The following is a 69,942-nucleotide window of genomic DNA, read 5'->3' as shown; positions in this document are numbered from 1 at the left end:
CATCACAGTAACTCCTCATAGAAGTCACAGGGTTATCAACCACGACAGCCCCTCCCTAGGCAGTGTGTAGCCTGATAAACTGAGACACTGACCTTCTCTCCCTTCTTGCTGTCTAGCTCTGCCTATAGCTGTCACTCAGCTGTTGCTGGTCTTGGTGAACCACCAACCTAGGACATAGAAACAGGATTGCCTCTAGTAAGAAATATAAACTGGAAAAATCCCTGAGATAATGATAGAAGATGTAGAAGAAAATGTCAATGGCAAAAAAGACAAGACCAGAGAGGAGACACATTAATATACTTAAATATGCAAGGTGTTCCTGCAAGGAGAGAGGCAACAGCCCTGGCTGGACAGGGCAAGAAGCAATGGATTTAGAACAGCAGCCAGGAGCACTGCGGTTAGGCAGTTTCTGTTTTGCACAGGCTGGGAAACTGAGGCCCAAGGAAGGAGCTGCAGAGAAGGGAAGAGTGGAGAAACGGGAACATATTCCCCAGAGGTCACAACTCCTTGCCTGACGCTGCGAGCTCTGGAGCAGAGCTGTCTAATGTGCACTAATGAACCTACTGCCCAAGGGGCTGGGAGAGTGAACTGAGCTGCTCTCCTGGGAAAGCAGAAGAGGGATTTGTGGCGAGCAGAAAAGCTGGCACTGCCCCCATACAGAAAGAAGGATTTGTGTGCCAAGCCTCTGCCTGGGGGAGTGCGAAGTGTCTGCTCTCCTGGCCTCCCCCTGCAGGATTTGAAATGGAGACTAATGCGACCTCAGGCATTGAAGAGGGAGACACAGATGGGCTTTGAGATCCCTCAGTGGGCAGAGCACCCAGCCTTTGGAAAAGTGAAACTTGGGTGTGCTGACTTTCCAAAATGATCTGTTATTGCAAGGGAATTCACAACTCCCTGAGGTTAAAATATTCTCCTTCCCCCTCCCCAAGCTCCATTGCTTCCCCGCAACCTGCAATCTGACCTACCCATCCTCTACTGCCACCTCTTTTCTACTAACTTTGGGCACAGTAGGTTTCTCTGTCTTCAAATTTCATTTAATGATGCTGAATACAGCTCATGGAGAGATTTAGACCCAGCTTCAGGTGAGCACCCACCCTGTCAAGCCTGACTCTTAATGTAAGCTTTCCCCATGCAGAAGGAGGCTTGGCTGGGACTGGTGCCTTCAGAAGACCTCTGGAATTAGTTCAGGACAGCCTTTCAGCATGCCTAGTTTGTTGAGACAGCGTGAACGCAAGGGAAGCCAAGGGAGCAGATGACAGGGGAAATTTTGAAGCTCTGTCTTTCAGACAGGACTGATAGCTGGGAGCCCCAGTCAGTGGGAGCAGGAGGCTGGGGGCTGCTCTGCAGGTAAGTGGCAGCGCTGAGCTCTGGCTGCCCTCCCGCAGGCCACCCAAGAGGGCTGGGCCATTCTGCACGGTCTCCAGCATGAAACCCTGTAGCAGTCCAAGTAACCTCCAAGCAGCGGAGCTGCCCAAGTGATGCAAATCAGCATTGCCCCACTGGCCTGCCCTTGTCTTGCTGCTGGTAGGGCTTTCTTTGCCTGTGCTATTCTTCTGTCTCTTCTTCCTTTGTTTGTCCTTGCTTTTCCCAAAATATCTTCACGCTTAACTTATCTGTCATGTAATCCTTCCAGTGCTGCCACAGACAAAGTCCCTGGCACAGTAATCACACCAAAAACTGAACCAGGCAGGCAGATTCCTACTTGCTACAGACAGCTGGGGCTCCCCAGGTACTGGAGGAGGATCTAGCCTCAGGAATCCCCAGATGGCTATGAGAAAGGAGAGTATCTGGTTCCCTCATCTGGTTCTCTGGTTCTGGAGACCAAAAAACCTCTCTGAGTATGTGTAAACTCCAATAAATGTATGAGACCACCAACTGATCAGGACAGCAGGTTGAAGGATATAGTTCAGTGGGTGCACAACCTCAAATAGATCACTTTCAGCTTCTACAGCTCATCAGAATGATTTCTGCTTGTTTCTCTTAGTGGGGATGGACGGAGAGGTCTGGAAGAAGCAGCCTGAAGGGATAAGCAAGCAGGTTGTCCCTACAAGCCCTTTAGAAGAGCAGTGGCTGAAACCCAGCAAGCCTTGGAGGAGCCATGCTGGGAGGTGGGAGAACACAGAGCTTGCAGAAGGACGAGGGAGCAACAGTTTCTCAGGGGACTCACTGAAGACCAGGACAGGCTGCCATGTTTGCCTCCTGTGCCATCCCCACCAGGAGCATGCTGCCTTGTGAGAGAGGAGAGCAAGGAGAGACGACATCACTGGGGAGTGAAAGTACCATGGGAGACAAACACCTTCTGCAAGGGAAATCCAACGAGTGCAATGAGCCTGAGGCATCTCATTGAGGCCATGGACCACTCTGCTGCACGTGTGTGGCCAAAGCGCGCTCAAGCAATAAGTCTGCATTACACTGATTGCTTTTCCTCAAGTACAAAGGCATGAGTGATCCTCTAATAGCTCTCCAGAGCACTGGAAAGGTAGGTTGGCAACAGTGGGCGATGGCATATGTGCAAATCCACTTCTCAGCACTGACTTGCTAAAAAGGGACTGAAGCAGAAACAAGGACAATGGGGCTTATTTGGAGGAAAAAATAACATGTTGAAATAGAAACTAAGACAGAGAATCCTCTGGATATCTCGTGACCTGAGCGCAAAACAAGCACAGCCTCAAGCTTCATTCTTAAGCCTGAGCATCAACACTACCCAATGCCAACAACAGCTGCAGTGCAGCGCACAGCTGGGCTACAGCTGTCTTCCTGGCCCTGCAGCTAAAGGCAGCACATACCAGTACCCAACAAGTCCTACCGATCAGCCAGGTCTTACAAGATGCTCTATCACATGGCCCAGCTGGAGCTCACCAAATGAGGCAAACCGTTAACTCCCTTCTTAGGCCACCATGCAGAGAAACCTCCCCTGTGCAGATAACATTTCTTGGTGAAAGTTCTGACATTGCTGAGTAAATCTGCCTGGGAGCAGAGGGCTGTTGCAGAGCTCCCACCCTCCACTCCCAAGGCAAGCTGACCCACAGTGCCGTTCCCCAGCACACATCGGCACAGCCAACCACACTCACACACCCCCCCCCCACACACTCTCTCTCTCTAGGAACACACATGCATCCCCCACTCCTCCACCCCATCACTCCTGGAGAAGGCAGGAGCAGAAAACCTGCCCAGACCCACACCAGGTAGAGTCTCATGGCTTTTCTGTTGATGCGGGCAGTTTAAGGACCTACTGAAAACAGCAGAAAACTGCTGGTCCACACTGCACTCAGTTTCCAGGCAGTGCCTATGTGAAGTTATAGTATCTACTAGTTGCAAAGAGACACAGAGTCTAACTTGCATCTTGGCACCTTACTCTCATTGATTTCAGATAGGAGTTAGGTGCCAGAACAGGAGTGAGGAGTGAGCTGAACCACCTGACTTAGGGCTGAAATACTACCGCTTCCCCAAATCATTGCTGCCACACCATATAGTCTGCATCTATTTCAGGTGCTGTGTTCCCAGATGTACACTAAATGCTGGGAAAAGTGGCCCAACAGCCTGGATGTAAGACTGGGACTTGAAAGACCCGACTTCTCATTCTTGTGCACAGGGAATAGATGGAGGGCAAGGCTATGAGCAAGTCACTGCATACCTTTGGGGCTGAGCTTCCTTTTATCTGTAAAATACAGAGAATTTCCCAAGCAAATTTACCTGCTGTGCACCCAGATTCTTGTGTAAATTCACACTTTATCCTTTTGTAGCCGAGTCTCAGGGGACCCTAACAGTGGAAGGGAGCAGAAATGCATGTCACTTCCCACCACTGCCAGCTGCAAACTCTGCTCCATCCACCGCTCAGACAGCAGGACTACCCCCAGGCTCCAGAGTGCTGTCTTGCTCCCACGTTGGCTGCTTTAGTTTGGGCTTCTGGGCTGGGTTTGGAGCCTTTTTTTTTTATTTTTTTGGAGAGCACATTTATTAGGGAAGCCCTTTAATTTTTCCGTTTTGGAAGAACCCCAAATGGGCTTCCCGGCAAAACTAATGTGCAGGCGCTCGGCATTAAGCACTGAGTAATCCTGGAAGTACAGACCTGATGTCTCTACAGGCAGCAATAAACTTTTCAGCACAATATTGTAACCTCAACTCTTCCTCCTTTAATGGCTTTTCTCCATGCCATTAGCATTGCTGCAGAACTTGCCGTGTGTGGCATGCGCGCCCGGACGCACGCAGGCGCACTCAGAAACAGGCAGGACCTTGGGAGTCAGGGCTCGGGGCAGCCGTTTCTCCAGCCTCCTTGGGTCGGGAATGCAGCCTGCAGGGTGAAACACACACCCAGATCCCAGCCAGGGCTTGAATGCTTCTTGCCTTTATCTTTCGCAGGATGCAATGGCCTTGTGCTAGTTTGGGAGCAGAGAAAAAGAATGGGGTAATCCTCCACAGCTGTCTGCTTCGGTGCCACCAGGGTCACATCTGGAACAAGACATGGTGTTTCACCCTGGGATAGGTTGGCACACGGCTCAAGCACCAAGTGCATGCAAATCAGATGATGAGGCAGGTCACATATGGAAAGGGATTCGAATGCTTAAGACCTAGTCTGTGTTGTGGCATCTGCCACCACGTCCTTAACTTTGACCCCAGTACAAGAAGATCACACATACATCTCCTCCAGGCTGCAGGACCACCTCAGGTCCCCAAAGCAGGGGTTGGGGAGAGCAAAAAAGGGGTCCACAAGCTATAGTGAGGATTGAGGATCATGAGTGAGCCCCTTGGCTCCTGGCTTTCTTGAGGACTGGGTGTATGGCAGGTCCACACACCAGCATCTCCTGGCTCCTGTGGGCATCTATCCCTCTCCAGGGCCAAGTCTGGGGCCAGAGACAGATGTGGAGGTCTGGTGCAAGTTCAGGAATTCGAACAGTTCTTGCGCAGCTGATGGCAACAGGTTGTCCTGGGCTGACCACCCCTCCTGTCAGAATGCAGCATACTGGGAAGGATTAGGATACCTGGGAATAGGAGGTGGTTGCCTTGTGACACCTGTCACAGCAGCACCAGGAAGGGAGGACTCCCTTCCAGTTAGAGGGATGACAACAGGGTCTGGAGAACGAGTTTCCAACTACAGAGGTGTGGGAGCATTCGCAGAGAAGAGCCAGCTCAATTCCCCATCTTGGTTTTCTGCCGCTCTACCCACCAGTGGCTGAGAAGGTTACAGAGGAAAAAAACTTGGGCTCTGGAGAGCCCTTCATCAGCTCAGCTGGCTCCCTCCAGTCAATTAAAAAGCACTACCGGTTGGCTTGGAGGAAGAACCAGCAGCAGAACCAAGTGCAAATTAATGCACGGAGGAAGGAGCGTTTTCTGCCACTCAGCAGCCTGAGCAGCCCCGACGTGAAGCAAGCTCAGCTGGGAAGAGCACAGGGCTGGGACTGGCTCCGCTGCCTCTAATTGCATTACATTACATGAGGCTGGGGAAGACCGCCATGAGCTGGGGGCCAGAGGGAGGGCCAGACCCCCAGCCTTCCCGAGCAAATTGGCATCTGTGACCTTGCAAGAAGGAAGATTTTGAGTGACACTGGGGCACTGCATCAGTGGTAGAAGCCTGGGAACCTGTATCAGCAAGTTTCAGCTCTTGGCTCTTTTTCTTCTTCATAAAATTAAAGATGTAACCCTTTCCTCTGAAAGCAGAGCTTTCTTTCTTCCATCTTCACAAAATAATTATAAATTAAAAAGAAAAAAAAGGCAAATTTTCTCCTGGAACCGATTTTTAAGCCCAACTGGCAATGTTCGAAGTTGTGTGAGACGGAAGATACTTTCAGACACTTCAGAAAAAGTCCAGCAAGCTAAATATCACAAAGAAGTATCCATCTAGGGACACCAAGGACATCAGGGCTGTCATCTGGGTCTTTGGGCCAAGAATTGAGGCTACCCTGTCCTGTGCAGGATGCACCCCTGCATCTGGTTCTTAGATGGCTTGTCCCCAGGTCTGGTAGCTGGAGCTAAGGAATACAAACCCAAGAGCCCAAGAGCAAGCGAAATACGTAACTACTGACTCCCAAAAGCTAGAGAGACTCCTTTCTGCCTCCTGCTGCCTGCAGTTGAGTTTAGGTGACAGAATGTACCCATCTAAATTAACCAAGAATAACCAGCACCACCCAAGTGCTGCACAGCTCCAAGAGCTCCCAGGTCATGCTTCCCAGCCTGCTTTGGGCTAAAGCAAAACCTCTCTGGGAGACTTTGAATCCCAGCTTTTCCCCAGAGTTTTGGATTTGGGATTAAGCGATACTGTCCCTGGGACTTTCAGCTCAGAGGAGGAACCTTAAGATACCCAGCAGTGAGGTCTTCCAACCCCGCAGCAGTGGCACCGACAGAGTCCCCACCTCAAGTTACAATGATCTGCACTGGGATGTGGATGCAGCTTCCTAGGAGCTTCCTAGGACGTACCCTTGGGTTTATGGCGTACCAAAGCCCAGAGCATCGAGGCGTAACCCAAGTGGATTGCACCAAGGTGATGGACAGCGCGTGATTCCCTGGGATCGAAGGGAACTCAGCAAGCGAGAAGGATGTGGTCAAAGAGGACGTGAGCTGACACACTCACATGCACACAGCACTAAGTGCATGAGTCTATCTCTAGCAAAGTAGGTCACATCAACAAGAGGCTGGCTGAGCAAAATGGGACGCTCTGGTGTTACATTAACATTAACAAACATTAACATTAATATTATGAGTCGCTTGCTCCTCCCCCGGGGTCTCCTTGGACCTAGCTGTTCCTTCCTCACACTGGCAGAGCCCTGAAGAAGGAGAAAGGCCCTGGGAAAAGATGCAGAGAGTCCGACCCTTGTGATGTGCAGAGACGGGCAATCTCATAGAATCATAGAATCATTTAGGTTGCAAAAGGCCTTTGAGATCATCAGGTCCAACCATTCACCCAGCACTGACAAGCCCATCACTAAACCATGTCCCTAAGTGCCACATCTACACAGTTTTTCAAACACCCCCAGGGATAGTGACTCCACCACCACCCTGAGCAGCCCGTTCCAGTGCTTTTGGTGGAGAATTGGTGGAGAAATTTTTCCTAATATCCAGTCTAATCCTCTCCTGGTGCAGTTCCCTGGAGATGGAGCCTGTGAGAGGGAACAGGGCTTAACTGCCGGCAATTGCAGGAGGCACAAAGAGGAGGAGGGCAGGCAGCAGCTGGGTACCCCAGCTGGCGGGCAGGTACAGGCAGGCAGAGAAGAGGCTGATGGACCAACTCTGATGCATCAGCAGTGCTTAGCATCTGTAGTGCCATCTTAACAGGCACCAAATATAAACCTTAAACATCTCCCCATGTTTTAGGGCCATCCCTTGGGCTCTCAGGCAGCTCTCCACTGTGCTCACTTCCCAGCCCAGGTGCCCAGGAGGAAGGAGCCTGTTTTCCTGCAGCCACCTTCCAGTGCAGGGGCTCTCCCTTCCTCTTCCTCTCCACTCATCACTTCAGTCCGTCTCAGCTGTCAGCCAGGGAGGGGATAGATCCAGATCCTACTTTTGCCAGCTCACCACAACCTGGAGTCACTGCCCTGAAGAAAGCTCCTGTTTAGATGGACCTTAAGACCTGTGACAGTCTGTGACAGTGGCAGGAAGGAAGGATGCTTTTCTCCAGCTTGGAGCAAATAAATAAATAAATAAATAAATAAATAAATAAGTCATCCCTAGAGCTCCCCAAAGGTGCCATTAAGGAGCAGAGAGTTAGTGATTAGTGGCAACAGGAAAGGGGGAAAAAATTATAAACAAAGAAGTCATCGTCATGTCCATGGGGAGAGCACTTCTAAAAATCCTTTAACAGGGCTCATTAAAAATACATGGCCTCAGTGGCTGGCTATACATCCTGATTAGCCCATGACTTCAGCTCCTGGAGTCCACGGTGTTTCTGCTCCTCACCAAGGAAATAAAAGCAGGTGGTCCATCGCAGCGGGCAGTGTGGCCAGCCCTCCATTGGCATGGAGAGATCAGGACCCCATGGAGCCCTGCAGACCTTCCTGCTAAGTATGGCACAGTGGGCACAGGCACAAGCTGATGCAAAACAGGTCCAACCCATTCATTCTGGGTAAGAAGCAGAATGGGAGAGAAGGAGGAGGAATCAGCAGGGACTACAAAGGCCCCAGACACGCGCTTGCAGGTGTTTCCTTCCACCTCGGACAGCCGCAGTCTTGACATGCGGCTCAAGGAAGGGGAACCTTTGCAAAACATCACCCTGTTTTATCCAGGTCTGCTGGAGCAGAGCCACGTGGCACCTTGGGTGAGATGCTGCAGGATGCTGTGCAAGTCTTTGCTGCAGCTGCGAGGGCCAGGTGCCCAGGTTAAAATTTGTGTGCGTCCTCTAACCTCCATCCTGCCTTGCTCTTCTGCTGGAGAACATGCAGTTCACCCACTCATTCAATCAGAGCAGTCCAAGGCCTCTTTCTTTTCTTTCCCTCCTTCCTTTAATGATATTAATATTTTATTACTTTTCATTGGAAGAAACATGCAAATGAATGTGTGTGGGAAGGCCCTGGAGTCTTCCAATGTTAACAAAACAAGTAAACAAGGACTGTCCTCCTTATGAACGATGTTAACACAATATACAAGTGTTGTTCTACAATCAATAACCTCATAGGAAACTCGGGTGGCTGGAGGCTTTGTTACTGCATTAACTCAGATTGTCATTAAAAGGTTTCTGCTTTGCCGATATTTTTTTTTTTCCAAGCAATATGAGAATTTCTTTCAAACATTACCGTAGGATCAGAGAAACACAGGGCTGCACAGGACATCATGGCTTCAGTGATCAATTCCTAGCATCTCGGGAGCTGTCCTATAATCCCTGAATGCTCCTAAGGCACCAGTGACATTTTCAACCCTAAGACCGGCGTCTTAGGCACCAAGGCCAGAATCAAGAGGCAAAGTTGACTATAGCTTCACCTCGTTAGATAGTCTCAGTGCAGAGCAAGGAAAGATGAAGCAGAAAGCTTTGAAATCATCACCAACAGTGTCCTGACATCCCTGCTTGGGAAGGGAGATGAAGCCAGGAGTCCCTGCATCTCTGCACATGGCCCTCTACTGACCGAGCTAGAGGTTAGAGCTCTGCAAAGCTCCTACCCGATTTGGCTGCTTGCAGGAGACAGGTCCTCACTTGGGATCCTCAAATCTGGAAAGATGCAAAATGCATGCTAAGATTTCACTATAAAGCACCCAGCTCAAAACACCTGGGTGAGAAGGAACTTGCCATCAGTTTTTAGCCACTGATCTCATGACGGAACCTAATTCAAAGCCAAAGTTTCATGCAATATGAACCTCCCAATTCAGGTAAGTCAAAGTCCTACAGACACCACACTTGCCAAAAGTCACAAGAATTGCCATATTGTATGTGTGGGGTCATGATGGTTTTGCATAGAAGTGTAGAAAAATAGGAGCATGACAGGAGAAAAAAGAAGAAAACCAAGATAGTACCACTTGCGGTAAATTCAAGTTAAACGTTACTGCAAGTGGGAGATGCAGCTGCAAAGTAGCCTGTAAGACTGGGTCCATCCAGAAAGGTTTCTGGATTCTATTTCCTTGGATATTCAGGGTGTAAGAAAAGGAGCCGAGGAGGCCCCGCTGCACTAACCCATGTATCACAACACTGCCAACTTTCTTCTGGTTTTCTTCTTTTTTCAAATTCCTTCTGGTTTCACCCATCACTCACAGCATCTTGCGCATGAAAGGTGGAAATACTGGATGGGAAATCCCGCTCGTGTGGCTCTGCCTGAGAAGCAACAGCTGCACAGAGCAAACGGGACGCAGAGCTCCAGCACAGCAGCCGCGGCTCCCCATGACCAAGACAGTCCCTTCCCAGATCCGAGTCCCACAACTCACTCAATCACTTCCATAAACATCTCCCTTTGAAACAGCAGCCTGTTTTTTTCACTGCTTAGCCTGGCCTGGGCCAGTGGGTAGAGTAATTATGTTAATTCTGCCATCAAAATGATTAGCCGTTCCATTTCAGCCAAGAAAATGCTGGAAATTGGCTCATGATTTATTCTGCGCTCTTATTTCATCTCATCCTTTTAACATGGCACTTGGGTCTCCCTGCAGCTCGCTGGCCAATTAGTCAAATCAAAGGAGGCACATAGAAATGCAGGCCTTAAACGCAGCTCGGTCCACACATTGGCAGGATCTGGATGGATCTGTTCCCTGGGAGTTGGGGAAGTGACATCTCCTTTTCCCTGGAGATCCTCCACCAGGCTGGACTTTTCTCCTTCATGTTCAAGAAACCACCTCCTTGGGGGACGGGCAGCTCTTAAGTTCATGAGTTTCTCTGTGAAGTGGAGAATCTCTGAGCTCAGCCCGAAGATGAAAGAGACTGGTCTTTCACAACCTAAAATAGTGATAAAGCTGCTCAGAGAGAAACCCTGCTCCCAGCTGGAGGCACCCAGTAGTGACTGAGCCTGGAAGGGGCCAAGCTCCCCTCCTCATCCCTGCTCCTGGCCATGCTGGATGCCTCACCGTGACCACAGCATTTTTCTCTAATCTGCTTTCCAGTGTCCCCCATGGGATCTGCAGCACTTCCCTGGGAAATCTTCCATGGCCTGACACATCTCTCTGTCAAGATGTTTTCCCTGGCACTTCGTTTTAAATTAAAAGCCCCATTCTTCTTTGTTGCGTTCTTTTTATGCCTTGACGTGTTCTCTCCCTCCCTGCACAACCTTTTTGCTGAGAAACAATTCCTCGTATCATCCATTCAGAGAACTTGGCCCTTTCACCCTGCCAGCCACCTTTCCCTGGTCTGTCTTGATTTTTATTCTGATGCTTTAAAACTTCAGGTAATTCCTGTATCTTGAAGCCTGAGAGGTCCGTGAAGTGTCCAGAGAGCATGTTGAGAGGGTCTTCCTGGAGCTGAGCAGAGCTCGGCCATGCTCTATCTGCCATGCCTTCAGCAAACCCCTCCAAAGATGTCCTGCTATGTCACCACACATCACAGCTCACACACGTGTCATCTCCTGTCCATGACACATTTCCATCCTCACTCCTGTGACCCATGGCACTGTCCCCAGGCACACACTTTGCTTCTCCAGCACAACACCAGAGGGCTGCTCGGGTCCGTGTCTGCCTGCAAGGACACCCCACGTCCCTTCGCTGCCTGCACTGATGGGTTACAGGGCGGGACAGGTTCACCCTTCCAGGAGAAGTCGAGTCACAACTATTGTGGAGCGATTTGTCTCCTGCTGACCTGTCTCAGGCCAGCTCCTGCAAGCTGCTAAATGGAAGTGACTCCCAAGTTCTCCTGGGGCCACCTCCCCATTTATCTCAATGAGAGTGGTGACATCCCGGACTGTGATGCATGAGGCATGCCACCTTCCTCCACACTGTGACATCTCTGGGTTTTCTGCTTTGCTGCCTCTCCACCACACTCTCCCATGAGACACCCATCACCACTGGGGGGTGACGGCTTCTGCTCTCAGTCCAGCAGGCAGCAATACTTCCTAGGAGAAAACACATTATTTGCACTTTCCTCTAAAAAAAAAAAAAAAAAAAAAAGAGGGGAAAAAACATCCATGGACATGTCCGAAAAGCCAATGGGCTGCTTTTGAACTTTCTGCTTTGCTCCTCTCCGGGCGGTCTGGAATAACTCCACAGCCACAGGTGCTCCCCAGTGCTCTGGGGGAAGAAGGAAGAGTCACCAGTGCCCCAGCTGCCCTGAGGCACAGGGAAGCCCCACCAAAGGCAGCTCACCTGTCACTGTGGTGGCACTCAGGGCTTAGGGACAGGTGACCTCACACAGGAAATTTGGGACGGGCACAGGGCTGAGGCCAGATGTCCCAAGCCCCAAACCGGTGCTTTATCCATGAAACTCAGAGAGATACCATCCCATGCCTCAGCAACAGGTCCTGGTGATATTCAGTGCCTCTTCCCCACCCTTGCACTGGGAAAAGTGTCCAAACAACATTAAAAAACAAAGTCAGGTCTCCAGCAGACCCCTGGAGTGGCAGTGCAGGAGTGCCAGACTCTGGGAGAGGAGTAGAACGAAGCTGTTTTCCTTAATGTCTGCTTCTCTGTTAGAGATGTGCCCACTCCCGGACTAGAGACCCACCAGCAGCCGCCCCTGGCTCGCGGTGGGTCATCCAGCCTGAGCCACCAAAGGAGCACGCCAGCAGCCGCAACAGCATACATCCACGTTGACAGGAATTGGGAATAGGTTTAAATCAATCCTTTCCCTGCCATCAAAGCAAGCAGAGTCCTTGCAAGAAGCTGCAGCCATACAGAATGACTTCTAAATTATCCTTGCAAACCCCTTCAGTGGGAAAGTTTCCTCTGAACAGTGTGAGCAATGGGAATTTTGAGGGTTTATCCAAACAGCAGTGCCTTTCCCAAATTAAAATGCTACAAGGAGGAAAGGTGGAGAAAGCAACATCCCCCCGTGCTGCAGCCCTGAACTCGTCTGGCTGGCCACTCCGGAGCCAAGGGCTATAAATTACCAGGAAGTGACTTTTCTCGTAAATGGTTTTAATTTTTGTTTTTATGTTCGGAGGGGGAACTGTGTGATCTATAACACAACAGATTGCTGCTGGTTCTCCCATAGAGCTCTCGAGCTTCTCTCAGCCTTTTGTTTTTTCTGCTTTCCCATTAACGGGCAGCCCTAAAGCAAAGCCGAGGAGGCTCATTGTCGGTCAAGATCATTCCTAAGCCTGAGCCAGAGACCAACAGATGTAGTTGGTGCCCAATAAATGCCTTTTTCAAGTCATAATTTCTCACTGGAAGGAGGTAGTGAAGTCTTAAAGGGAGATGCTGCTGTGCTTGCTGGGATATCCCCGTTCTATGGGGGCTGCTGTGCTCCAGCACCTCCTCCGGGCTCAGCCCCTCCTTGCAGAGGTGCTTCGTGCTCAGATATGCATGGAGAGCATCCTGCAGAGATGGATTTTGAGCAGAGAGGCTTGTACCATACTCTTCTGGGACAAGGAGAGGCTGGTCAGTCGTGCGGGAGAGGAAGGACAGAAAGCTGTAAGGCTGCAGGTGGGGAGGGTTTTTTGGGACATGGAGGCAAGGGTCCTTCTAGCAAAGTATTTACGGCTTTCCCAGCTGCAGTGCCACAGCTTCTGTACCCTTGTGGGACAGTGATGGAGAAGATCACCCCAAATCATCTGGTATAGACAGAGCCACCCATTCACACTGCCTCTGTGGGATGCAGAACTGGGCAGATATCGGTCAGAGACACTAGCTGGTGGGTCACAAGCCCGCGGGGATCCGGGTGCAATCTAACAGCATGAATCAAGTTTGAGTTAGCCAAGGCAAGGCTGGGTTTGATCAGCTTGGCAGCCTAAAGAGAAGTACTGGTTGATCTCTCCTCCATGACGCCTCTCAGTGAGAACACACCCCTTACTAGCAAGTCACCAGCTTTTTCACTGTCATAAACTTCTCGGGCTCCAGTGAGATGAAAGTTGTCATTAAACACAAAACACCATTACCAGGCCGAACATCACAGGTGCTGCCAAAACCATGCCATGAAATCAGAGGAACCTGAAAAAGCTGCTAGAGAGCAGCAGAGATGCAGTCTGCAGAGCAGCCCAGGTATGAGCTCCAGCACTGCCAAACCCCAGCTACAAATTAATGGTCCAGGACATGGGGAAGGTGTGTCCAAAGGTGGCACCAGCCCTCACATCTACATCGAAGAGCTTTAGCTTGTTCAGACGAGAGTCAGTTCTCAGGGAGTACAAAAATCAGCTTCAAGCCTTTGCTCTGGATGTTCATTGCACACTTCCATGCATCCCTACTGCAAACAGTGTCATACGCTATGGCAGCCTAGCCAGGCATCCGCAGCAGCTCTAACCATGCCACCAGACCCCAGCCCATGTCCCTGCCAGTGCCTCCACCACTCCTGCAAACTGAGCAGCCTCTGCTGCCTGCACACCAGTGCCCTGCTTGTCACTCCGAGCAGCCCAGGGTCCCGGTGCCGAGCAGGGCAGTGATGGGTTATCACACCAGCCCATTCCCCGTTAACGCCACGGAGGTGGCATACATAAAAAAGCAGAGAGGCTGCAAAAAACTTCACAGAGGCTAGGGTGCTGCTTCCTCTCCTCCTCTGGAGCTCAGCTGCCCTCAAAGTCAGCCCTGCTGAACAAGACCAGCCCTTTGGGAGGAAAACCCCGGGGTGGATACAGGTTTATGTATCCTTGAAAGGTTCCTGTATCCATGAAAGAGCCCACCTCACCCCTTGCCAGCAATCTCTCTTCTCATTTCTAACAGCAACATGTTGAGCTTCAGCCCCTTCACCATGACCATTACCATTTTTACCATTTTCATCACCAGTGGCAATGCATTTCCTCCTCATCTTCTCCTTTTGCAAGGTCTGCACCCAGCCTCTACCTCTGTAATTCTTCCACACTTGCTCTCCTCATGTCCCTACCCACTGCCATGTCCCCAGCGGCTGTCATCAGGGCACACAAGTCCCCTCGCAGCACACTGGCTGGCACAGGGCACGCCTTGGCTACCACCCTCACTCCTGGGCTCTGGCCACATGCCACCTTGTCTCAACAGAAGCCCAAACCACTCCCCAAAGCACCAGTTGCCCCAGTTGTTCATCTGACCCTCCCTCCCTCCTTCTCTGGAGGCTACTGGCATCTGCAGGGCCATCAAGAAAGTCGGGCTGATGAAGCAGATGGTATACAAGGAGATGCTGAGGGAACAGTGTTCTTACCCCAGAGGAAAGGAGTCCAGAGGGGGGATCTAACTGCTGCCTTCAGCTGCCTGGTGGGGAGTCACAGGTAGGACGGAGCCAGACTCCCAAAGGTGCACTGCAAAAACTCAGGGGCCAAAAGCCGCTATGAAGAAAAACCCAGCTGAATAAGGGAAAGCAGGAGAGCGGCCCTCAGGCTTGCAGAAGTCCCGTCCTACACAGATCTTTCAGTGGTTTCTGCAGTACGGTGAGACAGAGCAGGAGCTGGATCTGGTTAACACTGACCCAACCAGACCAGAGGTTGCTGCTGGGCCGTGGCTCTCCACCAGCCCGAGCAGTGGGACACGGGGCTCTCTGATGGGCTCGGCGATGGGGGGCCGAGCTCAGAGCAGCCTCGACGTTGCCCCATTTACCATGCCGGCAGTTTTGCTGCATTGGCAGGTTCGGTCACAAGATGGAGCGGTTGCCCCATTTGTTATTCCTGGCTGGACACCACCGGGCTGTCCTCAGCCCCTGCTTCTGGGGAGCGGCGGGGATTTTTTGCAGCCTGGATCAGGGGTTTTTTCTTGGCTCAGGTCCCTGCTCCAGCAGATACCTGAGTCTGCACAAAGTTGCTCCTCAAACGCACCCTATGGCACCACATTCCTGCACAAGCAACCGGCACAGGGTGCTCAGCAAAAGGTCCGCTCTGACCATCCACACCGCCTGCCTTCCTGCACCCACATCCCACCTCTGGCCATGCTCTAGCCCACTGCTGGGCTCTCTGCACCTGGACAAAATGTCTCTGTCCCCACATTTCAAGGGTTTTCAAAGCTACTGGGGATGAACATGCCTTTGACAGGACACCGTGGGTTCAGGTCCTCGTGCCCAAGTGCCCTCAAGCTTCAGTGAGCAGCTGAAATCCCACCAGGGATGCAGAGCTCCCCTTGGCAACCAAGGCCACAGCCTGGTATTTTGGGATGTGATTGCACCTCATAACTCTCCAGGAGCACTGGGGACAGAGGAAGGTCTGCCCCATAGCTCAGGCGATGGCAGGACTGTTGGACATACTGCCTGCAAGCACCACGGCAGGGAGGAGAGAGCCGGCCTGGGAGAGGCTGGAGGGAGAAAAAAGCCAGGGAGGGATGTAGGAGGCTGGCATCTGCCTGCGGGAAAGGTGGAGGTAGAGGAGCAACGAAGGAGGTGAGCAATGAGGTGGTCTCTTGGAGGTGGTGGCTGTGGAAGGAAATAAAATGGGGCAAGATACCCCTTTTTCAGCTGACACGGCACATCTGACGAGGTGGAGCAGTGAGATTGCAGTGTGCCATTGCACCGTTGATCTGGCCATGAAGAAGAGGTTCACCCCGAGTGTTCCTGGGGTCTTACTGCGACTCATGCCAGCTGGGCGCCTCCCAAGCAAACCACTTTCATCAGAAAATGATGGCTCACTTGAACTGGAGCTGTTCCACTCCTCCAGATCTCTCCTCATTAAAAACATGTTTGGAAAAAGTTGAAACATCCCGTTTTTCCACAGACACATTTTTCTTAGGACAGCTTTTCCCTCCTGAACCACGTTCTAAAGTTGATTGGCCCAACAAAACAGCTTTTTTGGAGTGAGCAGCTCCAAAATAGTCATTTGGCCTCTCACTTCCCGACAGCTTTCATCAGGATGGGAAAACTGCAAGAGCTCGGGAAGAAATCCTTTCTCAGTAAGCGCTGGCCATCAGACACCAGTCCAGCTAACTTATTCCCCATCCAAGCCAGCAGCACAAGGCATGGCTGCATGGGCTCTTTGCCCCACACACTAAATGTTTCATGGAAGTTGGGGGCCGCCCAGCACAAAGCAAACAGCATGAAGCCACATCTGTATAAACATCTGGGGAAGCTGGCCATAACCCTTCCTCCGGGATCCCTGGGACCTCTCAGTGTGTGTACAGCAACCAAGGGAGAAATGCTTGAGCCTCACCCCCACCCCCAGTGGGCTTCAGAGAGGGAACAGTTCCAGCTCCTCTTCCATGGAGCTGTGGCTGGGGTGCAGCAAAGGTCTTGGTTTTTCAAATAACCCTTGTGTTCATCCCTCTGCACAGCCACCGACCTGCTGCCAACAGCTCCAGCCTTTCCACAAGAAGCGATCACTGAGGTCTCACCACCACAGGCAGAAGGTGCCAGGGGATGTCCTGAGCAGCGTAGACACCATGGACGTTCAGTGGGAGTCCTGTGGGGCTGGAGAGATGGGCAGGAGGCCCTGGGATAGATCCATGTGAGACAGCACGGTGCTGACCCCTCAGGGCTTGCCGGCTCCGGCAGAGAGCGAGCCTGTGACCACTTTGTTCAAGCCCACCAACGTTTGTGGGTCATACCCCTCAGTCCCAGCCCGCTGAGCGCTGTGCTGATGGCTGATGGGGCTTGTGCAGAGACAGGGGAGCCAAAATGTGCGTATTACCTCCCAGGATCTGCTTGTCCCATGGCACCTGCCTGGGATGCAGAGCAGCAATGGGTTTCTCCAGCAGCAACCAGACAAGAGTCGCAAGCAGCGCACAGTCTATCATCCTCTTCCTTCATGACAGCCACTGCTTGGAATAAGAGAAGAGCTGAATTTTCCCAAGCTGCCCTCACCTGTTGGGTAGCAAATGAGGCCAAATTTCCCCCGTACAAAGAGTATCACCAACAAGTCCCATTAACAACCTACACAAATAGTCCGAAAGTCCCATCTCCCCAGCTGGTCCTTCCCCGCCAGCTGCCCCGGCTGGTCTGGCTGCTCATTCCAGGCATGTTTCTCATGGCTGTCAGAGGAATTCAAAGCCCTGGGGTGTTCATGGACACCAGCACCAGATCTATTCTGAAAAGGGACAGCGGGGTGATGTCAGCGGAAACATATTTTTAACCCGCATTCGAATGAAAAGGAAAGGAGCCAGAGGAAATGCATTAAAAAAAAAAAAAAAGACTCCTGACAATGAAGAGTCCAGCTTTGCTTTCAAGTTTTACTTTTCCCAGGACACTGACTCCCTCCTGCCCTCAGCCAAGAGGGAAAAGCGCAAGCGAGGGAGCGAGAAGCCTCCCCGCACAGCCCACAAACAGGAAACATCAGCTATATAAAGACTGGGGCTGCGTCAGGAGACAGAGGGGCAAGACATGAGATGTGCCAGGGCTCTGGGACACCCACCTGGACCACCAGCCCACCTGAAGATGGGCACACTGGCTGGGCAGGCTGTGCAGAGCAGGGCAGCTCCAATGCCATCCAACTTTCTTTTCTATGGCTGTGCAGCCAGTGTAAGCCAGCCAGTAGAAAGATGTATCCTTGCATCCTCATTTACGGCAAGATAAACCCCAGGGAAATGAAATACGAAGGGGCTGCTTCTGCAAGGAAAAGCCTTCAAACATTTTCTTGTCCAGAATACAGAGGACAGAGCCTGTTGTGTCGGGCAGCAGGCAGGTTTGCAGGTCCAAGCCATAGCTTGGCAGACAAAAATCCCTGCAGCAAAATCGGGAGGGGGGGGGGGGCGTGTTGCAGCAGTAGGGCAGTAGGGGTTTTCTGGAGCCTCGGCACCCCAATTGATACCAAACTTCCATCATCCCAACAGGATCTGGATCATCACCCCAGCAGGACCCAAATTTCACCCCTAGGGAAAGCCATTAACTTCAGATCCACTGCTGGCCAGAGCCAAGGGTGTCATTTTGATGGGGAAGAAGCAATGGGAAAACTTCTTCCCACTCTGTCCTGGAACATGGAGTGACCTGGTGGCTTGGGTATCCTGATGGCAGCAGAGGGGCTCCTGCAGCTGGCAGGAGGGGAAGGATGGAGCCAAGGTGGTCTGGGCAGGGGCAGCAGCCCTCATGGGCTTTGCAGTTTCGCACCTTCCAGGGAACCTCAGGGGACACGTAACACCAACTTGCATCCTGGGAAATACTGTCCAGGTCAAATTGCTGTCCACCCTGCAGAGAGAGCCCATAAACCTTCCTGCACAGTCTAAACCAACCCCTTGTTTGTCTGCGTCCCTCCCCAGAAATGCTCTGGGAACCCTCTGCTCCTCACCAGCCAGCTGCGATGCTGCACATGCATAAATAGCAATGCAGCAAGTTCTGAGAGCATAAAACCATCCAGTAGTCGGAGATCACTTCTCTTCCCCACCCAGCTTGGCAGAGCCAGCGGGTCTCTCCCTCCCCTCCCCAGAGCTGGTCTGTCACTGGGGAATTACTGCTCTGAGCCTCTCCACCGGTCTGACAGCTGATCAATGCACAGAGGAAGGAGGTTCATCAGCCCCAGATGTGCCCCCTCGCCTTCCCCTCCCCTGAACCCATCCGTTCCCATCCAGCTAGCTGGGGAAGAGCCATTTGTTGAAACCTCTGCCAGAGAGGCTCATTAACACTATTTAATACCCCATTTCCTGGAAGGCATGAGGTTCCTGGGGACAGAGAGGGAGAGGGGGAAGGAGGGAGGAAAGGATGGAGGGAATGGAGAGGTGGTACCCACATGCAGGGCATGCCTTGCCCCACATGGCACCATGTGCAGTGAGTAGGGCAGAAAGCAAATATCCACCCCACCCCACCCAGCCCCCAGAAAACAGAAAACCTTGTCACTCCATTTGATTCCAAGTGGATCTGCTTTCTGGCTCCCCTCTCCATCCCTCTGGAGATACCCAAACGGATCACACAGGCACCCAAAGGCAGGGCTGAGACCCAGCAGCTGAGACTGAGGAGGGCAGGAGTGGGACCTCACTGGGCACACATGGCTCCAGGATGGCTCCAGGAGTGGATCCCCTCTACCCAGCCTGGAGATCCCCCTGTGCTGTGTCCAGCTGTGATCTGTAAGGGGTGAGCCCTGGGCGGCTGGGGTGGACATGACCTCCCAACTCCGCACAGCCCACTGCCTACTCAGAGGCTGCACGATGATGGGCCAGCATCTCCAAAGCCCTGGGGCCACATTTGCCCTCCAAGACTGGAACAGCACAGCTCTGCAGCTCCAAGCCCCAGCACACCACGGGTCAGCTGTCCAGGGGGCACTGACTGCCTCTTCTTTATTTCATTTTGCCTCCAGGGCTGAACTCCAGCCCAGAAGCTCTTCCCTAGACCTGAACATGGGAATTATTTTTAGCACGGCAGGCAGGAGGCAGGGGCCGAGAAGAGCCTGGACCTGGCTGCAGGAAAGCGGAGCTTAGCAAGGCAGGAAGGAGCCGGAGGGTGGATCCGAGGAGCACTCCCTGCCTGCAGCCACGGTGGCTCCTTCCTCTGTCACACACCACCGGCTTCCCAGAAACGGCCACCCAAGGGGAAGATGCTCGCCTGCCCGCCTGTGCACGCAGGGACCGTGGAGGAGCCCTGGGGGCAGGACAAGAGAGGGCAGAGGTGGCGGTGGGAGGAGAGGAGCTTCCAAGAGCATCCCGTGAGACCCCAGCCTGGGGGGATGTCCCCCACCGAGGCCACACCAGTCACTGGCTTTTGCCCCCATGCACTGCTGGTGGGAGCAGTGGGAGGATGGGGTTGCGGAGGGGAGACAGCTTGGCTTGGCCAGGGACTGCGGTGCAGTGGCACACAGGGAAGGGTGCTGCGAGGGGCGGCTAAGGGGAGCCTGAGAGCTGCACCGCTGCAACTGAGCAAGCAGGCACGAGTTAGATGCGCATAAGCATGCCTAAGTAGTGTACATCAGCAGGCTGGAAAGGGTCTGGACCCTGGCACAGAGGGCAGAAGTTGCTCCCTTCCCAGTGCTGGAGGAAGCCCTGAGGTTCCCACCCTCCCTGTGTGTTTGCAGCCCTGAAACTGCTGCCCCAGCAGCACCCCGGTGCTCTGGGGTGCCTGGCAAGGGCTGCTCACCCAAGCTGCCAGGTCCTCTACAAGCTCACAGGACAGGATTGAGAGCTTTCTGCTCTGCCAGTGCCTGGGTGGCATCAGTATGATGCTGGAGGACAGCTCCTTCACCTGGGAAGCAGGATAGACAAGGAATAAAAAGCTTGAAGCAGCAGTTCCCAGGCTTTAAGGCAAACCCTCAACTCAAGGGACTGTCTGATCTCAGCGTGCCACCTGCACCCCCATTTGCCTTATGCCAGTGAGATGACGCCCCCCACTCAGAGTGCCAGAAGAGCCATGGCAGAGCCCCAGCCTCCTTGCTGATGAAAATGTGGGCAGCGCATTCCCTCATCAATCATTCAAATACTCTCCATGAACATAAAGCAGATGTGACAATCAGGGGCAAACCTGTTGGTGTGTGTTTCCTAAAGCAGTCTGCACCCACCTGCCTGATACATATCCAGGTTTTGTGTGTATTTGAGGAGGATTTCTTCTTTCTTGCCTCTTATTTTTGGGAAAGTCTATTTGCCTCAGTGGTCTGTCTGCCTTCAAAATTATGTGCCTGCCCTTGCTGTGTATCTGACATTTCTGGCACTTTGAGGTAGATTTACTTCCCTTTTAGGCAAGAAGACCTGGTAGACCAACCTTTATCTGCAAATCAGTTTTCACCCTGAAATAGCTTTCCATCCCCCATGCTTTACCCAAGCAAATGCAAAGTCTTGATGCAGGGAAATTGTTTCCAGGCTTGCACCACCAAGTTCCTTGGATCTGATGGGCCTGGGAAAGTGCTTATTTGTGGGAGAAGGAAAAGCAAAAAGCAGCAGGGCCAAAAGTTTGCTTTGCTGTCCCTCCACTCAGCTTCCTGAGATGCTCCTGATCTCCTGGCCTGCAAACTGCCTGCAGGTATTCCCACAGTCCTCCCCCAGCTTTGATGGACAACTTCCTTCACGCTGAATGACATTTGGGGACCCACCAGGCTGTGTGAGGGGTTTCGAGGACTGCTGACCCAGCCTCCACCCTGCAACAGTGACAAGAATGAGCCCTTGCCCCCTCCTTAATCCACCTTCGCCCTGTCGCCGAGAGGAGCCAGTGAACCCTGTCCCCTGACCTGTTAAACGTGAAAGGGAGGAGGCAGCGAGGGGGGGGAAGCCAGGACCCGCCGAGGCTGGCCAGCACTGGGCATCTCTGGGGGCTTCGGGCCACCCCCAGCACTCACCGCCCCGCATTGTGCAGGGGAGCGGGGAGGACAGGGCGCTGGGCATGACCCCATCCCGCCACACTCTGAAAGCCGCTTTTGTTGCGGGGCTGTCACCCGGGCCCAGGCATCCTGGCCTCTGGTTTCCAGGACGACAGGAGGAGGGTGGGCTGATGGCGAAGAAGGTGAGAGACAGCAGCAAGGAGGTTTGGACAGTGCGGGCAAAAGTGAGTCCCAAACAGTGGCTCGGTGGTTTCTTCAAGGCACCCTGTTGCTGGCAGGGGAGATGCCAAAGCTGAGCCCTGAACTGCTGCCAAGCCCATGGCTGCTGTGGGGTGCGAAGGGGGTCAGGATGTGGCCCATGGGCTTGGCTCAGCTGTATTCCACAACAAGCACGGTGGGGTCCTTTCTGCTCACATCTGTCGGTCTCAGATCAAACCCTCCCCAGCTCCCTCCTGCTCAAAGAGCACGGCACCAGTTGAGCTCATAATGGGACCGCTCAGTCCCAATGGCTACTTGCCCACCCTAGCCACTAGCTCAGGCTGCCTCCAGTCCCCCTGACCCATCCCACCTAGCTGGCAGAGCTCAGGTACATTTTTAGCCAAACATTTATGGCTTGCCCTTTTGCAGCTCTCCAGTTCCATCAGGTTTCAGAGGAGTTCAAAGGTGTTTCCCTGCCTCCTGCGAGCTCTCGGTTATTTACTGCTGTCAGATGTTGGCAGCCCAGCTCTCATGGGCAACTGTATGGGGACGGTGTGCGCGTGGAAGTCGCTCATTGCTTCTGAGTAACTTCAGGACCAGCCACGAGCCTGGGGTGTGATGGGGCATTGCTTACAGTCCTGTGTACAAGACAGTCAGAAAGGGTGGGTGGTGAAAAGCAAAAGGCACTCCTTTGGGCTGGGTATGAGAAAAAAGAAAAATATCAAATTTTCCAGGGAGATCTCTTAATGCTTGGGATTCTCCTTGGGCGAAACTATGCTAATCCTGCCCCATGGGCTATTTCAAGCAAGGGTGGCCTAGTTGTTGTAGCTGTTCTAGCTCTGGGGATGATCTTACTCTTCCTTCGGTGCTCAGAAGAGGACGGATATCATATTGGCATGTTTCACTGCTGATCTCAAAACCCGGCCTGTTCTGACCTGGGTGCCTTCACAGCACGCAGTGCCACGAGCCCCTCGGATGCCTGCATCCAGCTCCCAGGCTGCAAAAAGGCTTTCCCAGGCCAGGACTTGGGGAAATCATTATCATTAAGAGCCAAAAGGGCTCGCTTTTCTTACACACCCGCTGGCTTGCAGCTGGACTGACCTTTCCCAAACATGCCAACAGCCCCAGTGGTGACCAGATGAGCTACCAACCTCAGGCAAGCTCTGACCCACCGTCATGGTGGAGGAGAGAGCCTGTTCTCCTGCGCTTGGCCATCGGGCAGTGAAGTCTGGCCAGGAGGGGGAAACCAAAGGGGACTTCAGACTGGAGTTTCATCTTTCCATGTCATCTATTGTGTCCAAGGACACCGGAAAAGATTCAGCATTTGAGTCTTTTGGGATTACGTTGCTTCATGGAAAAGGAGAGGTGAATCGGGACTCTTGCTGGCATTCCTGGTTTGTTGTTTTTATTTTTCTTTGTAGAAGGTGCCTCATTGGGAGAATACAGCAGGGTAAAGCAGGCATTTCAAACTTTGAGAGTCCGGGGGTCTCGCATCCCTATAAAACTCCGTACTTATAAAGCTGCCAGGAATGACCAAGCACCAGTGATCTAGAAATGCCACGAGGGCTGCACCAGCACAAGCTTTGTGGAGCTGTGCAGCTGGCCATGAGGGCGAGCACTGGCCCATTCCAGACCTGACTTAATGCTGTGGGTCAAAACAAGCTTTCTGACCACACCGCACCACCACTGCCGAAGGGACCGCTCGCTTCTGCATCTCTTCAGGTGCTTCCCTGCTCTCATCGAGGGCAGGGAGAGAAGAACACCGCATCCATCCATGAGCTCGCAGGAACTTGTAGAGAGCTGGAAAAGAACTATCTGAGCTGGACAGGGTCCAGGGCAGCAGGGACACATGCCCCTCTGCTCAGGAAAAGAGCTAGAGAGACTTTTACCAGCTGCCCCAAATCACTGTTTTACATCCCATCTGAACAAAACCACTTCACCTTCTCTTTTTTTTGTGCTCGTACACACCTCTCCCTTCAGCATCAGCTGCCAGCATATGGGAGTGTGGTGGGCTATTTAAGGAAAAAGCCCGATAACATTACAATTACTTACCATAAAAGCCTCATGTTTCCAAGAGCAGCCTAGTGTTCCAGGCACCTGTCCAACAAACTCAGAGTTTCTTACCTGCCCACTGCAGGATTCATATCCATCACACTTCCCAACAGACATCTAGATGTGCCATCACAAAACTGCAAGGCTCCGGAAGATCCCGGAACAGCTGCCGCACCTGTCCGCAGTGGGGACAGCGGCTAGCAGGACCCCGCCGCACTGCTGGGGGCTGCAGAGGGGGCTGCAAGCGACAACCAGCGTGGGAGAGGCAATGTCAAAAGCAGCAATTTGCCTGCCACCACAGTAGCCTCTGTCCAGGAACATCTGCCCAGCTTTGACCACTGCCATAGCACTAGCGTGGTCCCCCGATGGCCACAGCTTCTGGCAACAGCCGATGACAACGAAGGGGCCCAACAGGACCAGATGCCACTCTCACCTCCTAACACGGTCACCCTGATGCTGGAATGAGGCGGAAATAGACAAACGGAGCAAAAACAAAAGGGGTCATAAATGTTTTTCTTGGTCAGATCCCATGAGCCCAATCAGCAGTATCCGCAATGGCTTTTACAGACCAGGCTGGGCAGCGCGATTTTGTTCAAGTGTTCCCAGGGAACAAAAAAGCCATCATAAACATGTGTCTTGCTGAAAACAGACTTTCCAACATGAAAATGTGATTGTTCACCAGCAAAGTTACTTGTGGACTTGGGAAACAGTTCACGAGCAGAGGAGATGGTGTAACAGGATGTGGGCATCTAATCTCTCCGTACCAGTAGACAGTCATAAGCACTGGCATTTACCCAGCAGTCAGCTACAATTTGTTTGCACACAGGGTTTGCTGGAAAATTGCACCCAGCCGTCCAGTTAATAAAAATCATCCTCACACAGCTCACCAGCAGTGTTTGCTGAATGAGAGATGGATGCTAAATTATTCACTCTGCACCACTGGAGTCTCAGCGGTGGAAGAGAGGGGAGGAAGATTTCACTGCTGCTAGTCATGTTATGCTGTCAATTACGGAGCACTTCATTCTCAGGGCTGTAAGGCTACCATCTGGTACTAAATTCACCACAAAAAATGGAAAAAAAAGAAGGCAGCATTTTTATGCATTGACTGCTCATCGTACAGCAGTTCTAGAACACGTCTTAACATTCATGAGAAGTACAAATCCAGGGGAAGTGCGGAGTGGAAGGGATAATATGCCATTTAGAGTTTCTGCCTACAGAGATTCAGGAGAAACATATGCGGGCACAAAACCCCATTCTGTCTAGCCTGTCTGGCACACCTGAGAGGTCAGTGGAGAGGGTGGACGTAGCATAATCTTCTGGATATGTCACTGGACTTCACAGCCAGGCACTCTCCTGCTCTCCCAAGTATTCATCTGTTTTCTTTCGCTGCTGAACCACCTCTCACCCCACAAATTCTGAAGGGTTTTAACCCTGACAACCAGGGAAATGAAAACATTTGTAAGGAGGTCAGCATTATGGGAGGTCCTTGTTCTCAGTATGCAACTAGAAATGCCCAAAGTGGAAATTTTTGAGAAACTGCAGTTGGACTTCATGGCCAGGTGCTTTGGTGTCCATGGTGGAAATGTTCTGGGGGAACTGCGTGGTGACAAGGCTCTGGCTGCACAACCTGTGTTTGGAAGCACACCCGGCCCTGCTGCATACTGCACAAAGCAATGTATTTTATCAGGAACCAAACAGAGGAGATACATTAAGTAGCAGAGTGGAGCGTGTCCCCACGGGCAGAGCTGGGGAGGAAGATAGAGCACCTTGGCTGGATATGAAAGGCTCCAGGAGAACAAAAGAAGAGAAGAAAGCAACAAAATCAGATGGGTAAACAAGCTCACTAGTTTGTCCATAGAGCCACAGACTTCCCGCACTGAACACCAGAGATTTCGGGCGGCTTTAATAAAGATGGAGATGAGGGCACCATGTGATTCATTAATCTTTTGCATGGCCCAGAGAGAGAGGGACAAAGACGCAGTACTGCCGTGTGCCTTCCCACAGGGCATCACAGTGCTGGGAAGAACTGAAATAACCACAGGATGCCCTGGGTAAGTCCATTAATCGAGAGGCTTCTTCCTTTTCATGCCTTTTTCCTCCAGGCCATGTACCTTTCACCCTCAGTACAACTCTGGAGAACACAGAGGCTGTTATCACATTTGGAGATGATGGGGAAGCTTGAAGATCTGGTATAAGCTCTTCAACCTGCTGTGGCTTGGACTTAAAGCATCCACAATGCACTCAGGAAGACAAAACTTGAGCTGTCTGCTGCCTTCCCAGCCCATGCAGACCACATGAAGCTTGTGTTCCCATAATATACTGAACGTACTCTATGTCCCTCCTCAGAACTCCCAGCATGGGGCTGAGGGCTCCAGTGAAGTCTATACAGTGAATCTGGTCTGGAAGACAAATGTAGACTCATCATAGGCAGCACAGATGTGCCTGGTAAGGTCCCATGGTAGCTGCAGAAAGTTCTTCAACCTCACCCATCCATTCTTTGTTTGGTCCTTTGCTGAGTCATTGCTCCGGAGAGAAGAGTCATCCTTCCTCCTGATGGGCCATCCAGCCACGTACTGGTGTGATCCCTCACATGAAGTCTGTACTGCTAGTGGAGGTGCCCAAAGAGGTGGCTGACCTTACAGAGTACCCCTGCTCCTGCGCGAAGTCTGAAACACGCTTGGAGAGAGGCACCAGTGAACTCTAAACCAGCCTCCACCGAGCACAGAACTGTTCCACAGATTCTCGTGTCCTCTGCTGGATTTCTGACAGTCTCCCATTCTGCTGGGACCAAGCAGCTGGTCTCTTTCAGTGACTCCTTTAGCACGTGTCTGGAGCTGAGGACCCATGTCCTGCCAAACACTACAAAGAGTCAGCAGAGGCAAGGGCATGAAAACCGGGGAACACCATGATGGAAAAGGGGAGTGACTGGGACACTCACCCTCTCCTTCTCTCAGGAGTCTGTCCCTCTTTGGGGACCTGAAGGAAGAGCCAGGCTGGAGTTTTCTGCTTCAAAGGTAGCTCAGGAGTTGACATTTTCAATAGGTTGTAAGGTGAGGAGTAAAGCAACCAGCTGATTCTAGGAAGACACCCTCCGTGTGGCACCAAAGCCACAGCCTTCACGGGGCTGGAACCCAGACATGGCATCCCGTGAGCTTTGTAGCTGAAGCTGTTGATTTACTTACCACAAGGGTCACTTTTGCAGCACATTTCATGGCTTGTGCCCCCTAACACAAGAAGGATGCACTGATGGAAGGGGCAGAACCTGGTTCTCTCTCCTCAGCACCTCCTTACATGCCCCGTGCCATCTACTTGGCCCATTGGCTTGACCCGTTGGACACAGTGGCTCGTAGCAGAGGAAAAAAACTCTGATATAAGCATTAATTTCCAGTCCTCTTTGGACTCTTCCACTTCTACCATCTCTTCCTGCTCTGGAGCGTGGACTGCTGAAGCTGCTGCTTTCTTCTCATCCCAATCACCTTGCCAGTTAAGAAGCGATGCTCCTGCACAGCCAGGGGTGCTGGATGCTCTTTTTACTTTCTAGCTCACTCTTTCCCCCTTTCTCTCTGAAGTTGGTCCTTCTGTCCTCAGGGAGCTGAGGGACATGCAGACGAAGGTAAACCCCACAGAATACCAGCCGGTAAAGCCCACGGGCTTGCCTTCCAGGTAAGGCTCTCTTGCACTTGTCCCGAGGTACAAACAAGGGCATTTTCCCTGTTATAAATTCTCTAGTGTGTCAGACTCATCCAGACCATTTCTTTCCCTCCAAAACACAGTGGGCTTTTAGCCCGAGCATTGGGGGGTGTTTGATTTTTAATGCTTACTTATTTATTTTTGACATTGCACAGTCCATTCCAGCACCCGCTTTATCTCCAGTGCTCTTTGACCCCCGCGTGTCAGGAGTTCAATCTGGTACGTTCCACTCTTTGCCCCCACTTAATTCTTTTTTAGCTGCTCAGCCTTTGAAACCTGGTGCCATATGCCAGCCCAAAAGAGCCCTGATCAATACCGGGGGACCACATCTCTCTGACCTTGCAACCTGCACCGTAAAGGGCAGAGCAGAGTGTTGGCCATGTTTTCATTACGAGATTTCAGCTGCATTTGCTGGGGGGGAGGGAGAGCCTTTCTTTCTTGCTTTCTTTTTTACTTTCTTTTCATGAAATTTAGTCCAGCTGGGACACCAGAGCTCCTGGCTGCTTGTCGACTCCTCTGCCTCATTTAATGAAAGTGAGCAAGAGAAGCGCTAAAAATCGAGATGCCTGAAAAGGTAAAATAGAAAGATCAGCACCACATCTTAGTATAAAAAAGGAATCGTTCATGCCTGTCCCTTTCAGACGGCCCAAGTGCTTTGGGGGTGCAAATTCTGTCTCCCTTGTAATGGAGGGACCCATTAAAAAAATCGCTCAGTCTGCACAGAAGAGCCCTGGCAGCGACGTTGCTGCTTTGCCAGGGGGGGCACCTGATCTCTCTCCCTCAGAGCTCAACCTCTTGCATGGCTGAGCCTCTGCCCCAGGGAAGGAGTCCCTAGGAAGGTGCTGCCAACCCACAGCTGGGGTGCATGGCCCTGCCTTGCACCCCATGTCACAGGCACAGGGGTGGGGGTTGAGGGGCTGTGTGAACCCTCTCAGGGAGCACTAGTCAAGGGCTGCTGTATTTGATAGCCACTCTTTTTTCAGGCACAGACCTGCCTCTTGGTCATTCATGTTTTTTTCTCCTCTGTGCAAAAGGTACAGGCACCTCCTTTCTGCCCTGGTTGCTTTCATTTTTAGAACAGGGAGACGAACAGATGAAAAGGGAAAAGCTTGCCGTGTCTCCTTGGGACCGCAGGACTTTGATGGTACTGCTTCCAAAGGCAGATATAACCCAGCTTCGCTGCATCAGGGAGGAAAACCCAGGGTTTAAGTCTAAGCCAAAAGTGTTCACCCAGGAATGGCCAACTACCACGTACCTGCAGGGGCCTCTCCGTTTGCTGCTGTGGGTCCCATCCCCATGGCGTTTGGTGCTGTGTCCCAGCAGAGCAAGGCTGCCAGGGGCCGTGTGGCAAGGCCGGGCTGATGGTGCTGCCTCCCCGTCTGCAACACACCAACACGTTCTTTCCCTTGGGCAGAGGCTGTTTCCCTTCTGGATATATGGATATGTACACCAACATTCCCAGTGATGGCTGGGAAAAAGCTGCTCCCCTGCACAAGCACCAGCCCTCCAAGGGGTGCAGGACAGAGCATGAACATGCCATCAGCCACCACTGTGCGAGCCATGTATTGCCTGAGCCACCAGGCTCGGAACTCAGCAGCCAAGCCATGTTAAACCTCCTCGTTCCCCAGGGTGCTGAGCACAGAATCACAGAATCATTTAGGTTGGAAAAGACCTTTATGATCGTCAAGTCCAACCGTTACCCCAGCACTGCCAAGCCCACCACTAACCCATGGCCCTAAGCACCGCATCTACATGGTTTTTAAATACTTCCTGGGATTCACCTCCTGTTTCCCAGGTGTCTGCAGGGGGAAGAATGATCAGCCCACACCCTCGGTCAGCAATGGAAAGGGCCCGTGGGGTGATTTGACTGGTGTGGTTTTGGCTGCTGGTTGAAGGGTTTAATTCCTGGTGTTGGCACGATCGCCCAAACCAGTCCCTTTCCCCTCTCTTTTGCATCCACCTCTCTGCAGAGGCAGGGACAGCCCATGCCAGGCTCCGCAGGACAACAGCTATGTCCCATCAGGAGTAAAAGCACTTTTGAACTGTCCCTGCAGGCTACCACTTTGGGGTCAGCAGCTTGTACATGACCCCCTCAGAGAACTTTTGGGGGCATTTTTGAGCTTAGACGAGCTGACGACTGCCCCCTTACCCTAATTACCCAAAGCCCCGTGGGGTGACAGCACCACATCCCAGCTCTCCCCAGGGTGTCTGGGTTTCTCTCTGAGGCTGGAGAGCCAGGAAAGACCCCACACGCCTTGGTCTGCCACCCGAGTGTTTGCCCAAGGACATGAACGATGGGGCATGGTACACCTACACGCAGTCCCTATCAGTGGCAAGGAGAGCCAATACCCCACGCAGAGGGCACTGCTGGGCACCATCTAATTAACCCTTCTGACAGCGTCGATTAAAAATAAAGGGGCCTTCAGGTCCCTGCTGGAGTGGCCTATTTTACATGTGCATCTCCTTGGTTTTGCCTCAGCATATGATGTTCAGGAGGCGGTTATTTCAGGAAAGGTACGCTATAGATAACTGATCTGCCAGCCAGGTGTCATATTCCTTCATTTATTTTCAATTACTTTGCCTCTTTAGCTCCAGTGAGAATTGCCTGGTGTCAATTCATTTGGTCACCTCCGTGCCTGCCGCACCTCTCCGGAGGCACTTCTCCGGTGTGGTGTGATCTCTCCCCAGGGGCAGCCTGTTACAAAACAGCTCTGCTTCACTTTCAGCTTCATCTTGTTCTCATCTTTGGGGCCACCCCCAACCTTGTGCCCCTTGTAAGGGTCACACAGCATTTCTGGGAGGAGCAATGGTGTGAGCAGGCAGAGGAGAAAAGGTGAGAAACCCAAACTTTGAGGTGGGAGCCTCCTCTCTGCTCCTCAGGATGCTTACGATGGCAATAAGCATGCAAAGGTTTCCTGCAAACCTCCTTCCCAAGTGCATCTTGCTGTCTTTACTTACCAAGTGGCAAGCGCAAAGCCCCTGGACCTGCTCTGTCCCTTGGCTCATTGCTCTGAAGCTCATTTTCCCCCTCTGCTGCTGAACACAGAGCCAGTTTGGGAGTCTATGTGTGCACAGAGTGACCTGGACCAGGAGGGATGTTCTTCTCCTTTTGTGGGGAACTCCCCCAGGCAGAGCAGTCAGGATGAGGGTGGGAATCCAGGATGCCTTGGACCCTTCGTTCAGCTTCCCTATGCTATGTGCACACACGCAGAGACACCTCAGTCCCCTGGTGCAGAACCTGCCTCTCCTGGTCAAGACCCATGGCCACCGTTCACCTGGGATGGCACTGTCCCCTCGGAGGCGTGCCCACAGGTCTAGGCCAGTGACACCCTAAAGTCACCAGGGCACAGGAGTCAGGCACTGTCCTGAGAAGCATCAGGGTAAGGGGGTTTGTGCTGGTGGTCTCGGGGCTCATGTCATTCCCTCTTGTGGACTCTGCTTTGATCCTTTTTCTCCCTCCCAGTACTAATACCAAGACCACCCCATGCCCCTGCAGCAGCTCCTTCCCACTGCCCAGCCCCTGCTCCCTCTGCAGCCCAGCCAGAGCTGTCTGCCAGCTCCCTGCCCACCCATCCAAGCCCACCCAACCCCAGCTGCCTGTAACAGAGTTAGGGACAACTGCTGAGACAGACGGCATCATGCAGAGAAATGGGGACACTCCTGACAGGAGGAGACATCAGCATCGCCAGATGTGTCTGGGAGAGACAGCCCAGTCCTCCTGCCTCTTGCCAGGGAAACCCACACAGTGCTTTGTGGCTAAAGATGGGCTGAACCCTTCAAATCCAGATTCCCCTATGCCTAGGAGAAGTCCAGACCGGCAGTTTAAGTCTGGGCTCTCCTCTAGCTAAGCCTCTCACGGTGGACTGCCTTTAGGATCAAGTACCTTCATGCTCGCTTACACTTATGGGCACGTTTTTACCCACCTGAGCCGCTCTCCAAGTGCGATCCGAGCCATTCCTGGCATGTCCCCACTCCCACTGGCACCGCTGAGCTGGCAGGGCTGGTGGCATGGGCTTGCTCGTCTGCCTGCTCACTGTCAGCAGCATGGCCACCCCAGTGCTGATGGTGACAACAGCAGGGACCAAGAAGGGCATGATGTAATTTTCAGATCCATCAGGAAGTTCTCAGCAGTGATGGCTGGAAAAAACCCCAGCATTTTCCTGTGAAAAAGGGCACATTTGCTCTGGTTTCAATGAGAAAGAAAGAAATAGAAATCCTGGTAGTGACTGTCCTTAATTGATTAGTCATTTCTGCAGATGATAATTGCACATCAGAAGGCTGAGATCCCACTGTTTCATGCAAATGTCCTTACGAATAACAGCAAAGCACAGGGGAAGTGGATACAGGAAATAAATCCTTTAGAAGCTACCCAGGAGAATTTGGAGTTTGAGTTTCACTTCAGGAAAACAATTTTTGCTCTGAACATGCCTGCAAGAAATATCCTCATCCTCAGCCACTTCCCGAGCACAGAAACATGAAGAGGGAGGATGCTGTGGGAGCGCCCTGGTGAGGAGCTCTCCAGCCGGGGAAAAGCTTCTTCAGACACCAGTGGAGGACATTAAAATGCAGTTGGCTGCAGAGCCAGGGGCTGAGACATTGCTGGTCGTGTTTGTGGGGTACGGCAGTAGCCCCAGGAAAACCAGCAGCCCTGCAGCTTGATGCATCAGTACTCAGTATCTGCCAAGGACAAAGCCTGAGGAAGGAGAGAGGTGTCCAGAGGAAAGAGCATGTCAGTGACTGGACTAAAATTGGAAGATGGACCTCCTGTCGCTCCTGCTTTTTGTGTATCATCCCCAGTTTAAGGTCCTTCCTGCACATGGCAGTTTTCTGCACTCTCTGACATGGGGCTGGGGTGTCCAGTCTGACTCCTGATCCCTGGGCTGCGATGGGCTGCGACGTCTGGGGCACCAGCAGAACCGCCAGCTCCTGGGCTCACATGAGAATCTTCGTGCTCATTTAATTATTTCTGCAAAGCTGCTAGCCCCAGTGTCTGGCAAAAGAGGCTTGTGAGCATGACTCAGTCAGCCTCCAAAAGCAGCAACGAAAAACAAGAATCTGCTGTGAGCTGCATCTTGATTTTTTAAGCCAATCTCATGATGTTTTGCAGGGCCAAAGCATGGGTCTGTAATATCAGGGCAGTGCCATAAACTGCAGGTGCTTCTGGGGGCTTATAAGCAAATTGTCCCTTTTGCAAAAGGACCAGGGCACATTGTCACCACTGGGGTCACAGACACCCCCTTGCTTGTAGGGAGCGAGGCCCCCCTGCATCCCCAGGGCTGCAGTCACAGCATGGGTGGACCCTTCACAGGTGTCATTTCTGGTTTGGGCTATTTCAAAGGCTCCTCGCTGCCCTCACGCCTGCCACCTTGCTGGTCCGGGTGAACCCCAAAGCCATGATCCCTCCAGGGCCCCACTGCTCGAACATCACTGACCAGCGCTGAACAGGGTTAGGCAAGGTGGACCCAGGGGGAACACCAGACTGTGCTCTCCTATCTGCCCACACCAGAGCAGCACCAGCTTCTTCAGGCCAGAGCGGTGGTCAGAGGTCTGCAGAGCAATATGGTGCCCTCAGCACTATGTGGAGGATGACTATGGCCAAGCAAGGAAAAGTTTATGGCTGTGGAGAAGCCACTGTGCAAATCCCTCCAGCCTAAACTCCTGCTCCGTGGTCCCTACAGCCTATGGTGATAGCAGGGATCTAGATTTGACCTTCTACCTGGTCCTATCCAACTCCGTGTGCCCAGGTTGCTACACACATATCACCTTCTGCATGAGTTAAAAACCAGCTGGCATTTAATTATTCCTTTGTCTCCTCATCACCGTCACTGATGAAGTCACTGATGAAGCAGGGCTGTGGATCCTCAGGGTAGGCTGAATTCCCCTGCTGACCCGCTGAAACTGCCACAGTTGCCAGGTTCAGATCCATTTTACCTTCAGATGTCTTCGGTGTGACGGGCTGTCGAGAGCTCCTTCCCTCTTTGTAGTCAGTGAAGAGAAATAGGCACTTTCAGGGCATGAGTCATCTGACCTATTTAGCCATCTTAGGAAGAGATGAATGACTCCTTAAGAGGGCTTGTTTCTTTCCGCTGTCTAGACAGCCAACCTCTTGACTGCAAACACCTACCCTTGCTCTCCTGGAGCACGCCAGGCACCCTTCCCAGGCTGGTGCCCGATGTTGGCTTCTTGGGTGTTTCCAGCACAGGCAGCGGGTTGGATGACACCTGGACATCCTCAGAGGGATTTGAGATTGGCCTAACTTTGCTCTCTCTGAAGGCAAGGGAAGATTTCAATGCCAAAAGGGTGGAAATCCACTTCTGGAAAACCTTCCCAGCCTCTATGGGGGGTTTCATGGAGCTGAGTTTGCTCTGGCCATGCTGGTCCTAGGAGAGCACGGTACAGGCCATTCCAGCTCTGAACAAGCCCTGGCTGTGTTAGCCAAGAAAAAGTTTCTTATTATTCTAGGCTCAACTAGCACGAGTGGCTCAGCCATGCAGGCGGTACAGCTATGTGACTGTGACCCGGTGCTACCACCAGTTCACCTGCGGCCCCGTGCTCTACGGTGTGTGCCATGGTGTGCTTGAGCCTGTGGAGTCTCTACCTGGTCTTCACACGGATGCTAAAGATTGTGCAGTTTAAAGCATGACCCTAATCTTTGAAGGAAGTCCAGCTGCTGTCACTTTTTGTGATTCAGGGGGGCATAATGACTTTCTTTACGCAGGAGAAAGAAACATCTAAGCAAGCATTACCATCTTTTTCAGATCATCATTGTCTGTGGGCCAGCCAGCTGTGCTTCTCCACAAATCTCACACTACAGTTCAGCTCCTGAGCTTTCCTTCACCCTTCTTCTACACGACCACAGCTGATAAAGATCCGCAGATGCCAGTAAGATTTGGTAGTATGAACTGATGAGGACAGGGAAGGCTTGGGAAGGTGGTACTATAGAAACCAAACGGGCTTTAACACAGTTAAAAGAAGGCTGTGCGTCCAGGAGCGATACTGGTTGGCTGTGTCCAAGAAAGCAGGACTTTGGCACTGAAAAAAGCCAATGGGTGACAAATGGTCTAAAGTAATCTTTTGTTTTAAAAGCAGGGAAAGAGTGAGTCACAGCAGGGATCAGACTCGCATCTGTACTCCACATCCCTGAGGCAGATCCTGAGCACTGTGGCTGAGCCATTGGAACGTATTTTGGAAAGCATGCCCTGATACCAGCGACGGTACAAACAGGACTCCAAAACCAGTAAAACAGACTGAGAAAAGGCTCCATGGTGAAAGACACAGAGAATGCATGCTTTTAATGAAGCACGACAGTTGAGAGGGCTCTTGAGCACAGGTCTGGCCCAGCAAACCCATCCTACAGAAGGACCCTTGCAGCTGGAGGAAAGGAGTTCAGCTGGAATCAAGGGCTAGAAGCTGAAGCCAACAAATTCAGATGGGAATAAGGGAGGTGCCACCAACCATGGGATTCTTCAGCCACCAAATCTATGTGAAAGGACTTCACGCTCTGGAACTGCCTGAATAAAGATCCACCATCTCTGTGAGAGAAGAGCTTTGGGCGAGCAGAAGACACCCTCAGGCCAAGAAGTTACTGGGCTCTGTATATGCAGAAGTGCATGAAACACTGGCCTGTAATACGCATGGAGAGATCAGAAGCACCAGCCTGATCCAGCAACTGCTGGTGCTATGGCCCAGATTCATCCTTTTGGGGCTAAACACATCACCAAGGCACCTTCTGCAGCCGGTGAGAAGAGGTAGCTGTGTCCAAACTGCAGCTGCTCCTGCAGAAGATGTCCATTGCCCTGCGGCATCACCCCATCTCTTCTGGCATGGAAGAGGTTTTGGGAATGTGTGGGAATCTCTGTGGAGTGACCAAAATGCCCCAGATCTCAGGGATTTCTTACCCAACCCTGCTCTATTTGCTCCTGCCCTTTGCTACAAGAGCCTACGCTTCCTCAAGGATCTGGCACAGTCACAGCAGGGAAGCACACACTGAGACTTTTTGAGGTTTTCTTTAAGCACCAGAAGAGGGCTACCAGGGGAGACCTCATGGAGTTAGAAGTGATGCCTCCAACACTCAACCCATACCAGTGCAATCTCAGCCGCCCAGCGCCCCGCAGCCCGTACAAGCCCTGTCGAACCAGGAGTCTGAGTCATGCCCTGGCCATCACACAGACAAGAATGAGACCACATTCAAAATTAATATATATTTTTATTGAATAGTTGCTCTAAGTGGGCTTGTGAAGCCACCCACAGCATTACTTCTTTCATCTCAGCAGTGGTTCAGTAACAGTTAATTAGCTTTGCAAGAGAAGAAAACTGAACAGAAAAGGGTGCATTAAAATAAATAGGTTATTTTTTTTTCTTATCTTTAAAATAAACTTTTCAAATAAATACTTTGGGGTTTTTTTTATTTTTTTCCCTTAAAAGGTACAAGAGTATTGTCAAAAAACAGCCATCAGGTTATAAACATATATTATACCTTATAGAAAGGAACCCAAACAAAGAGAGGCGGGGGAGGGAATCTCTTTATACACTGTACAGAATGCCTTGGTACCAATTAAATGGAGAATTAGAGGCTTCGGTTCTTGGTACGAGGCCCTCCTTTGAAGCCAAGGGTGATCCGTCTTTTAAGGAGAATGTTGTGCTGAGGACACCTGGGGAGGCAGGAGGCTGCGCAGCCGCTGCCTGTCCGCCGAGCATCGCAAGGGCCTGAGGGAACCGCTGGAAAGGATGGGCAGAGGGGACGGGGGAAGGGAGAAAGGGGCTGTGCCAGGGCTGAGCGGCAGCAAGAGCAAGACGGGGACCAGCCGTGCCAGCTCTGGGATAGCAACACTCCATTCAGCTGATGCTGCAGTTGGGACAAAGGGCATGAGAAACCTCACCCCCAGTGCCCAGGCCAGCTTGCCGGGCTGGGTTTGGTCCTGCTCGTGCTGAAGCCCCTTGGGGTGCTGCAGGAAGGTGCAGCGGGAGAGAGACCCAGCGAGAGACCCTGCGCTGCTTCCCCTCACCCAGCACTCGCACATCCACTGCCCCAGGGAGACGTGTGATGTCCCATCCATCCAACAACCCTCCCACCTGCAGCCCCCCTGCAAGGGCACCCCTCAGCCTCCCTGGCTTACACCCTCAGGGGATTCTCCTGCAGCATCACCCCAAGCTGGACAGCAGATCTCACCCACGCAAGCTCACAACCTGCACTCTGGAGTTTGCAGGAGATCCCGATGCTCACTGAGAAATACCCAGAAGCAGACTGAGCCCAAAGAGATCACAGCTCTGGTTTGGCCCACACAGGCCAGATGCTGACCAGCAGCCTCCAGCTGCTGCGAGCATCCCGCAGGCCTGGGCTCCATGGGCTCCTTGAAGAAGACAAGCCTGAACTGGACCCTACTAAAAACCAAGAATGGGCTTTGGGGTGGGGGTACATCATCCCTTACCTACTTTCCTCACAAGCTGATCACAAAGAAGTTAGACCTTCCAATATCTGAAGACCTTCCAGCTTCCTCCGGCCTCAAAACACCCGAGGGCCTGAGGCAGAGAGCAGCCTAAGAGAGCGGGTGCTGGAAACAGCAAGTCTGGGGCATGGCATGCTCCTTCCCTGTGCAGCCCAGCCACGCAAATCTGGCAGCAGCTCCTCTCCCCCCACCGCTCATGCCTCTTTATTGCACTAAACTGTTATTCTGTGCTTTGGCATCTCATGGTCGATGACACTTGCCTGCCAGTCTTTGGGTTCACACATGGGCATGGGGAAGAGCAAATTCAATGGGATTCTGCAGGAATTTGAGAGTCCCAAAGAGCTTCCCTACCTTGTCCTTTGAGGGACTTGGCTGGCACTGATGTTTCTCAGGGATGGGCAGACAGCAGCCCAAGGACCACTTCTGTCCTTCTACCAGGTGGGTTGGGGAGCTGGGATGGGAGAGACCCCACCTTGGTCCCCGGTGACCCCTCCTCAGCAGTGCTGGGACTGATCTCACGTTTGCCAGTAGGGAAGGAGGGGAGTGGGACCAAGGGAAGCCTCAGAGAAAGCAAGCACCAGCAGGAGCTCCTGCACGGATGGACCTTTGGAGGTCTGGGTGGGAAGAGGGGGGTCCTGCATGGGCAGCAGAGGAGGGGGAGCCCTGGTCCTGCTCAGCAACTCCTGCCTCCTGCTCCTTTGGCACCTGAGACTCTCTTCCCTTGTCTAAATCTGCCCTACAGCCTTGCAAGTTTCCTGGCAAAAAACAAACAACGTTCCCTCGCAAAGTGGATCCATCCTCGTCAAATCATGGGGTGCAGGGAAAACAGTGAACTCAGCATGTGACTCTCCCAAAAGAAAACCAAAAAAGACACGTCAGGACAGAGAGAAACCCAAACTGCCAGGACAAGCAGCTGCAAACAAACATCTGGAGCAGATGTTATCTGACTCATTGCAGGGTGGGGCAGGAAAGGGGCTCTCAACCCCAACCAAAATTGGAGTCGTCTCTGCAGGGAAATGAAACTATCTGGCAGCCAGAGATGGGAAGGGAGCAGGATAGATCTGGTCTGAAGATGTTAGGAAAAGCTCAGGGAAAACCTCACGATCTGAGGCTACCCTCAGCCTTCCTGACCCCAGATGAGCGCGGTGCCCCGGACCTGGCCTCCTTGGAGAGCTTTTGGCAAATCCCAACCTGTCCTTTCTGCTGAGAGCAAAGAATGGGAGCTGGCTGACCCCCCCTGGTGGGGTGGGAAGCAGTAACCCCACGTGAAGCCACCTGCCCCTACGAGCAGAGTAGGGCCCAACAGCTCCAAACTTCTCTAGCCCACACGAATGCAAGGTCTGGGTGCAGCTTTGCATTTTGCCCTCAACACAGTCAAAGCAAAGCCCTGCGCTGGCCTGCCGGACCTCAGTGCCCATCTGGGCTCTCCTCCTCTCCAGTTCCCTTCTACATGACCTGTATTTCATAAAATATATCTCAGAGGGTTGTCATTTCTTGGAGATGAGACATCCAGGAGACCTGGTCAGACTCCTCAGCCCTGCACCCAGGCTATGGCATGATTCCCTGGTAGAAGTGGGACTTCTGCACTGACCCAGAAAAAGCCCATTAGGTAGAAGGCTACTGGCAGGCGTCCTGGCCTCCTACCAATTACTGAAGGTAAATATGCTGCAATAGTAGTGCAGGGCTCCGCCTCGCCGTGCTACTGCCAAGGAAAACTGGCTCTGGGGAGCTGGTATGTGGACAGCCATCTTCTCATCCCACAGCTCCAGCACCTGGGGGAGGTCACCCCGTGCTTGCATGACTTGGGAGGCCGTGAAAATGATGAAGCTTCACATGTTGAGTCATTCCACCATCAGGAGAGGAAGCAATGAATTGCAAAGATACAGAGGTGGTAACTAAATTTATGAGTAGGATCCATTTAAAAAGGAGAAAAAAAATAAATCAAAGTAGAGCAAGTTGGAAAATTCTGTTCATTAGGTTTTTTTAAAAAGTTTCAATGAACTATTTCACATTCTCATTCCAATGAGGCAGTTCCTCAAATCCTCAGTGAAAAGGAGACATTTTTTTCCCCTAAAAAAGTTCTATACTTTTCAGGAAGAAGGAGTTTAATCAGCACCAACAGAAAAGTGAACCGAGCATTCAAAAGGAAGGGTGCCTCTTGATGGAAGTCTCTCCCCCGAACACTGCTTGGAAGTAGGGAGCCAAGCAATTATTGGCATATGGATAAATATGTTTGCAATATATTTCATAACTGCTGCCACAGAGACACGGACCAATCTTACGGAGGTACACACACCTACAGGGCATCCTCTATGAAGGTCGTTGCCTTAAAACCCAAACGATTTCAGAGTCCAGGGCTGTCCTCAAGGGATGGGCAAACTGCACAGACATGGCCCTCTCCCTTCCTAATGCCAGGAAATCCTCACTGTAACCCAGAGCATCATCCCGAATTCCCCACAGCTTATGGAAGCAGGCTCTCCATTTTTGGCCAGAGGAAGCATCTTCCAACACCCCCACTCAGGCTGTAGGTGAAATCAGGGTGAGGGTTTCGGTCATGTCTGTAACACGCCCCAGGCACAAACCTCACACCAGGGATGGGATTCATCTCCCTTTCCACAGGAAACCTTGAGTTCAGTGTTTGGGTCCCATTTGAGTCAAGGGAGATAAGCACCACCAGAACAAAATTTAATGAATAATGTTTTCAAGCTGGATGAATCACTCTTTGGAACTGCTTTTCTCTGCAACAGAGGAAGCTTGGATCAGCCGCGACTTTTAGATAGCAAATGTATGGAAAGAGGAATCCCATGGTGAGAGTCTACCTCCTCCCTCACCCTACAGCCAGCACTAAATCCTACCCTCTCTCTGCAGAGCCCCCCCCACCCAGGGACACTCCCCCACTCCCGACTACCTAGGAACTAAAGGTCTAGGATTAGTGATAAACAGACTGGGAAATCATCTTCCAGCATGTGCAAGTGTACCAGGAAGCCAAACCTTGCATCTGGCACCATTCACAGCAGTATCATGAATATTATTAGTAATAGACCTAGCCATCCTAATGTTATATTTATATATACAAAAATAGATCCACAGAACTCTACGTAAAGAGGTGGCTGAGGGAAGGCGACGGATGAGCCCTGGATAGCAGGGTCTTGGAGGAAGCCAAGGGACACATTGCATATATTTCTCCAGGAGGACCATTCGCTTCACTCTGCACTCACACACCTCAGAGGGGGGACAGGCAGGCAGAGCCAAGCACCGGGACACCATTCTGGCTCCAAACTGCCCTGACAGATCAGCCGATGTCAGCAGGGTCACAACTGAGAGCTGGCGCCGTGCGTTTGCAAGCGAAGATGGGGCTGTGCCCAGGACCAGGGAGGAGCAACCCCCGACTGCAGCAACGGGTTGGGCTCATTATCATCCCAGCAAGTAAACCATGAAGCACTGACCCCAATTTGGGTTTCCTTCTGGTCTACAGATGGCCCAGCCCCGGGGCTTGGTTCAGACCCATCTCCCGTTTGCCACAGGCAGCCACCGTTGCAGAACACCTGCAGCAGTGCCAGCAGGGTTTGCCTGCCGGCACGACACTGGTGGTGGTGGTTTCCTTGCTGGAAAACCAGGTGAGGACTCAAAGGCAGCTTCTGCTGGGAGGGAAGGTCAGGCTCCTGTCTTTCAACACCCCCTCCTGCTCTCCACTTCCCTCCAGCCCGAAGCAGGGGCTGCAGGAGTCCCTGCTGAGGAGTCCCCCAGGACTGGCACTAATTGACAGGGAGAGCAGTGTGAGGCGTTGGGTCTTCAGTTGTTTGGTTGTTTTTTTTAAAGTGAATTCAGTGCTGGTGGAAGGTACCAGATCGGGGTTCTGGAGGCTTGATCAAGGAGCCGGTGCCTGTCGCATCTGCTCAGTAGTGGGATGGAGCTAGGCAGCAGCTCCCATTCCGCCAGGGTTGGAGCTCCGGAGGCAGCCCTTCGAGGCACTGAGAAATGAATGGCAATTTCAAACCAGATTCTTGTTCTCAGCCAAATCCCAGAGGGGACCTTTCCCTCGCTGCAGTCGGGCAGAAGCGAGTGGGTTGGGCTGCCTCCGATAGCTCCTTCCCCTGCCAGAAGGTTTCTAAAGCTTCCCACACCTTCCCTTCCTCTTTGAGACAGAAAAATATGATGGCACCTCATTTTGAAGCTCACTTGCTTCTCCCAGCAGCTTCCAAGCCTAGAGGGAAGCCACTGGCACCAGTGGGACCCTGTGGCACCCCATCCCTTGGGGAAAGCAGACCTGTGGCCACATGAGAGGAGAGAGGCCACCCACAAAAAGTGCTGGAGCAAGATAAAGAGAGAGAGAAAGAGGTCTGGCTCCTGGAGGACTCTTGCACAGGGGATGCGTTGACCTGCCTCTTCCCCATATCAGGAAGGACCACACAGGGGGGCAGTGGCAGCTCCTAAAACCCTCTGAGAGCAGAGTCCCAAGGACCCCTCAGGTCGCCCTTCTATGTGGGGCATGACCGGAGAGGGCACCTGCAGCTCTCCCTGCCTCTCCTGGTCCCTCACCCAGGTGTGCAAAACCGCCGTTTCCCACCAGCTGGGTGCCAGCTCCCCCGGCCACCCAGCTGCCTTTCTGCTCCCAGGGGCTGGGGGACCCCCACAGTTCACCTGTCTCATTCCTGGGAGGTGATGGTGGGTAGCAGGGAGCGCTGCAGAGCAGAGGGAGCTGAAGGAGTAGGGGGATGGAGGGAAGGGGAGAGGAGGAGGAGGCGGTGGAAAAGGAGCAAATCCTGCTTCTCCTCCCCGGGAGGGTCATACCGGCTTATCCAGCGTCTTGGGGAAAGGTGTGCCGCTGGAGGAGGAGATCTTTCTGCAGACCGTATTGGTGTGGCTCTGGCAGCGGCAGCCGGGTCGTTTCAGGCCATCATAACCCCGCTGGCAAAGTTTGAGGCACCCCAGAGTAGGAAAGTAGCAGCAGAGGCAGGGCATGAGGAGAGAGAGGAAGCTCATGGCAGCCCAGCGGGCACAGCAGGACCCCGGCCCGCAGGAGCAGGGGTCATCAGCGCAGGTGTCCTCATCGTCAGTGGAGCAGTGGTAGAAGAGACCCTTGACGCAGCAGAGGCAAGTCCCGTAGTCGAGCAGGCTCTCGGGAGAGCAGAGGCAGCGCTGGTTGCAGAGCCAGCAGGAGGGCAGGCTGCGGGCAGCTGTGCAGCGGGCACACTTGCATCGCCCGCACTCCTCGCAGATGAAGAGGTGGCCGGTGTGGAGGGTGGGCTTGTCCGCCACCCCTTTCAGCGGCGATTCCTCCACTTTCAGCTCGCCAGCCCGGGGCTGCGTCCGGATGAGGGAGTGCCCGGAGTGGGAGGGCGTGAGGCTGCTCAGGAGGCGCTGGTCGGAGGCGGTGGTGCTCTGGGAGACGGAGCTGGCTGTGCTGGAATGGCTCATGTGTTGCTGCAAAGGCGGCATCTGGTGCTGTTGGCTGTGGCTGCGGTGCAGGTCCTGGAAGGTGGAAGACGCCAGGCGGTCCTGGGACCACTCTTGCTTGTGTGGTGCCTGGGACAGGGATGGGTTGGAGCGGGCTTGCTGGAAGCAGACAGCCGGTCTCTCCACGTAGTTGTTGCTGGCACGGATGGAGCGGATTTGGTCAATGGACAGGACCTGCTGGAAGTCCTCAGCGGGTGGGTCCATTGTCTCGTCACAACTGAGTTCAGCCACACTGGAAGAGAGCTGCATTTCCAGGAGCCAGGAGACCCTGCGGCATCAGGGTACATCTAAAAATCCTAAAGGATGGGGCAGGAAGACAGAGAAAACATCTGTGTTACATTTTATAATGGATCCCTCCACACAAACCAGGAGACAAAGACTGACTGGAGAACTCCTAGTGAACTTATTTCCAACAATCAGATTCAAAGTGCTTCTGTGCTTGGGGAGACTTGGGCTGGACACGTCCAAAGGGCAAGGGCCATAAGATCTGTCCCTTTGAATAGGTGGGCACAGCATCTCCCCATGCTTTTGAGCATTTTTTGTCCTTCCAGAGGTTTTCCCACCCCTTGCCAGCACTGACAGACCCCATCTATCCTCCCTCTCCTTCCCCAGGGGAAAGTGCCAGCCCTCTCTAGAGGAGGGGAAACTTGAAGCTGTGACTTATCCAGAGCCAGTGACAGAACTGGGAATGGCATCTCTGCCAGAGTAGGCGAATCCGTTTTGAGGCTTCCCAGCACACACCGAGCAGCCTCCCAGTGCCATGCCCTGTACACGCCAGGGGCACAGGGATGGAGGGGATCTGAACACATTTCATTTCAGGCAGCATCAGTAACAAATCACATCTAGTGAGACACAGACTTGGCCAAGCCCACAGACTCCCCAAGCCCTGGCAGCTCCCACTGCAGCATCCCATCTTCCCATGTGCAACCCAGCCACAGCCCAGAAACCCATTTACCCCCCGTCAGGAACACTGAGAAGGGCAGGTTTCTGTTTAACCTCGGCACAAACACAAGGTGAAGCAGGGAAAGCTGACTTGGCAGCAGGCAAGCCCCGTCTTGCTCCTTGCACTGAGGCTGCCATGCTGTTTGCTGCTGTTTTCAGGAAATGGCACTTCCCGAGTCCGCAGCGCTGGCAGCAGTGCCTGCTTTATCCAGAGGGAGGGTCAGGACCTTCCGAGGGCTGCAGGCTGCAGCAGGGAGGACCCATGTGTGTCCCCCCCCGTCCCCCCCCCGTTAGATCTGAGCTCATGGCATCAGCACCATCGCCAAAACCTGGGGCTGCCAGACCTTGGTGCTGGGTGAAACCCCTTCAGAGAGAAGGCAGGCACGAGTGGGTCTGCGACAAGCCAGGTCTTGGCCCTTAGGAGGAAGGGAGAGGGAAACTTCCCACTCCTGCTGCCTGCAAAACGGGGCTGCCCAGGAGCACGCAGAGGACAGAACCATTCGGTGCATGCCAGACCCCAGCCAAGAGCTTTCCCCCAGCACTTCCAGCCCAGGCTTCAATATTGGAGACGTGCCTTCCGTACACAGCCAGCTTCCCCGGGACAAAGCCATTCTCCTCTAGCAGATCAAATGAGTGATCCTTCAGTGACACAGATACTGTCACGGTGCCCAGGCCTGCAGGAAGACTCTGTTTCAATAGGAAGCTCCCCACCAGCATTGCACATGGTCGGCAGGCCTGGCGGCTAGCGGCGGAGGCTTTCAAGTAGGTGAGGGGCCACAGGTAGAATCTGCTCATGCAGCAGACAGAGGCAGAGGGAAGATTGATTTTCATTAGCTAGGCTGACCTTGAAGAGCAGGGGAAAAGCAAAGGCAACTTTGACTGTTCAAGCAAGATCTCATCCCTCCCATCCCCCTCCCTGGAAAGAAAAAGCAACCGATCTGCTTAGATTTGGGTTTTTCCTGTGCATGGAGCCCACCTGCCTCCCCTCTGTGTAATTTCAAGCCAAATGCTCACCCCATCCAGGGAGACGCAGACGATGAATGAATGAGTTGCTCTCCCAGGACACCCACAATGGATGTGGACACCAATTAGTTTAACAGAAATATCAAGGTGAATTAGGAGGGCACGGCTGACCCAGGGGAGGTTTCGTGAGCGTGCTGCCAGGATGAGAATGGGCCAGAGGCAAAACACCCTCTCGTGAGCTGTTACCTGCTGCCACTGAGCTCCTCACCTGGGAAGGTCTTACTAAAGCACAGGCTGGTGACCTGAAGCCCCCTGGAACCCTAAAAAGATCAGGGGTGACATCTCAGCCTGCGGCTAGGACTGTGCAAAGGGGAGCAGAGAGCAGCCTCGGCGGGTTCCCATGTCCCTCACGACCCAGATCCCATCCTGGGGCGGGATCATTCAGGGGCTGATGCTGATGTGCACCCGGGGGGGAGCTGCTCACATCTGGGTGTCCATCCCCTCTGACCTGTGCGCTGAGATTTGGCAGTATTTGGGCATCAGGACTCAGCCTGATGTTCCCGTGTGGGGTTTGAACCCAGGTGGGACACAAAGCGAGAGACCGAGGCAGCAGAGGCTCCCTGTGATGGAGGTTGTGGAACTGGGAGATAAAGAGCAGCCAAAGGGCAGACCCAGTACAGCTACACCCAATCCCCTATGCAAGACCTAGAGCTCAGGAGACACCGGGAGCCCGGGAGCCGTGCTTAGGCAGGAGGAGATGCACAGGGGATGCTGCGGGGAGGAACAGAGCCCTGGGGAGAGCAGGCAGAGAGAGAAGCTGGCAATCGGGCCATGCAGTGTGTCACAACCTGGACACCTGGGCTCGACACAGCATCCCAGGCAAGGCAGGTCCTGGGCGGACCCCCAGCACTGAACGGGGACCCAAACACTCCTGGACCTACAGTCCCCAAGCACAGGGGCTAGACACGGACCCAGGCTCACTGGCCGGGGGGAGGCAAAAGTCTCTCTGGGACCCAAAGGAATGTGAGCCAGAGGATCTGTGGGTCCCCGGGTCCAGCGGGATGCGGGGGGGAAGAGGGGCTTTATGACTGGGTCTGAGACCCTGCTCCTGCCCCCACACACCCCCCAGGGGGAGCTCAGTGCCCCCCACTCGCTGCCAGCCCTCCCTGCTCCTCCAGCCCGATCCCGGGGCTGCGACCAGTCCATATCCCCGTGCCCCCTGTGCCAAGCGTCCCGGAGGCACTGCTGCACCACCCCCCGCCTACCTGCCCGTCGGGGGGGGCACCGGGGCAGTGTCCCCAGCCTCCTCCTCCTCACACCCTGCCTGCGAGGGAGGCATGCCAGCCCCGGAAACCGGGCGAGCTTTATGGCCGCCAGCAGCTCCAAACATATAAAGTTCGTGTGATAATGGGCCAGAGGAGGGATCGTAAAAGCAAATGATTTACAGGCTGGAGGTGGCTGCGAGCCGGGACGAGCTGCACAGGGCGCCCAGGTGGGAGACAAGGGCTCTCTCCCTCCGGAGGGACCCCCTCACCCTGTCCCGGGCGCCGCGGGGCGCTGAGCCCCCAGCCCCGCTCCGCACGCCGCCCACGCGTGGCCGGGGGGGCTGCAGCCCCTGTGCACAGCCCCGCGGCGGGCCGGCTCCCCCCGCCTCCGTGCGCCTCAGCCCACGCGTGCCTGGGGCCCGGCTCCGGCCCGCAGCCCCCCGCCCCGCACAGCCCACGCGTTCCCGGGACCCCCGAGCACCTCCGTGCGCGCAGCCCGTTTCGCTTTCAGGACACCCCACGCGCAACTGACCCGCACCTCGCCCCCAGCCCCCACCCCCACCCCGCGTGCCCAGGACCCCCGTTCCCTCGGCAGAGCAGCCCACGCGCCCCCCCGCCCCCAGCCCCGCGCGTGCCCCCGTCCCGCCGGGCGGACTCACCCCACCGCCGCCGCCGCCGCCGGTCCATCCCCCGCCGGGCGCCCGGCGCCGGCCCCGGGGCAGCGGAGCGGGGCTGCCTAGGGACGGCCGGCGGCGGGCATGGGCGCGGGGCAGCGCCCGCCCCCCCGGCCCCGCAACGGCGCCGTGCTCCGCGCCGCGGGCAGCGGGAGCGGGGCCGGGCCGGGCCGCCGGCGGGGGCAGCGGGGCAGAGCCCGGGAGGGCCGCGGGGCTCCGGGTCGGGAATGCAGGCTGGTCCCCGGCGCTCCTTGTGAATGGGGGCAGCGCGGAGGATGGGAGGGAGGGAGGGATTTATTGCTGCCCGTTAGCATCTCTCTCTCCCTCTCTCTGCCGCTCGCCTTCCCGGAGCTGGAGCTCTTAACGCTTACCTAAGTGGCGTCATCCAGCTGAAATTGAATCGGCCCATTAGCAGTCCCCATAGAGCCCTGGGCATCCGCTCCCCAGATAATGACTGCAACGGAGCCGCGAGCAGCGCCGGGGCTGCGGGATGCAGCAGGCACTATTTAAACGTTTCCGTCTGCCTCGGGCTCCGCTTCCCGCCCTGCGCCCACCGGGACAGCCCGCCGCCCCCCCCCCGGGACCGCGGGGACCCCGGCCGCCAGGGCATCGCGGTGCCGCCGCGCCCGGCCGGCGCTGGGGCAGGTGGTGCGGGGAGCGCGGCGGCTTCGGCTGCAAAGGGCCGGTGGCGACTGTCGGGCTCTGTCACCTTGGTCTGCAAATCGCTGTGAAATGGGCACAGCCACCAGTCACCCTCCCGCCCTCCTGCGCCTGTCCAGCTCGCCTCTCCCTGGGCATTTCCGGAGGCATCACTGACAGCCCAGGCGCCGGCCGCCCCTGGTACGGCCAAAAAGTCTAAACTAACACCTGAATTAGCTCCTGTAATAGAAGCTTGGGGCAGAGAGGCTGGAAAGGGGCTTTTCTGTACTGAGATCCACAGACGTCCCATTTTCCCAGAAACAAAAGCCTCGGACTCGAGGTCCAAACAGGACCTGGATGTTCTGTGCCAGACATTTCCCCGGGGCGCTCCTTGTGCCGCTTTCCCTAAGGCAACAACCACTGCTCAGGAGCACCAAGGATCCTTGTGATACCCCTCGGTCCCATCTATGTAAATAAATCGGATGATTTGACAGTCCCAGAGACACAAGGCCTCTCCTTGGTGACGTTGGACATCGCCTGTGGACCCCACCAGAGCTCCCACCCTCATTTTATTCCTCTCAACACTTCCAGGTTGGGCACCCATCCTTTCTGATAGCATTCGCCGAATAAGCAAAGCAACATTAACAGGTCGGGGAGGGCTAAGAACCTGTCTCCAAGCAGTGAAGCTGAAGTCATCAAGCCCTCAACCATGCCAGCCAAGCCCCTGGCAGCATGGGAACGCGCTCCCGCGGGGCGGGTAGCTGCCCGAGGCCCGGCTGCGCGTTGCTGGTGTTTGCTGCCGGTGGGTAACGCAGCGTCTGTGTGCGTGAGAGCAGGCTGCAGCGGGGAGGGAAGAGGGGGAGCCTGAATACAGGTGACAAAACCAGCTCTGCCACTTGTTGCTCTAACAGATGGGTGTAAACCAGGGTGATCCCACTGACCTCCATGGCTCACTCCCAGCTGATGCCAGCAGAAGCACTGGAGTCCTCCCCAGCAGAGGCCAGGGACTCTGCTCTCCCAGCGTGGTACCCAGATGAGCCTTTCCAGGCTTACTTTTAGGCACTTCTAGGCTGAGCGCTTCTCCATCTCCATAGGATCCCACCAGAGATGCTCCTCCAGGAGGACTTTCTCCAAGAGGAACAAGTCCCTGATAGCATCCCTCAGCCTTGGCTACAGCTCAGAGCCTTAATGCTGCATCTCCCTGTGCTCCCACGAGCCCCTCCTCCCCATCGCTCTCAGCTCTGTCTTTAAAGGCGCAGAAAGGAACCGGGTTGCCCAACTCCCAGTGACTGCCAGCTGGCTGTGAGCACCTGACTCCTAAAAGCACGTGTGATGTCCTCCCTTTCTCCCAGCCCCATTTTATCACTCCCACCTTGAGGTGCTGGTGATTCAGGCTTCCCTCCGCTGCCTCACAGCATCCCTAGCACAGCCTGCATCGTGCTCAGCCAGCGCTGCTTTATTCTTCACCCGCTGCCGAGGGAGGGCCAAAAAGGCATGAATGCGGAGATACCGAGACAAGTGGGAGGGTGGGAAGCGGAGGGAGAATAGCAGCCTCCTGGTGAGTTATTGACCGCAGCATCTCTGAAGAGGAGGGCTGGGAACCTGAATGCATTTGCAAAGCAGAAAAGTTTAGAGCTGCTCCCAAAGGAAGGGTCTGGGATAGAGCTGCCGGTGGGTTTTCAGAGGGTTTTTGGCTGTTGGAAGAGGGATGTGGTCCCCTGACAGTGCACAGCCATGATGTCAGCCATGTCAGGGGAAGGTGTGAGACTCTGTTAGATTCCTGGTGAACTCTCCCCACGCAAGGTCTGCAGGAGTGAGTGGCTGCCCCTGGACTAAGGATTTAACATCCCTCCTGCAGCCACCCACCGCTGCCTCTGCCCAGTCTCAGCCACTACCTGCAACTGCCAGCTCCTCTTAACTGGCCTTTTGAACTGGTTTCACTCCTCCTTCCAGTCTGAATCTGCCACCTTTTAACCCCTCAAATGTCCTTGGGGTCCTGTCCAAAGGGACCAGAAGAGAAGCAGCTGCCAGAAGCCCCATCCTCTGCCCTTACTGTAGGGACTGTCAGCACATCTCCTGCCTGGGGACCTCTGATAGCACCCAGATACGGTCACTGAGATGGCAACAGCTCGTCCCCATGTTCCCAACTCCAGCTGAGCCCCCTTGACAAGTCCTCAGCACCTGTTGCAGATCTCTGCCTTGGAGGAACCCTCATCCCTGGCAATCCCAGCAGGCTGCCAGCAATTCCTCCCTGCTTTGCTCTTTCCACTCCACCTGCATATCCCAAACACCACAAAAAAGGTGGGGAGTTAGTCACCTCCTTTCCCCTCCTCAAAAAGTGTTTTGCTAGATACATATACATGTTCACAAGACCAAAAGAGCTAAATCTGGAGCCTGGAGAACTTAGCTGCAATTTTAAAACAACCAGGAGAGCTCAGCACTGTTTTCCAGGCACATTGTCCAGCCGCCTCCAAGCCTGACCACCTCTGGTCTTGCTGGTGCAGACAGCAGCCGAACAATTAAGCGCTGTGAATCAGTCCAGAAGCGGGAAGCGGAGAGGAGAATATCCCAGAGCAAGGCTGAAGATGTCTGATCTCTTCTGATGCTATTTGCCAAGCTTGGGCACAGGGGGAGGGTCATCAGTTAAAGATGATGTGGAGGAGGGGGGGAAGGAGAGGATAAAGAGAACATGCAATTCCCCTAATTAAATCAGCCAGAAACAATGAGGTGCTGGTGCCCTCTAATTTTTAGATTCACAGATTTTTAGGGCCAGAAGGGACCGTGATGTTCATCTAGCCTGACAGTCTGTATTATGTAAAAGCCACTTGAAGCCAGACAGTGCCACTAGCTTTTTAGAAACAACAGCAAGTGCTGGGGAACTTATTAAAAGATCGCGATTCTCTGAAGGTGGAGGGACATGTGGCTCTCAACACACGCTCTGGTAAGGAGGAGGCCAGGTACATCCACCCCACTGGGCTCAAGCTGAACAGACGGCAGCACTGGGGGAAAGAAAACATCATTTTCCTTCCATGTCACACCGTTCCTTTGCCCAGCAAAGACGGATAAGCAAGCAAGGAAAAAAAAAGCAATCCCTTCCTTTATTTCCTTTTTGAATCTTCCCTAGTCCCTGGAAAAGAAACACCCTACAGGGATCCTGGCCCCGAGACATCTCTTGGTGTACATGCTTTGGTGTAAAACCCCACCGTTTGCAGGGGTGCAGATCTGTAGCAATGAGAGCTGAGCCCGACCTGCCATGCGAGCCAGATCCTGAGCTCCTTACTCAGCCTGCAGCACCACAGAGGTGTAGTCATTGACTGCAATGTGAGTTTCTCTCTGAAGATGGAGCCAGGCAGCATAAAACATCAATAAAGATCTCAGGATGCGTCCCTTTAATGAGCTGAGATTGTAACACGCTGACGGAGCTTGCCAGAAGCTGCCCATTCTGTCAGGAGGAGTAGATCCTGCTGGAGAAGTGTTAAGTGGGTCCTGCTGACTCACTGATGCAGATGGCTCCATCCCCACGCTGACGGCGGTGAGGCAGGAGGTACTGTCTCAGGGGAGAGCATCCAGCGCAGGGGCTGTGCTGGTACCCCGGCATGCGAACCCAGCCGGAGGGTGAATGCAAAAGGAGGTGTATTGGTTTTTTTTGTCCGTGTCCCACTGTGCGTAGCTCAGGGTGTCCCGGTGCATCAGTGGGCTCCCTGTGCCTCCACCGTAGCTCTTTTTGTACAGAAAATATGTTTGTCCCCACGAGGTCCCTGCCCAAATCCTTATCGCCCCCCCCAGCAGAGAAACCAGAGCAAAGACATGACTCAAGCAGCAAGTGTGGCTTCAAATGTTGTACACAGAGAGCCCAACCCTGAGCTCCTTGGGAACCTGCGCAGGGCGGGTAAAGCTGGACAGGGCACTGGTTGTAGAGATATTGGGGGGGGAGGGGTATCAATATAAGCATTTCCTTGCTGGGAAATTGTTAACTCCACCTTCCAGCTCCCTGGAAGGACTGGCAGGTGCCTGAGCACCTGTTCCGCCTGCGGTACAGGCAGCCAGCTCTGGAGCTGGACCCCTTGCACCGTATCAGCCAGCTGGCTGCAAGGCGTTCCTCCTTTGGCAGGCGAAGGGTGCAGAGCTGAAGGAGTCTTGTTCCTATTAGGAACAGGCTGCCTTTGGTGAGCCAAAGCCTGAGGTCTGTGTGGGGTGCCGTGGGAAGGTGATGTCTATTTCCCTAGCCAAAACCCGTTGCTACACCCACCAGGGAATCAGGTACCAAAGGGTTTGCACTCTCCAGACCCTAACTGTCCCCAGAGAGCCTGTGGAGCACCGGTCCCTCTTGCCAGGCTTGACCCAGTGTCTGCTGGACATATGCTCTTCATCCGACCTCTGTCTGTATGGCACCTTCAAGCCCTGGCTTGATGGGGATGTGAGGCTCCCATGACTGTCTCTTCTGTCCCCAAGCCCTCTGGGCCAACTCTCTCCCTGGCTTCTATGCCCCATGCTCCCTGTGCTTGCTTCTCCACCATCCTGATCTTTCCTAGGAGCAGTCACCACCCACCGTTTCAGGTCTTCAGGCTTTCCAGAGGTCCCAGACTGAGCTCCACCATGTCTATCAGGCATCCCTGCTGCAGATGCCCGGGTGCACTCAGGTCTCCACCAACCAGCTGGTCCATGCACCCAGCAGAAGATCTTCCACCTCTTGTTCCCCTCCAAGCCCAGGTACCTAACCCGAGCATCCTCCCTCACCTGGGTACCACGCTTCCCACCCCAGACCAAGCCCTCTCATGCCCCAGTGAGCAAAACTCCTTCCCCGGGGATGGAGGTGGTGGGCAGGGGGGGTGGGAGGCAGCTCCCCCCAATTTCTTTGCCTTCAGCACTTTGAGTTCCCGTTTCAATGTCACTTTAACTTGAGCGTGCGCGTGTGCAGGGGAGAAAGGCTCAGTATTAAATTGCCAATCTGGTCACATGTTGCCTGGGATTTGGCCGTAGCTAAGCAGCACCACCCCCGCATTCACTTTTTTGGCTGGTGACTCCTCTGCTCGGTGTAAGGCAGAGCCGGCAAAGAATAGGAGAAACCGGAGGGAGAAGGAAAAAAAAATAATAAAAAAAATAAGGCGAGTCATTGTGAATGTCAGGAGCTCCTCGGCTGCGGGTGTGACAGCGATCCTCCCCCTCCAAACTTGCTCCGGGTGAGAGCCAAAGAGAGAGGATTTCATTAGGATCTGGTAGCAGGCTATTTTCAGAGCTGACATCCTACCCACAGCTAAAAATAGCTGGTCCCCTCCACGCAAACCAGGGTTTCTTTTCTGTTAAACTTTAATAAACCTCAGCAAGGCTCAGACCTTGCTTTCTCCCCACACTTTGCTCCCTTGCTTGCCCCTCTTACTTCCATCATCCCTTGCTTTCCCTCTTTGCCATCCCTCATTTCCCACTGCCCCGGAGTCCTCTCCTACCTGGTCCCAGCTTGCAGGGACTGGAGTGGAGGCGTCACCGCAGTGGGGCTTGGGGAGCGGAGGGCTGGGGTCGCCTCCTACCCCAAAGCAGCATCCTGCACATGGAGCCGGGGGCTCTGGGTGGCCAAGCAGGCAGTGAGGGCTTGAGACGCCTGGGCTGCTGCCAGGTGCAGGCAGGGAGCCTCCGGCACCCCTCCAGAGCTCAGCCCCGCTCCCTCGGAGTGCCCCAAAAGCAGGGGCTGCACACGCTGCACCCCAGGAAGGTGCAAAAGCGCAGCTGGAGCGCGGGTGGAGCCAGCCCAGCCGCAGCCCCAGGGCCTGACCCCCACCAAAGGAAGATGCTTTGCTTTGGTGCCCCACGCTCAGGCGTGGGGAACCCGGGGCACACGGCCGGGCTGGACTTGCGGGGTCACAGCACGAAGCTGTCCCACCTGTAGAGGCTGGCTCCAGCATTCAGCCGCAGTCACCTCTAAGAGGGCTCTCCTGAAAACACCGCCAGCCTAAAAACTGCGTCCCTCCCCGGGGGGGCTCTCCCTCTCCTGCTGCGGCTGGCCCTCCTCTCCGAGGGGCTGTAGCAATTCCCTCCCTTCATTAGCACTGCCACCTCAGAGGTATTTATAGCCAGCACCTACCCCCTCCTCTGGGCTTTTTTAAAGACAAAACAAATTAAACTCCTTCCTGAGCTCCTCTTTAGTCCAGCCTGGCAGCCCCAAATCCCATGGCTTGGAATAACCAACCCCTGCAGAGACCTTCCCTGCTCAGTGCATGCACCCTGCCTCTTCCAGCCCCAAAACTTCCACGGCTCCCGGCCCGGCACAGCCAAACCTCAGCAGAGGCTGCAGCCGGTTCGGGCTCTGCTGCTCCTCGGATGGAGCCAAGGGTCACCCTCAGCTGCCTTCTCGGCTCCCCCCAGCCACCCATCGGTCCCTGCCAGCTCGGAGCATCCCTCGCACCCACATCCCCAGGCAGCCTCGCACACCCAGGTGCGCGGGCAGGGCTGGTGAGGGCCGGCCTGGCACACCTCGGGGACAGCCAGGGGGACTGGGAGCAGTCTCATCGGCTCAGCCCAGCGCCCACCAGCACGGTGGGCTCCGCTCGCCTTCTCCCTCCACCCCACGCCGGGTGTGCACCGGCCCTTTGGAGGCCCTGGCCGCCGGCCAGCCAGCCATTTCCTGGTAATCTAATAGCTGCAGCAGATGAACTGAAAATGCATTTCCTGCCACCGTGCTGTAAAATTTTTATTAATGTAAGGAGAGAACGGAGCGCTGGCTCATGCCGCCCGGGGCCGCAGCGGGGCGGAGGGCAGTGGGACCTCGGCAGAGCAGCCGGGGGCTGTGGGGACAGCAGCTGTGCCACAGTGATGCTGCCAGAAGGCGGAAGTACAGGGCTGCATCCCCCCACTGGCAGCATCGCAGTACGGGGAAACTGAGGCACGGGCAAGGGAAGTGCCTCCCATGGAAGTAAAATTAGGCAGCAGCCCCCCAGTTGCCTCCCCAGGGCAAAGGACCATGCGGGTGGGTTTTGCAAGGGGGGCTCATGGGGATGGAGGCACGGGGAGAGGAGCCAGCGTGCCTTGGTGGATGGGCACTGCGGTGGGAGACCTGCCACACATTGCTGCCTGCCCTCCGTGTGGCATCTCACCCACCTCCTGCCTGTCTTCATGCCCTGGGCTGACTCCTTCCCAGCTGGAAAAGGGACATCCCAGTTAAAATCCCCCATTAAGGCTCTCCTGTGTAAGGAACAGCCTATAGCAGCCAGTAAATAATGACCACCAGCCTCCGAGTTTGCCTGGGAAGGGCGCAGAAATGCTTGCTAGGGAGGAGAGAGGTGCTGCAGCTGGGACACGCGTGTCCTTGCAGCTCTATTTCAGCAGCAGTTGCTCTTTCCACCCACGATCTAGAGCCCGCAGGGGCTCTGCAAAGGACCTGCAGAGCCAGCAGCCAGCTCGGCATCCTCTCCACACCCCACTTGAGCATCCCCCTCCCCACTGACCCCCAGCCCCTACATCCCACCCGGGGACGGTGTCACCACCCCAGGGTATCCAGCTGGTGACATCCCTGTGGTGACAGGGAGCAGGCAGCCCTGGGGCCATGGAGCTGGAGCCGTTTGCACAGCCCTTTTCCCACTCGGAGCCTGCTCCCTGTGCCAAGGCAGAGCTAAATTGGAAAAACACACACAATGACCTCTTGTGGAATGTAGTATGAATATTTGATAGGTCTAATGTAATCATATCCAATCGATACAGGCAGGAATATCTCTCCCCCTCCTCCCCTGCGCTCTCACTCTGCCCTGTCCCTTCCTCTCTTTCCCTCTCTCTCCCTCGCTCTCTCTTTCATTAATGCATTCTCCACTTTACATTATTTATTAACTTCCTTCCTTTTTTTTATTTAGAAAAAATAAATTAAATAACAGTGGTTATCTGGAGGCTTGGACCCACCTGCCTAAGCGCTTTTGGGTCAGGCAAAAACTTTTCTGACCTTCTCTCACCTCCTCGCCTTCCTTTGCTGAGACAGGGAGGGTCTGCCACAGGGCTGTGACCCCCTGACACCCCATCCCTCACTGCCCCTCAACACAGCCCATATCTCACCACATGGCACAGCAGAAGATGCCCCAAGCCCATAAGCAAGACCCTGAGGCACAGGCAATGCCATGGAGGTTGAGTGTCTCCAGGTCAGGCCAGAAGGACAGTGCTCCCACCTCCAGCATGGCAGAGCTCCCCCGCTGCCCCCAAACCAAGCCTGGCTAGGGCAGCAACATGGGCAGGGTGGTGGCCAGACCCGTGGGGAGCCGATGCTCTGCTCCAGGGTCTCACAAACCCAGCTCATCTGTCCCTCGCTGTGGTTCCCAGAAAAAGCATCTTCTAAGATAGGCTTCAGGGCTCCATTGGAGGGTGGTGGTAAGGGGTGGCACCAGTGTCCCCCTGCTGCCTGAACCCCCCCAAACCCCACCTTTCGGCAGTGGCTGGAGCTTGTCTGGCTGCAGATCCCAGCCACTGGCACTTGGTGAGGTGGGACCCACAAGCAGGAGGAATGGGAGGCTAAGCCCACCACAGGGAGGGGTCTTCTGGCACATTGCCACCGATGACGGGTGAACTCCAGCCCACGCTCCCCCCTCCACACCTGCAGAGCTGGTGACAGAGAGCAGCGGAGACGCTTGAAGCCTCTTAATGGGCTGGGAAAGGTGAGGAGGAGGTTGAAGCTTCCTATATGGGGCTGGACTCTCCCCAAAGCTACTTCCAGAGCTTCCCAGAGCAGCCAGGCATATTTTGGCAGTCCAGGGGTGCTCCCTGGGGATGCTGCTGGTCCATGCTGCCCTGCCAGGGTGGGCTGAGCACAGGGCAAGCCCTGGGTAGGGACAACCACACTGTCTGCCTCTGTGCCAAGAGCCCTGACACCAAGACCCCCCCAGGGCCACTTAATAGGGCAAAGAGACCCCAGGCTGGAGAGCTGCATTCCTCCACTCCAAGCAGAGCTGGACCTGAGGGGCCATGGAAAAGCTGGGGCAGGGCCAGGTTCGGCTGCAGGCAGTGGGAAAGTCGAGGCGAGTGGGGAAAGGGGCTGTGCAGCAGCCAAAGCAGTGACCCCGCGGAGGAGGGTACCCCTGGGGCTGGGGTGTGGGGGTGAGCAGAGGGGGTGAACCCAGGGATGCCCTGAGGGAGCTGGCAGGCAGCCCTCCCCCGTCATGCTGCGTTCAACTGCTCCCAAATACAGCAACTGGCAAAAAGGGGGACCTGCACGCACCACCCCTCTCTTGGAGGTGGGTGGCAACAGGACATGCCTTGCTCGGAGGCTGCATCAGCAGGGCTGGCCACCTTGCAAGGAGAGACCACGGTGTTTTGTTGGGCAATTTTGAGCTGGGGAGCCCCACTACGGGGCTCCGTCCGCCTCCTGATGGCCATGCTGCTGCCGGGTCCCAGCAGGGTGGGAGAGAAGCCATGGCCTGAGCCCCTGGTGCAGGCAATCAGGCACAGGGGTGATGCTGGGGAGCACATACAAGAGCCACAGAACAGACCTGGGGACATGCGACATGGGTCCTAGGGGGGCTCTGAACCTCAGCTGGGACGAGGTCCTGGGTTTAATGGGCACAGTCTCTGCAAGGCTCCCACCTGACTCATCCCACCTTCTCCCACTCATCCCCAGGGGAGGTCAATCTCCTTCCTCCTCCGGTACCTGCTCTGGGGCAGGAAGAGCATCCACCCCCAGGACAGGAGAGGAAATTCTGGTTGTATAGAGCCTCATAAAGACTCACCTTTCCCCTGTCTCCAGGGGGAGGCATGGGCAGGTGCAGATGCTGCCTCATCCCTGCACCAGCACCTGGGTGTCTGTCCCTCTATGGACACCCCATTTTCCCAGGCAGGGCAATATGAGGCTGAATGTTTTATTATTTTCCATGAGGGAAGGGTGTGAGAGCAGCCTGGGAGAGGACCTGCTGCTCCAAATACACAGGTAACAAAGTCAAAGGAAGGACTTGTCTTTGCCCACAGTTGGCAGCTCCTCCCTTTCTGGAGGACACCACCAAGCACATATTAATGGAAATCAGGAAATTAAGTCAGTTCATGGTTCCTTGACTCAGTTTACCACTTCTGATAGGTGCAATGGCTTATTCTTTGCCTGCAGTTATTTGGGAAGCATCCTTCCTTCTCCCATGCTATGGGAGATGTGGCAGACCCCCAGGGCGCAGCCAAAGGAGGAGGTTGGCCACTGCTTTCCAAGATACCATGATCCAAAGCACCTTTGCCGGGGGTTATCACAGAGCAGGCTAGAAGGAGGGCAGTGATCCAGCCTCAGTGTTGGCCATAGCTTCTCCCCCACTACTAGTGTCCCCAGGCAGCCTGGGGGATATGCGAGATTTCAGCTGGGAACAGGCCTGAGAAAATCATGGGCTCCCTGTGGAAAGCACATTTGAATCCACCTGGGTCTGTTTGGAGAGAGAAAAGGATCATTCATCCCTGAAGAGGGAAGGCTGAGGGCTTCCTGCTTCCCCACTGAAGGTTTCCAGACGGGTCCCATGGAGGAGCTGCATGTCCCCACCACTGGGTCTCATAAACCAGGGCTGCTCAGGCCACAGGGGAGGTAGAGCCACCCAGGTCTCCCAGCAAACCAAGATGTAGCACTGGCGGCGCCCTGGGGGACTGTGACAACTCTCCCCAGACGGCTCCCCCATCACCCTCGTGCCTGGCTCACGGATGCACCAGCACTGCCGTCGCACATGTCACCGTTGCCCAGCCCCAGCTCACGCTCCCCTCGTGGCTGTGTTTTGCTGAACCAGGAAAATCAATACTGGCTGTCTGCTGATGGCCAGACCGGGCGGGGGGGTCAGACGGAGGGGAGGCAGGGGCTGAGGCGAGGCAGGGGGACAGAGGAAGAGCAGGGGGACCCCAGGGGCTCGGGGAAAGGCAGCAGAGCTGCATGGCAGAAGGTTTGGGCAGAGACCTGCAAGGGTTTGTCTCCCATCCCCGGAGGGTCTGCAGGATTCACCCTGCTGATGCAGCCCCCTTCTCCCAGCCCCCTGGCAGAGACCCGGCTGCCATAGACACACGGGAACCGACAGGGACTCTGCTTTAATGCAAATCACTTATTGACCCTGCAGAGCTGAGGGCGGAGGAAGATTGAAAGGAGGAAGTGTAGGGAAAGAGCTCCAATTAGCAGCATCAAAGCTATATATTATCTTCTGGAACGAGTGCCCTGGCCAGCAGGCAGCAAGCCAGCGCAGTGGCTGCTGTGCAGCATGGTGCTGGGGGTGACCTGGCCTTGCACAGAGCCCGGGGACCCCCTAGAGCATCCCCACTCACCCCCCAAGAAAGCCCCCAGTGCCCACCACCCTCCCCCGCACGCAGAGGCTGCGCAGCTCAGGGCGGCCCTTGGCCACATGCACCCAGTTGGGAGAAGGGAGCCGGAGCTGGGGAACCTGCCAGGTGGCTGCTGGGACCAGGGAAGGGGCAGGTGACATTGTGCCAAAGGATGGGCAGGGAAGGACCTTCCTCCTCGGCCATTTGCCCTCTCCTCACGGGATCCAGATGCCCGTGGTGGTGCTCTACATCATTTCAGCGATTCCCTCTCACTTTCCCAAGACACTGAGAAGAAGAAATTTACTCAAGAGCCCTGGGAAAAACAGCTCCATGGCAGACAAGCGAGAGGTAAAAGAGCTGCTGGGGTGTGGGGCCCAAGGCAGGAGGTTTGGAGCTACCAGCAGGAGCTGGGTGCTGGAGGGCCATACCCATATTTCCTGCTGTCCTCCCCGAACGAGGGGACACCCAAAGGGTGTCTTCAGGGCCCCTCCATTGCTGCAAAGAAAAAAACATTGAGAGCAAATGCTCCACTTCTAACAGAGAGAGAACCCTCTGTCGCCTTCTTGCTCCAGCACTTCCTACCATGCCTCTGCCTCCAGTACCTCCAGCATCTTCACGTACCCTGCAAGGGTCCCACGGACTCGTTTCCTGAGCCCACCCACACATGCCTCTGACCCCAGGATCCCAGGGGATGAGGAAGGGTCTCACATCCCCAGAGACACCCCAGCATCCCTGGGCAGACACTGTTCCCAGGAGAGCTTCAGAGGTTTCCTGAGCTGAACAAGCCCCCGTTGTGTGTTCCCCTTTCCCTTGAACTGCCTCCCTGTCCTCAACAGGGAGCTGGGAGCGAGAGGACCACAAAGCCTCCAGCTCCCCCACGGCACATATTCAATATCCCATAAATGTTTGTCTTTTACAGGACACGTCAAGCACATACTCCAGCTTGCAGGAAGGAGACTTGCCAACCTAACGGCTCATGTCAGGAGCTGTGGGATGAGCTTCTGATTCCTCAGACCTGCGAGCACTGCCTCCTCCTGTCTGGGGTCTGTACTGGCCTCAGACATCAGAGGATGCCCGCAGTTGAGTGCAACCTGCCTGGATGAAGAGGGTGAAGGTCTGTGAGAAGAGCACAGCTCACACCCGAGCCCAGATCCCTTCTGGGTTCTCCCCCTCCATGGTCCTACAGGCAGGGGCAAACCATGGGTCCCGGCCGCACCATGGCTCTGGAGCTCAGAAGGTGACACCAGGGTGGGGTGGAGGAACCCCAGATTGGAAGGAGATGCTCTCCTTGCAGACATCCCACTGAGAACGGTCCCGTGAGCTGGTGACAAAGGTGCTGCCAGTCCAAGGGGGAGCGGAGGCAGCTAGCAGCACGCAGCCCCCAGGCCAAGCTCATCGGAGAGAAACCGTGACGTAAGGCTGGGGGAAGCAGGGTCCTGGCCTTTCCCAGGCTCCGCCGTGCTCCACGCTCCAGTTCCCTGCCAGTTTATCAGCCACTGGAGTGCGACCAAGGGAACATCGGCCAGGACAGAACAAACAAACATCCGAGTTTGGGCTTCCTTCCTTCCTTCGAACAACCAAAAAAAAAAAAAAGGGGGGGTGGGGGTGGTGGAATTAAATTCATTTTAAAAAAGCAAAACTGAAACAAGACAAATAAATAAGCATTTTTGTTTCTGTGGGGATGTGATGCATTCTTGGGAGTGGGAGCTTGGCCTCGGGGAGAAGTAATGCCAGAGCAGCAAAGCCAGTGACGGCACGGGTGGCCCCATGGGCAGCTCACCACTGCACCCAGAGGGACCCGGCGCGTGTCCCTCGGCTCCGATAGCCCTTGGATCAAGCGCTGTGCCGGTGTCAGGATCGCAGCCACACTGGGGGCTTTGCCTCAGGTTTTACCTCGCATTCTTATCACCATTGTGCACGCCAGGTTCTCCTGCTAGCCTCCATTCCCTCAACCCTCTTGAAATCACTGACCAGTATCACTCTAAGAGACAGAAGTTTAGAGGCAACTTTAGTCCTAAGAAGTGTCATGAAAGGACAGAGTGAGGAGGAACAGAGGGGCTCAGCCCCTTATGACACACCAGAAAATCCCCCTGGACTCTCAGGTCCCTAAGACAGCCACATTTCACCAGTTCATAGCCTATTGAGAGGGGAAGTTCTGGTGGGCAGAGGTTGTTTTGCCCTTTTCATTTCATTACAACAACCTTGCAGCATGGGTCAGTTAAGACCAACCAGCAACTGGAGCTCCAGTCCCTGGACCCTCCTAACCCTGACCTCCCAAAGGTCCTCCGGATTTTCCTCTCATCTTACTGTGCTGTGTTATCCATGATGGGGTTTGTTGGGTTGAGATGGGCCAGGTTGGATCATTCATGTTGGTTGGGTTGTGTCACTCTCGTTGGGTTGTGTTATGTTGGATCACTGGCGTTGGGTTGGGTTGTTTTGGGCCACTCACATTGGGTTGCGGTGGGCTGGGCTGCATCATTCAGGTTGGATTGTATCGAGTTGTGCTGGATGTGCATCAGAATAAAATAGTTCCAACACCCAAACTGACATCTTTCAGAATTTTTGTCCTGTGAGTGTCCCACACTCATTTCCAGGAACATCCCCTGTCCGCTCAGGCACCTATTGTTCTGGTTGCTCTTGTGGAAATTGCCATGTTTCCTGTAAAACGTGAATTTCCTGTCTTGACATGCGGAAATGTCCCCCAATTTTTGCCAGCGTGGAAGCCACGTGTAAAGAGAAACCTGTGTGTGCCCTGCACGTCACAGAAAGCACCACCTGACATCAGCACCGGCAACACAACCCCTGAGAAATCCTGTGAGCAGGGAAGGGTGACAGATTTCTTGCACGGCCCGTCAGAGCGGAATGAGCGAGCCCAACGGAGGATGCATCTGTAGGATGCGGAGTCACTTTCCTCTGCGCGTGGCGATGCGCTGCTGACCTCGGAGCCCCACGGCACTGGAGCTGCTGCAGGGACTGGCAGGGCCTTTCCCAGGCAGAGGGCTAATTCTGTATCCCCCGGGCCGGATGCGGTATCTCGTCACCAGCACCCATTAGGGAAGGGAAGAGCATTGTGTGGGCTGTTGCTTTTTTTAAAACCGTTTCTTGACCCCAGGACTAGCATGCGAGTGAGAGCCGCTGCTGGAGGAAGGAGGGGAGAAGAGGAGGGGGGGCAGAAAATTCCCAGGTCCCAGCTCTCCCTGGGAAATCCCCAGAAAGCTCCCAGGCGCTTTCTTTCCCAGCACACAACATACTACGTGCCAGGGCCAAGCAGCAGGTGCATGTCCAAAGCGCTGGGCACCTGGGGGAGAGGGTAGCCAGCCAGCGCACCTCCAAGGGGGACTGGGGTTGTGGCACTGCCAGCCCCTGCCCCACAAGACACGGCAGGTCCAAGCTCAGCTCTGCAGGGCACAAGAGGGACTGCACACCCTGGTGAGCTCCAGAGACCACACTCCATACCCCTAACGGTGGTTCATCTACGTGAGACACAAACCATGGGACATCCTGATGCTGCTGCACTGCTCGTCCTAAACGCAGCCAGCGGAGACACCACAGGAGGGGGATCTTTCCTCCCCAGAGCCCCCCAGACCCTTAGCAGCCTTTCAGCTGATTCACTATTTATTCGTGTCTGCTCACATCCACTGCTCATGACAGGAATACACCTGGATCTTGCAGACACCCAGGCGCTGTGTCAGAGGTGCTGAGCACCAGGGCATGGTGGGAGAGGGGCTGGGGCTTCCTGCCAGGCCCATGGTGTGCGGGAGAAGGACCAAGACACGGGGCGAGGCACCGGGTGAGCATGAGGAGCATGGGGCTAGCCACTGCCTGCAGCCATGCAGCTGCTGCCTCCCCTGGGGAGCTGGCATCAGGGCACACTTGCACCCCGGCAGCCTGGGAAGGGCCCGCGCCAAATTCTCATGGAGGCTGAGATGCCTCTGCCGTGAGCTCACCGAGTGACTAACTTGTTTATCTCCCTTGGGAGCTGTACCAAGTTTTTGGGAAGCAGCAGATCCCCGCCAGCTCCTCTGCCTGTTCCAGGCGCCGCCCCCACCCCTTTCCTGAAAAACACTCTTGGAAAACAGAAAGCTGTGGTGACACACCACCACGTCCCCTCGCTGTGAATGCAATCACAGCAAGTGGCTGTTCCACCTCTTGCCAGACCAGCACACCCAGGAGTGCGACAGCAGGGAAACTGAAAGGACTCTAAAGGCCTACGTTCTGGAAAACTGGGCATGGAAATCGCAGTACAGCACAGATTCCACACTGGGGAGAAGCACGCAGTGCTTCGCAGGGGCGAACTGTCTATGCAGGTACCATGGAGGAGCAACCCAGACCTCATCCTGCCCCATCTCCAGCACATGAGACAGGGCAGCTGCTTGCCAGGGATGTGGCCAGCAGCCCAGAGCGATCTCCGAGGATGCCAGGGCTCAGCACCACTCAGGATGCATCCGATGTGCTGAGTGGCAGCAGGGTTAGCCTGCTTGGGGATGTTCTGCCCTCCCCGTTGCCTGCCAGCACAGCATGTCCCCAGGTGACAGGGACATCCTGGGACACCCTTCAGGCCAGGCAGCGGCCACGGACCATCTCCAGGGAGGAACAGGGTCCAGGGGGTGCTTCTCCCCAGCACGACAGATGCTGGAGATGGACAACAGATGGGCAACTGCTGATGGGACAAGCAGGGGTGGAATCCATTCCTCTACAAAAGCATCACGTTATAAGCATATGACCGATGGGTTAAAGCAGTCCACATGTAAGCAAACTTCAGAGCTCCAGTGCCACCATGCGTCATGTATCCTCACCCCACGCTGCCATCCCCATGCCACCTGCGCTTTCGGATCTATCTCCCTCTGGATCCGTGCCCAAAGGCGACTCGGCACCACAATCCTGCACTGAAGATGCTTCATGCTAGAGAAAAGAATTAAATACCCGGGGGCTAGAGCTGCTGCTTCGAGGAAGCCCAGGGTGTCCGCCCTTGCTCAGGACAGGGCGCCCAGCAGGTCTGGCGGGGGATGCCCCAGGGCACCTTCAGGGCCAGGAACGGGCCCCAGCGAGGCGGGGGAGGGCGAAGGGGCCGGGGGGAGGCGGCAGCCACCAGAGCCGGGACCAGGCAGCCCGCACCTCCCCTCAGCCTCCCGCCCTGCACCCTGGTGCCTTTAAATGAAAACCGGCATTTTATACCCCAAATAGGTAGCGTCTGCCCCCGCCCCGCCCCGCGCGGTACCGGCGGCTCCCGAGGCTCGGCCCGGCCCCGCTCCCTGGCACGCCTTGTCCCTCCCCGGGCGCAGACCGCAGCCAAGCCGGGAGAAGCAGCAGGCCAGGGACGGATGCAGGGACAGGACCGCTGCCCCCAGCGCCAAGCCCAACACCGGACCCAGTCCCAGCTCAAACCCCAACACCAAGCCCGACCCGACCCGGCCCGGCCCCGCTGCCAGCGGCAACATGGCGGCCCCGCCACCGGGCCGGGCACCGGCACGGCACGCATGCGCGGCCACGACGCTCCCCCTCCCCGCGACGCTCTGGGCTGCGGCGTGCCCCTCTATGGTTCCCCCCGGGGCGCTCCACGGTTAAAGCACCGAAGCAGCTCATCGCACGCCCCCGCTGCTTCTCGCCCGGAGCCTCTCCGGAGACTCTCGCTGCGCGCAGAGGCTTTTCGCCACCTCCGCGCCCTAGGACAGCCAGGTCTTCATAGGGCGTGCCAGTGCTCTAGCCGCCCTCCCCGTCTCTATGGTGTGTTCGGCGCTCTACGTAGCGGCCTCCCAGCTCTTCACAGCCACCAGGGCCGCGGTCTGTGGCGCCTCCTGCCGCCGCCCGGTGCGGGCCCTGCTTTGCCCCTCTCCCGCAGAGAGCGGGGCCGGCCCGGTCCGTGCGACCGCCGTGCTCTCGGCATCACACATCGTCTCTACGGGCGCGGCGCTCTACCCGGCAGGTCGCTCTCTATGGCGGGCGGCGCTCTAGCCCAGCCCGCCCGCGCTCGGTGGGGCAGCCCCGCCCCGGGGCGGCCCGCGGCGCCGGTTGACGCCGCCTGAGGCGGCCGCGGTCCCGCCGCTGCTGCCCGGCCCCGCGGCCCTGGGGCCAGGTGGAGCCGCTCAGGAGGAGCTGGGGTGGCTCCGAGCTCCGGGGGAGCTGCCGAGGTGGGTCGGGGCCTGAGGCGGGGGCTCCTTAGCGGCCCTCGGGGCCCGGTACGGGCTGTCGTGCCGGGGCTGGCTGCGGGGCCTGGCCCGGGCCCTGCGCTCCGTGCTGGGAGGGGGCGGGCGGCGCGGGGGCTGCTCGGAGGCCGGCGCTGCTGGCGGGCCGGGCGCTCAGCGTGCGGTTGGTAACGTGGCGTTTTCCGCGTGCCTCAGCGAGCTCCAGTCGTAGCAGCCGCGGCGCCCCGGGCAGCGCCGGCCCCGAGCTGCCGCAGTCGGCGTGGGAAAGCCTCCGGGCGGCCGTTGCACCGGGTGGGTGCAGGGCCCAGCCGGAGGGAGCAGGGCAGAGCCGCGACCACCAGCGCGGACCCTTTGTCGTCCCTGCAGCGCCCCAGGCCCGTGGGAAGCCTCGCTCCGTCCTTTCCCCCACCTCAGCCCCGTGCTCGCACGGCCCCAGGTAACGTTACGGGCCCGGGGTTCAGACGGGGATTAAGACGTCAGATCCCCTTAGTTTGTGATTAAAAGCTTGCAGGCAAGGGCAGCGCGTTTTCCTCTCCTTCCCTGATAAAATGCAACCCCTCCCTGCCCGGGAGAGCTGCCTGGCCCCTCTGCCAGGGCACGATTCAGACTGGGTGCATGAAGTGATTTACTAACAGGAGTTTACTGTCTTAAATATCCCCGTGGGAGATATACCACGAGGGCTGGCTGCTTTGCTGAAGAAAAGAATTAGAGCTTGTTTCTGTTAAGCTGTGCAGCCTGAAAAGGCTTTGCTTGAGATAGCTGAAGAAACAGCAAACAGGAGATTGCAGTAAGGCTATGGAAAGGGGGTCTGGAGTCAGGCGGCTGGTGTTAAACGTGGGCTGAGCAGATAATTACCTTTATTTCTAGGAGAATGAAGTAGCTGCGAAGCTGGTAGTGTCTGGGATGTCTTTATTAGCTCCTTAATTTAATTGAAATCCCTTGCGGGGAAGGGCTGGAAGGATAATCTGATTCCTGACAGCTGAGATCTCATACAGTTGTCTGCTGTGGCAGAGCAGTCTGCAGTGGGGGGGCAGGAGCCTTTCTCAGCAGGGAACAGGCAATCAGCCTTTTGTTTCTTTTGTAATTAATAGGTAAGCTAGGTCAGCTCAGGATTTTAAACCTTGAACTCCGCTGGCAATGGAGTGGCTGTGTCTAAGAGATGCCTGCCGTTCCAGGGGGCTTGGCCCACCACAGGGGTTTGTCACCTGGGTTAGTGTACTTGGCTCCTCTGGTTCTGGCACAGCCCTCTCAAGGCAGCAGCTCTGTCACAGGCTTTGCTGCACTCCTCTCTATCCACATTCCCTTTCTTTATTAATTTCTTTCTCTCTTTTTGAAGTATGAGGCCTGTTGTGCTACCAGAAATTTTCCTGTTTCTTATGGATCAGAAACCTTTGCTTTAGCCAGACGCTTCTAGCAGTGAGAAAGGATGCGTGAGTATAATCCACTGAACGTTTGGAAAAGCTTAATGAAAAACACATAATTTTTTTTCAAATGCCAAATGAGCTTGAAAAACAGGCTGGACATGCTGTCACAGAGTGATGAAACAGGTCTGTTCACAGCACAGCAGTTAGGGCACTGGAGCAGCTTCCCTAATGCCAACAGGCCAGTGTCGCTCTGTTCCTGGAAGGTTTTAGCTAAATACTGGTTGAAGACCACAGATCGGTGTGGTTTCTCCTTCCGTGTATGTTTTCATTGGTGGAACTATTTGGTCGCTAATTTTTCCAGCTCATTATTTTTCTTTGCTCAAAATGGGAATTGTGGCTTTTTATCAAGGAGGTTAAAAACAATATTGGTTACTTCAAATGCTTCTTGTGTGAGCAGTGTGACAAACTGCTCAAGGGCCAGGAGGGAAGTCTGGACAGACAAGTCCCTGCTGAGGGCCCACTCTTCCTTCCGCCTCCTTTCACAGCCTGTCTCTTGTCTTTTCTCTCAAGAGACTTATGATAATTCCTCAAATCACAATATATTTGAGTTTTCTCCATTTCCCTCTAGCACCTGCTGCCCTGTTCCTCTTGTTCACCCTGTCACTTCAAGTGTGAGTTCTGTTTTTCATCTACCATGTGGTGGACTCTTCCATAGGATGAGCCACACAGAACATATTCACATATAATGGCTGCATGGGGGGTTGTCTTGCTGTGGGAGAGGGGCAGGCTTGGTAACTGAACATGACTCCCTTCCCAAAGTCCACTTGCGTTTACATACAGGGTCATTCAATGTCTTCTTCCTCCTGCCTTTTCTTTTTTAATTTCAAGGGAAATTTTGTCTTGAAATCTCTTAGCTGTTGCATTTTGCTGCTACCCAGGTGAGCTGTGTGTGGTCTGGACAACTAAAGATGAGAAGCATAAAGGCGAAGTAAACAGGAGGATTGGGGGGAAAGAGCTGTTCGCGTAACTAATTCCAGCCAGGAGAGAGCTGTTAGCTCTCACTAAACAAACACAAAGGCAAAATGTAAATCCTCTCAAATCATATAGCCTTTTTTGTTGTTGTTTTCAACTCCTCTTAGTTTCAGTATCTCTTGGAAAAAATTAATTTAGGGCTTCTCTGTGAGCTGTTTGTGGTGTCTGCTTCCTGCAAGAACAGCAGAGATGCAAGAGGTCTCATTGATTAAATATCTGGGTCACTTACTATTCCCTATGTTTTTTCTCTGGTAAGTGTTGATACTGGAAGAGGGTGAGATAAAAGGAGCGTGTGCAGAAAGATACAACTTCAGCTGGAGCTGCCCCAGGCAGAGGCCGCTTCCTAAATGGATTTGTAGATGAGCTTTTCCAGTCAGTTTTGGGTCCTGTGTGAGGAGACATGAGACATGTGCAAATAAGCTTGCTGCTTCCCTGCCTGCTGCCGTTGGGTTAGTGGACATCCTTGGTACCCAAAAGTTAAACTGAACAAGTGTCTTCCCTCCCGTGTGTCTTTCTCAAAGAATAGTCTCAAGCTTTGTGAGCTGTGATGCTTGGTTCAGGGAGTTAAATAATTTCCTGCCAATAAACATCATAGTCAACTTTGGGGTTTCTATAGCTGTAGATTTTCTTTACTTAGTGTTAAGTTTGCGTGTCAGATTTGGCTAATTCTTTTTTCCTATACTAAATTTTCAAAGCTGGGGAGGTCGCACATGTTGGAAAGCATTTTCCGAGGACTTAGCACGGGTCTTTCTACAAAACTGATATTCTGGCTGGCTGGAGACTACTAAAGAGAAAAGTGAGTATTCTTGTGTGTCTTCAGATGCCTGGTAACTCTGGCTCAGGCTGTGTAAGTTCTCTGGTGCCCCATTTTCTTGGTCTGTAGTGAGAATGCTGGAGTCTTTCAGGATGTTGCAGCTCAGTCGGCATTTATAAAGAATTTCACAGGCTTCGCAGCGGTATTTGAAGTGCAAGGTCAGTTGTGTTAGCAGAGATCTTGGTTACTGGAGGTGTCAGGCAGCCAGCAAGGAGCTCCCGCTGCCTGACCTCCTGTGTGGAGTGAGACATCAGCTTCTGAGCTGTTTCATGTCTTGTATTAACGATCTGGGTGAGGGGACCAAGGCTGGGCCATGCTGACCTGCAGGGGGGCTGGGCTGAGGGGCGATGGCCGAGGCCAGTGGTGTGAGGCTCAGCACCGCTCTGTGCCTGGGGGGACACCAGCCCCAGGCAGCTGGGGGCAGGGGCCTGGGAACTGCCCGGCGGGAAAGGGCCTGGGGGGGCGGCTGGATGTGACCCGCAGGGTGCCCAGGTGGCCAAGGCCAACAGCACCCTGGCTGGTAGCCGAAACAGCGTGGCCAGCAGGAGCAGGGCAGTGACCGTCCCTCGGCGCTGGTGCGGCCGCCCCTTGAGCCCTGGGGGCAGGTTTGGGCCCCGCAGGGCAGGGGGGGCACTGGGGGGCTGGAGCATGTCCAGCACCGGGCAGGGGCTGGGGCGAGGGCTGGAGCACAAGTCCTGTGGGGAGCGGCTGGGGGGGTTCAGCCTGGAGAAAAGGAGGCTCAGGGGGGACCTCGCTCCCTACCGCTGCCTGACAGGGGGGTGTAGCGAGGTGGGGGTCAGTCTCTTCTCTCAAGTAATAGAGCAAACAGCCTCAAGTTGTACCAGGAGAGGTTTAAGCAGGTTGTTAGGAAAAATTTCTTCACCGACAGGGCTGTCTGGCTCTGGGACAGGCTGCCCAGGGAAGTGGTGGAGTCACCATCTACAAAGATGTGTTTGGGGACATAGCTTAGTGGTGGTGGCCTTGGCAGTGCTGGGTTAATGGTTGAACTCGATCTTAAAGGTCTTTTTCACCTAAGTGATTCTATGATTGTATGGCTTCCAGGACAGCCCGATTCCCTGCAGCCTGCTGAGGAGTGACTATTGCATTTTAGCAGCCACAGAAATCAGAAAATTCTGAGTTGAAATCTTTCTGTAGTGCTCACACTGTCAGGGACTTGTGCACAAGCTGTGGCCAAAAACCTTGCAAAACTTGGTAGCTGAAAAGTGCATCTTAATCTCAAACCATGTTCTCTTTATAAAAATGTTTGCACTTTTTTTTTTTTCTCTAGAGCTGGCTGTCTGCATTATTTTATTTTTTTTCTGGCTTAGCAAATTGTTGTCTGGCAATGTGGCACCTCTGCTGATTTCATTGTTATTGCCAGCTTTTGAGATCTATGCATTGAATCAGCTATGAAGTAGGAAAGCAGGCTGGATGGCCAAAGCGTCAGTGTCTGTACTCTCCAGATAAGAAAATGAAGGAAAATCAGAAGTCTAGGATAAGAAATGCTTTCTGAGTCTGTGCTCTTATCCAGTGGCACCACATTTCTATGCGCTTCAGACCAAAGTGCTGTTAAAATCCTGCTGGGTTTAGACCTGACCTCCAGAAATTAATAAACATGACAGCACATGTAGACCCTAGCTTCATATCTTAAAACTTGTAAGGTTTTGCCCTTGCTCTTTGTATTGAAGAGTTTTTACAAATCTCCCTCTGAGAAATCGCCTTCTAATCTCCAACCTAAAATTAACCACAATTGGTTTCCTTTTCCATGCCAGCTGTGTCCTTCAGTAGAAGTAGAGATCTTCTTCCTCCTCGTTGTTTTGCATACTTTTTCCAGAACTGACCTAATTACTGTATTCCCCTAGTTCTTGCTTCTGTAACCAAGGTCACTTTTCCCTGCTTCCCTGGTCTCTGTAGTTCTATGTGGGAATGGTGAATTCAAACTGGGAAGGCTGGAGAAGGGACAAGACCTGCAGCAGACGAGGCTTTGCCAGTATTTAGCACAAGAACATTGCACGCACAGCTGTCTCTTCTGGAATTGCTTTGCCTGGTAAATCCTAGGATCTCATCTGTGTGTTCTCAGGACTGTGTTCTGCAGTGGTTTATGGTGGTCACAAAATAAGCAAGACAGCCTTGTCTCTCCTCCTTCTGCTTCCAGCTGATGCCTGTGGATTGGATTAGCTTGTTTATTTAAAAACATTGGTTGACCCCTAATGGTTAATTCCCTGTTGCTTCTGTTACATGCAGTTTTTGAGGGCAGCCAGTTTTCACATGCAACGTCCTGGTCTTCCTCTGGGGTGTTGGTGATGCCTACTATCTACTGCAGCTGCTCTGAGCAAGGGATGCCCAATTTCACGGAGATTGTTGCAGTCTGTGTGATGTTAACAATAAGCGTGGGTTGTAGGCACGGGGAAAAAGCTTGGCAGCGTGCCTGACTGTGTTGT

At 54.5% G+C, this 69,942-nt stretch overlaps 2 protein-coding genes across 9 annotated transcripts in view; one reads left to right on the top strand and one right to left on the bottom strand.

Moving 5' to 3' along the window:
- Positions 1 to 35,716: 35,716 nt before the first annotated feature.
- On the bottom strand, positions 35,717 to 46,989 carry SPRY3 (sprouty RTK signaling antagonist 3). Of its 2 annotated transcripts, none has more exons than XM_027783583.2 (2): positions 46,649 to 46,989; positions 35,717 to 42,729 (listed from the first exon to the last, which is right to left on the bottom strand). In XM_027783583.2, exon 2 carries the CDS (start codon positions 42,680 to 42,682, stop codon positions 41,762 to 41,764), a length of 921 nt encoding a protein of 306 aa, XP_027639384.1. In that variant the 5' UTR covers positions 42,683 to 42,729; positions 46,649 to 46,989; the 3' UTR covers positions 35,717 to 41,761. The 2 variants fall into 2 exon arrangements, with proteins under 2 accessions (XP_027639384.1, XP_055674270.1); XM_055818295.1 differs by lacking the exon at positions 46,649 to 46,989 and adding an exon at positions 46,263 to 46,590.
- A 17,129-nt stretch (positions 46,990 to 64,118) lies between these two features.
- Positions 64,119 to 69,942, top strand: part of TMLHE (trimethyllysine hydroxylase, epsilon) — an 18,513-nt gene continuing 12,689 nt past the window's right edge. The window contains exons 1-4 of one of the 7 annotated variants that reach the window (XM_055818138.1): positions 64,132 to 64,276; positions 64,497 to 64,727; positions 65,628 to 65,721; positions 67,383 to 67,483. The gene's annotated coding sequence lies outside the window, so the exon portion shown is untranslated. Of the gene's footprint in view, positions 64,277 to 64,486; positions 64,728 to 65,627; positions 65,722 to 67,382; positions 67,484 to 69,783 lie in introns of those variants that run through there. The other 6 variants (XM_055818139.1, XM_055818137.1, XM_055818140.1 and 3 more) reach the window with 6 other exon arrangements.

Source organism: Falco peregrinus, chromosome 13, assembly GCF_023634155.1.
Source record: "Falco peregrinus isolate bFalPer1 chromosome 13, bFalPer1.pri, whole genome shotgun sequence".
Lineage (NCBI taxonomy): Eukaryota > Metazoa > Chordata > Aves > Falconiformes > Falconidae > Falco > Falco peregrinus.
Note: the sequence above shows the minus strand (reverse complement) of the source record. Positions and strands in the feature narration are given on the sequence as shown.

Bases quoted from the DNA above. Each gene is read 5' to 3' on its own strand.
- SPRY3 (XM_027783583.2), bottom strand. From the start codon at position 42,682: ATGCAGCTCTCTTCCAGTGTGGCTGAACTCAGTTGTGACGAGACAATG.